The sequence below is a fragment of the Saccostrea echinata genome, unplaced genomic scaffold, assembly GCF_033153115.1.
Source record: "Saccostrea echinata isolate AGI-Se365-2 ecotype Australia unplaced genomic scaffold, CSIRO_AGI_Sech_v1 ptg000056l, whole genome shotgun sequence".
NCBI lineage: Eukaryota > Metazoa > Mollusca > Bivalvia > Ostreida > Ostreidae > Saccostrea > Saccostrea echinata.
Window position 1 is genome coordinate 17,314,326 of NW_026889805.1, and position 72,089 is coordinate 17,386,414.

Below are 72,089 nucleotides of genomic sequence, written 5' to 3' on the forward strand. Positions count from 1 at the left end.
CATATTTCTCTAAAGTTTAGAAATGTTAAATAATTTTCAATTTAAATTTGCTTAAAATGGAAAAATCCTGTTATGATAGGCGACACAAAGAGAAAATAAAAATAGAATTCATTCTAAAACGTGTAAAGCCGATCACGTAATGTCAGTAAACCTCAGTCTGTTAAGGGAGTAGGTGCTATCAGTATAATCTTAATTTACGGTTCTTTTCCGTGTCTTAAGGTGAGGATCTAATACTGATCATTTTCACACTGAATATAAAATAAAACTTTCACCTTAGTGAGCACTAGTATTGAATTAACTTTCGATGAGGCCTATTTGTATATCGTCTGGCTGTTACTTGCACAACCAGTATTGTGTTCCTCAACAAATCGCATGCTGTCTGGATGGTCCTAGTCAGTGATACCATCCACATCATATTTTGTAAAGGTTTTTAAGTCGTCATATTTATCAACGCGCAAAACAACAACTGATTTCAAAAAAGGCACGTTTTTGTAAATTTTGATACCACAGATCCCCACACCCCAAATGATAACTTCCGATTAATTCAAAATCTCGAAATGGAATGACTTAAAGCCACAGAGAAAAGTATGAACTGTATTTGAATACACAAACAGTGTTTCGCTTTTTAAAAAAAGTTCAGAAAATTCAATAAATATATCTTACTGCAAGCCAGTTGATATATTAGTGAATGTAAAGTTTTTATTTTTAACATACAGGGAGGTGTGATAACTGTAGACTGATGGAATGTAACGCAGACAGTCAAGAAGGAGTAGGCTCGGTGAAGAAAGACAGTGAGGATAACATGACGAATGGTCCATCTGAAAGCATCAGTGAGATTTCAAACGAAGACGATATAGAAAGAAATCTGACTGAAATCATCAAAGAACAGATAGTTAACGTAAAAACAACAAACATTTCAGAATCTTTGTATGCTGACACTTTCGCTGAGACTGATTCAGCTCGAGCAAATAACTACAAATTTGCTCAAGAAGATAAAAGTTCGGAGGTCGACAATAAAAGAATTGTCAAAGGGGATGAGGTAAACCATTTGATTGTATTACTTAATGAAAAGAGTCCTAAGGAATTGTCCAATGACGAAAGAGATCACGCTACAAACACTACTTCCGGTGTGACACGGATCGAAGAAAGTTCTGAAAGAAAAAGCAAATCGCAATTCGTTGTTCAAACTTCCAAAAATCACAGGACAGAAAACAGAGATCCAGAGGAAGAAAAATCATTGGAATATTCAACATTACCCGAAAAACAAAACATTACAGATAGACAGACAGATGTCAAGAACGATGAAGAAAGCAATGCATCATATGTCAGCAAACTTGGTGAATCTTTAGCTAGAAAAATGCCTCCTCAACTCTCAGGTGTAAAGCTTAATTTATCTCTAAGTTCTAGCCAAAAGACACCAAAGATTAGCCTGTCTAAAACATTCAATTCCGAGAAAACTACATTTGACATTAACAATGACGACGCAACAGAAATGGCACTGGGGGCTAAACACGAGCGAAAGAAAGGCTTAATTCTTCTTTCCGATTTTGCAAACTCCAAAAGCGGACAGAAGACAGTCTCATTTAATGTGTAACATATAGACGATTCTTTGCTTCCGGTGAAAATCGTCCTTTGCAAGTTTTTGGTAAATTTATTAAATATAACGTTTTAGCATGTAGAGAAGAGGATATTTCGGCTTCCTTTGATGCGTGTCCAGGGGTCGAAATTTTGGACAGCCTTACAAGGACACACCTAACTAGCTTACAAACGAGTTTATCTGACCATGACGACTTCTATAGACAAGTACTTACCACACCTGGCGAAAACACCGCGTCATTGACAGGTTAAATAAAAAATACAACAGTAATCGTTTAGAAATTTGTTCCAATAGCTTTATATCTATTGATGTAGGAATGACAATTCAGAAGGACGATTCAATCAGGAGACAATACATGAATAATAACCTGTTATTAGCACAAAATAACACGGTGGACAGCTTTATCCGACGTTTGTAAACAAAAGTCCACAACGAAAACAGATTTCATAACTTTTGTAGGCTCTCAAATCACTGTATCTGAGATAACCTTGATGTAAATTTGAGAAATAAAAATTTTTAATGCAGTGCGTTTATAAATTTTCTTAAACGTACAATAGACTTAGATATCAAGTGAACATGATTTAACAAACCAGATGTTATCTTACTCTGTTACATCACTGAAAATTATAGGGATTGAAACTGATCTAGAGAGACATTAGTTCAGAGAAAATAAGATGGGCTTTAGATAGATCAGATAACGTACTGAATATAGAGGGCCCTGTCAGATTCCAATAGACAGAGGAGATTAAGATGGATTGAATTGGTGAAGATGGGATTTCGTCTTGCAATTTATCCCAAAATCCTTAGATATGAAAGTTTTCTTTTTTCCCACTTTGTTTTAAAAATATGTGAATTTTCCTCAATTTTATCGGAGATTTGTACCGGGATACTTGATTACATGTTTCATTTGATCGCTGTTGAAATTTGTTGAATGACAAAGCGCAAAAAGAATTTAACACAAACTTTTTGTATTTTCTTTTCATTTCAATATCTAACTGTTAGAGTAAAGAAGGAGAGTGTATTTAATTAAAATTTCTGATGGTTTATTTACACTTAGTCGATCTATTTTTAGTGCTCTGATCGCTTTGTTATCTCTTTTGATTACAGTAACACTCGTTAAATACGAAAAAAAGTTGGAAAACGAAATTCCTTCCAAACAGAAACCCGGCTGAATCGGGCATTAAACTTAAGATTCCAGCACATCACACACAGCAGGGAACAAGTCAAACTTTTGTTGAAAAGTGTCAATTTAGAATTAAATTCTTTGCCATAAAAAATACATCTTGAAGTTGTTTATCCACAATCAACCAATTTCTCGATGTCGTTCTCATTGGTTTTTTCCTGTTCGTCATCTGGGATGTGTGATTCAGGCGCCAAGGCGCCAATACCCGGCCATCCTCTAGGTTCAAAACAACCTTTCTTACGCACAGTCGGTGCATCGGGTTGCCTTCTATGTATACCGATCTACTAATATGTATTCTGTAAACAGATAATGATTATTTGCCTATTAAGTCGTATTATCAGGAGATTGATGTCCGTGTCATTGCATCAATACTGTGCTGTCAATCAAGCGTATAGTGATCGGTCCCCTCCGGGCGAGAGGCGAGCACCGAACAGCAAGAAACAACGAGGCCCCGGGATAACCATATAGTTGTCTTATACTGTTGGGATGTACTAAATAAGTTGTCTTCTTGAAAATCGATTTTTTTGTTAAAAAGATTATGTTTGACAAATGGGGGTGTGACAATTGGCACCTATTGTGGGTAACAGGAAGATTAGGATCTTAATGAGGTGACACGGGTGATCAGTGAGGAACATTTACTTGTTATTGACCAGGAAGCTGATTTACGTGGATTCTCTTACAGAAGAAACTCGTAAGAAGTAAGTATGAATTTTATTTGCAGTCTTTAAAACTATTTTAAGGACCCTCTATGCACCAATGAAAATGTTTTTTGTTTTTTTTTTGGACTCTGGAGAAATTGTATAAAGATGTAAATATGGAGTTTATCTATTTAATTTTCAGCATAGGGCACCTGCCTTTTACCACAAGGAAAATATTCAAAGAAATGAAATGTTGTTGAGCTGAAATCACTGCTGCTTACTTAAATAAGAAAAGTACATGAAAATAAAGTGTTTACTTCATCTAGGCCAGTTGAAATATTCAGAATGCTTGAATTTATTACAAATTGAGGAATAAACTCTAGATTTCAATTTATTTCATTTTAGATTTGAGGGCAGATCACTCTAATTGCATAAAAATACCATGAAATGTGAACTCTTTAGTGTGCAGTGTATAGAGGGTTCTTAAGCATGTGAAAGTTCTATAAGTTCAAGAACACAGACTGTATTGTTTTCAGTTACCAAACTCTTGATAATAATAACTGGTTGCTGTGTGTCCAAAAGAAAATTTGGAAAAAAAATTATCACAAAAATCTTACGCTAACTTTCTTTAAAAATGGATAGGGCAGTATAAAAAAACTAAACTGATATTGAAAGGTTTAAGAGGTCTGCTTAGTTGCAGGATTTTGTGCGAGTTGGTGTTTTACCGTCTTTAACTTGTCACCGTAAGAACCTTCCGAATCATTTTTGATGACGGTATATGCAACTGTAGATACACTGTAAAAATGTGTTTACAATTCAAACACTTTTCTAAACACTTTCTTGTCACCTCCTTTTTTATATGTTTAATTTCTAAACATGTAAAATTCCTAAACATGTCTTAGAAAGTGTTTAGAATTTAAACACTTGTGTGCTTAGAAATTAAACATATCTAAACACATAATCACAAGTGTTTAAATTCTAAACACATAACAGCAGATGTGTTTAAAATCTAAACACATCATAAGTTTAATTTGTACCTGCAGAAAAAAAAAACACTCTCGTAAATTTAGGCACAAAAAGTATATGTTGTTTAAATGTGCATAATTGTCAAAATAACCAATATTAATTATTTTCCATTAAGGCACTGAACGTTGGGATATGTATTTAATTATACAATGCAATGGTCACTGTGCGATGTACATGTACTTAATTTACACAAATAATGTAGGAGATAGAACTGAATAGATTTGATTAGTCTCAACAATTCAATCAAAATGACACATAATTTATAACGTACACATAGATAAACTTTTAATCTTCAAAATTATTAAGACAATAATATTAAGCTGACAATTTAATATCAAAACTTCATTGAATATTTCTAAAAGGATTTATTAAAGAATTGTTAAACTAAAAATACAAACTGTATATATATAATTATATATATATTTATTATAATCATTATATTTTGAATCGGCTGCAGAGTTTTCCTCATGTCAATCACAAAATATCAAATTTTATGAACTTTCAGCAAGTCCCAAAGCACCACATATTATAATCTATATCCAATCAATAACTGCCAGAAAGTAACCCATTTCGAATGCACGAGGATAATTGTAAACACTGTCGAATTAACACAGTAGTCTTCAACAAATGAAGTTTCAAAGTGTTGATTATGGAACAACAACATTCCACTTGAAGCTGACACCAGGTACTCTGATACGTGTATTTTGAGTTCGATCTGGACTACGTACGGTGCCTGTAGGAAAGAAAGCCAGATTTTAGAAAAAGTACACTATCACTGATATTTTACATTACTTAGAAAAACAAAATTGTTCAAATTTTAGTGAAACTACACAGATATAAATATAGATGATTTTAATGACAGTTAATATTATTTCTTCTCCTGCAAGTCTATGAACGAATTCAAGATATCCCAAGTCAACTTTATTTACGTTGCTCATCGTGGTTAATTAATGCAAAGAAGAACAAAACAAACCTTTAATGTATTGCAGCAACAACATGCCCTTCCACGTATTTCACTATTTCGTCATGGTTATCCCTTGAATTGGGTTGTCACAACTCTCATTGATACAGATGTAAAACATGTTAAGACATAAGTGTTTAGTTGTTAAACACAATACTATACACGTTTAGATCTAAACATGTAATAGAAGTGTTTATTTCCTAAACACAATTTTTACAGTGTACCAATCTGTAAGCAGTATGATGACTTTCTGGCATGTTATATTTTTGGAAAGACCAGGCACTTCTCAGGTTTTGTGTATTTTTACCTTTCCTACCAAAATATACACTTTATCTGCGCTCTTTTCGCCACAATCCTTCATTTATTGCGGCGATTCATTAATTTTATGGAGCCACAAGACAAAACAGCAATAACGTTCATAATGCGGTTCAGAGTTTGGTCAAGAGGTTCGCCTAACATCACTAAATACAAGGTAGTCACTATATACAGCTTCATTTTCAAAGACTCTAAGAGCGTTCAAGTCACTGCTTTTCAAATTTCTTTTCCAGAGTAAAAAAAAAACAAAACAGTATTTGGTAGAAAGAATAATTGCAACCTGTAGCGAATGTATTGATACTTTTGCAAAATGGCAATTTTTTCCTAGTATTTTCGTATTTCCATGCACATTTGTATTTTGGTGTGGATAATAATCGAGCGACAGAGATCTCTGTGTGTTGACGTTTTTTATGTCCCACACATCATGTAACATATGACCCAGGCGTCAAGTAAATCATGTCTTTCCCCGAAGTCTTGTAGTAAAAACGGCTGAATGACACCTCGCGTCCTCAAGATCTGTCCACTATATAATTTTGTCTCCGCGTAATGACCACAATGTAAACCTATAGCTGCTTCCAAAAACTCAGTATTTGGGAAATCAGTTGAACATGTTAAAGCACAACTTCTCAATTATTTTTTTTCTCTTCAATTTTTATTGCGTTTCTGTTAAATGTGTACTTGTATAACAATTGAAAATATGCAAACAATATAGGCGAGTCTTCGATTTTTTCCAGGGTCAATGGGGATGGTGGATATACATAATTTTATAGACACAGTATTGTTTTGATCATCAGTCAAAAGCGGACGACTATAATTTATCAAGTAAAAAGGAAATATGTATCCCTGAACTAATCAGTCCCTAATTTAGCTCTGATTATAGCTTTACACTACCTTTGGATGGCCCCCTAACAGAAATTTACTTCAGTTAATTATACATGTAGTTTACTATAGTTAACTATAGTAAAAACTTTGATACTTTGATTTACTATGAAACTTTACTCTGGAACTTTTTTGAGATTTCAAAGCTTAAAATCGAGATTTCAAAGCTTAAAATCTTTTAAATCCGATAACAGTGATGAAAATTCTGAAATAATATGTGAATCCACTAGTAATAATTTCATTTTATATAAAAAAAATAATGTTCATGTATGAATTAGAGAACATAAACTATAACAATCTGAAATCCATAGTAAAAATTCCTTGATTTACCATAGTAAAAATTCCTTGATTTACTATAGTAAAAATTCCTTGATTTACTATAGTAAAAATTCCTTGATTTACTATAGTAAAACGTTGATTTACTATAGTGAAAACTTTGATACTATGGTAAACTACAGTTATCCATAGTAAACTATAGAATTGTATTTTTTCGAAGGGGGTGGGCTGGAGGGGGGCATGATGTTCACATATTAATGGAACATTTCTAAGGGGGGGGGGTCCTTCACCCTTATCCTCTCGGACTGTGAATTACTGGAATCGTTCCTCGGCGATATTTCGTTTATCGGGAGGCCTATACACATTCATAATTACTGAATTTGAAGTAGACTGTACTGTAAACCACGGTTATAGCGAACAGTTACACAGTTATAACGAAGTAATTTTCCTAATCCTGTTGTTTAAAAACGTATTATGGTCTTATAAAAGATACAACGGATATAACAAATCACGTTTAATCGTTCTTCTATGGCACTTCGATATACATGTACATGTAATCGTGCTACTGTACATGGCCGGGCTTTTGAAGGTTGTATGTCATTTTTAGGTTTGTACCTAACTTTAATTATTCCACTGAAGATCACTGGCTAGAGAATCAAAAATGACATAGGAATGACGAAAATGAATAACCCCATATAATTGACAAGAGCTATCCAAACAAGTGATGAATTGGCCGCACTGATGTTATGCTAGACAAGAATTGGGATCAGTTCGGATTAAAGCTTGTGTCTTGTTGACACCGATCTAAGATCTTCAGAAAATTGACGATAGAGCGGGCTCCACCGTAAGTTAGGAAAACGTCATCAAACTGATAATTTTCGCCATAATTTCAAAGATTTCTTGAAAACGCCTTTGTTTGAATGGCACCAGTCACAGAAAGACTAAAGCGGTATACAACAAACGGAAGTATTGCAAAAATATTTATTATCGTGTAGTACCATTACTGTTTTTATGAAACTTCATTGATGTTTTAATAAAGTGAATCTGCATCAGATAAGAGCAGAAAGAAATGCAAGTTAGATTAAATCAGTGCATATCGCGTCCTGATTTTCGGAACTGCCACGGGCACATTCGACGAATGAGACCGCTTTTCAATCACTGCCGCGGGAACGATACAGACAAGGCTTGTACAAACGATCGTTACTTTTTATATTTAATCTGGTGATCTGATGATGGATTTTGAAGAAACAATCAAATGTAAATCTTTTTATACCTGACAACAATGCTTACAAGAGAAACACTTGTTACGTAACAATTCGATTTCTTAGGCGATCAGCTTAAACAATATTTTCTTATGATAAAGGACAAAGGGAAAACTTTTACATTGAAGGTTTATAAGATACTTGTACGTAGATATTTTCGTGATAGTGTGATTTAAGAACATAGTTTATATCCATCAGCTGTATCGTAAAGAACTAATGCAGGCCACCTTAAGCATGATTTACTGAAGAAAAACAGATAATGCTTAATCTACAGACATTTTCAGAAAAACAAAGAGAAGGAAAATATAATTCAATCTCTGATATCAGTGACCGAGTCAGTCTATGTTTGACTTAATGGAAATCAACGTCCATTATCACCTCGCTTTGGCCGGAAGTGAAAACTCTATTACGAGTTCTTGTCATGACCAGTGGCCACAAAACAGAAGCAAAGAGAATTATCGAACTAAAATTTAACGATCTATGAAACAGACACTAATGATATGGGAAAAACCTGGAAATAAAGTGTGCGGAAATTTCCTTGCAATGCAACGAAATATTTTTGTATCTTGCAGAGACCAAAACAGTTTTAAATGCAAATTCATCTAAGCAGACGTTCAAATTACACGTACTAATATATATATATATATATATATATATATATATATATATATATATATATATATATATATATATATATATATATATATATATAATGGTACCTGAAATTTTAGATAAAATCTGGAATTTTAATTCATATTAGGGATCAAAATATAAAAAAAATTCTATAGATGGTTACCGCTGAGTGGTTATGTAAAATACTCAACATAAAAGTATAAATTCGCTTAATCATGGTAACGGAGCAGTTCATTATACAGAGAATCGAAAGAAATGTATCCTAGTCAACATAATTGTAATGTGAGGGTTTTTTTTTTTTTTTGGAAATAAATGAATTCAGAATCACCAGCTCATCGCATTCATGGGGTGTAAAACATCTAAAGGCGTCAAGGATATACTCAGGGATAGTTCTGCTGAAATCTTACTCATGCGACCGTGTAATTGGATCGAAATTTAAAAAAAAATCAAGGCTTCTATAATCAAAATAAAATTCCACTTCTTCTTTATATAAAGCTTTTTCTTTAGAAATTTCAGTGAAGGAAATCACAGTTTGTAGAACACAAATATACAGTGACACCTGTTGTCTACCTGAGCTGACTACCTGTCTGAAAAGACTTTAGTTATGTAATTATATATAAACTGTCATCGTACTTGTGGGTAAGCTCAAGCAATTTTCAATCTGACCCAGTGTCCATTGCCCGATAAAATCAAGAAGAGAGTGTCGTTGTCATAGATACCTGAATGACCCCTGTGTAAATAAGAACATTCCTTGGATAAGTTTACCCCTACAGGTAAAGAAAGCGATACCACAATTTATTTACAAGGATTGAAATCGGAAACTGGGTAGATTTTGGAGCGGCAGGATTTGAAATGTTACCCGAAATATTAGAAATGTCAGATATTATTTGTTCAAGTTAAGTGAAAAGGATCCAGCTAAAGATATTTGTGTTGTCAGGATTTTTTCCAAAACAATATGTAATATAAAAAAAGAAATAAATTTTAGAATTAAGCTCTGTCCATTGTGGCTCCGGAAACCTATCCCCAATCAGTTTCCCCAGCAGGCATTTTTTTGATCGTGCAATTTGACCTTAACCAATCGTACAGTATAGTAGTATAGCTCTCTGGTTAATAAAAGAGATGGCAGCATTTCTTAGTAGAAGTATCCCAGACCCCCTTCGCCAATCTTTTGTGTTTCTTTATCGAACAATAGGGTGGTGTGTTTCACGTTATTCGAATAATTAACCAAAACAACCTCTCTCTTTTATCTATAATTAAGAGTGCTTTGTTAGTTATATTTCAAAAATCCTCTAAAACGAACACCAACCCTTAGATATGGAGGTCCCTTTTTCCTAAAACAAAGCGTAAGAAAATAGAAGTATTAGTTATAATTCATTAAGGTTGTCAAAGGTTATTTATCTTGGTGTAAAAATGCTAAGAAGTGGTAATGCATCTGTTGAAATGATTAGTGTTATTGCATTTCATCTCGCCCTGCTCCCTGATAATAAAATTTCCACATACCGTGGACGACATTACATGCTTTCTTTGTTTCTATCAGCACGTGCCCCTCTCCCCGGAATTAATTTCTCTCCCGTCATCGATTCTTCACGCGGACAGTGGTCAGGGAATAAGCCGTGATTAACCATAAAATCTCCAGATTAATAATATTTGCATAGCAAAATTGGATTTACTTGGATATTTACTGACAAAAAGGACGAAAAAACTTCTTTATTTTATTGTAATTTTGCGTATTTTCTCCCAAAATAAGGTCTTCTGATCTCCAACAAACATTAGAACTTTTTTTACGATGGTCATCGAATTAATTATATTTGCACGACAATAAATGGATTTAGTCTAGTATTTACTGTCACAGGGGCTTACAAAGAGAATGTTCGACTGAAAATCTTGCTGGATGACTAAGACTGCCTAATCTAAGTTCGCCATCGTCACCCTTTTTTATTCTTCAGCCTTCGAGCAAAAAACAAAAGCCTCCCACAGACGTGCTATCTCCCATCTGATGAGTTTTTTGTAGGCGCGTCTTAGTATCTTCACACGCATTCAATTCAGTAGTTATCAGTTAAAGTGTCAATTCCGTAAATTAAATGTATCCTTTTTATTATTAAACATCTATAACAATAGACTTATACTTGTTTATCCGACATGTATATAAAATTACACTGATAAATCGATCTATTAAAGAAACTCTGTATTGATGACGGGGGCTATGAAGTTCGTATCAGGGCTTTATTTCGAATAGGTCAAGACCTCCCCCAAGATGATTTTTAGTTCCTTTGTTTATATTTATCCGGTTTTGGTCTCCTTTGATCAGATTTCATCTCCTAACAGCTTAATTTTTAAATGATTTAGTCTAAATTTAATTCACACAAAGTCTATGGCTTTGATGACAAATGCTATTTCTTTTTCTTCTTAAAAAAAAATGGTACCTGAAGGGTGTCTTGCTAAAGTAAGAACTCATTTATTTGAGTATTTAACATTTCTCTTCAAAAATGTTTCCCTTTTATCTGTATAATATCAATAACGGTTACTCATTTGAGAGAAAATCGGATTTTTGGCTTAAAAGAATTTAAATTAGACGAATTATGCAGAGATCTTCGAAACAGATATACAAAAATAGGCATTAAAAGTTTTTACGAATGATGAAGCATTTGCAGGTAAAATTGTGAAAGGGGTATTATGATAATTGACAATACGAAGATACGCGGATTAAATGTTGTTTAAGATATTTATGATAGTAAAATTGTTGAGTGCCTCGTGCTTGAGAACCGCATCGATACACCAGCGGGGCTACCATTGGATAGTAAATAGATAGGGGGCGTGGCCACGCAATGAAATTGCAGTGCAACAAAAAGTTTGATAATGAGGAGAGAACTTTGATGTGTGGACAGTTGTGTTTTCCTAAGGTTTTACAGTCTCCGATATGTGATTATCTTGTACAATAGAAAGGTAAATGTCGGCTTCTGTGGCGTGAAACGAGGTGTTCATGTAAATTATTTCGCACGTCTTGGGCCACTTGTTTAGATACCGTCTCACAAACACATGCTAAATTTCTAACTGGCAAATATTTTGACTTGTTGATCTGTTTTAAGTATTATTACCCACGATGTTATGTAAATATTTATAATTGCTTTCATTTTGCAGGAAGGCAGCCGTTCATTATAGGGAGAGAAGTATTGCCGTATTTTTAGTCCCCTAAGAAATTCGGCAGTTTTACTGAAGTGAAATGATATGAATTGTTTCAGTGTTTCCATGTGTTTGAATTTTTTGCTGTTTATCAATGTCGTAGAAAGCGGATCTAATTTGACAGCCTCAAAATGAAAATCCCCAAAAAACTATTCACCGCCAAAGAAGAAAGTTGAGCATTTGAGCTGGAGAAATATGATTTAATTTGAGTGATTGGATTTACGTCGTTAAAATGAGGATGTATCTAGCTGCATTGATTTTCTTACTTACTACTTGTCATGGACGAGAAATTATATATAGTATTGACGAAGAGGTTCCGAATGGGACTTATATTGGTAACGTTGCAATGGATTCTAACCTTATGTCCGAAATGACTCCAAGTGATTTCCGAACACTTCGTTATAGCCTTCTGTCTGGGGACAGTTACGTATCATTGTTCACCATTAATCAAACTTCAGGTAATCTGTACACCTCTCAGGTGGTCGACCGTGAACAAGTGTGTCGTTTTTCGACTGTGTGTAAAATATCATTCGAAGCCGCTGCACAATCGAGCATAAGAAGCTATTTTACCAAAATACTGTTAATAATTTACATACAAGACATAAATGACCACTCCCCAGTGTTTCCACGAAGTTCCATGAGCCTGAATATTCCTGAATCTACCCTTATTGGGAATTCGTTTACAATCGATGGTGCTAAAGATGCAGACACGAGCCCTAATTACACCCTGAACACCTACACACTAGAGCAAACGAACTCACCTTTTTCTGTCAGTTTTGTTAAAAATTTAGACGGTACATCTGTAGTGAAGTTAGTGGTTGATAGAGAGCTCGATAGGGAAGTTCAGGACTCCTATAATCTTGTTGTCATTGCCTCTGATGGCGGGAATCCCCCAAGGTCAGAGAAGATGCTCGTGAATGTCAGGATAACGGACGTCAATGACAACGCTCCGATGCTTAGCAGCACTATCTATAACGTGTCCGTCAGGGAAGATGTTACAGTAGGAACCGTCATTCTTACCCTCTCCGCAACTGACCTTGACACTGGAAAAAATGCTGAAATAAGATACCGCCTGAGTTCACACCAGTCCGAAAATATCAAACAACTTTTTGCAATAAATGAATCTACTGGTGAGTTGAGTGTTGCAAAGACTTTGCCTTATAACGATGGGAATCCTTATCGAATAATAGTTGAAGCTAGCGATTTGGGGGACCAGCCTTTGACGACCCAGACCTCAGTCAAGGTAACAGTCATTGACTCCGGAAATAACCCTCCCGAGATTCACGTGACACTTCTCCCACCGTCCGATGTTGCACGTATTTCTGAGGATACTTCCGTCGGGGCTGTCATAGCGCATGTGGTCGTCATTGATAGTGACTCTGGAATGAATGGTTATGTCACTTGCACGACAGACAATTCGTATTTCAATATACAGAGACTTGAAGTCAACGAATACAAAGTAACTGTTGCACAACCTCTTGATAGAGAAACTTCGTCAAGTCATACAATAACAATTGTCTGTACCGATTCTGGAACACCCCCATTAGCATCTACCCATACATTCAAAACCATCATTCAGGACTCAAATGACAATGCACCGATATTCACTTCAAACATATACCAAGGAAGTATTCCAGAAAATAATCGCAAAGGTGCTCAAGTGATTCAAGTGCAGGCGACTGATGCAGACGACGGAATAAACGCGGAAGTGGAATACAAATTAGTCCTTAGTAACGAATCTCAGCATTTGCATCTTACAATAGACACTGCCTCAGGAAGAGTAACCACCGGGATTTCTTTTGATCGAGAAAAAATATCTTCTTTCATATTCAAAGTCATAGCATCTGACAAAGGTTCTGAACCCAAGTCATCAACAGCTACCGTAATGGTCAAGGTCAACGATGAAAACGATGTCCCTCCAACCTTTACGGAAAACATGTTTTTATTCAAAGTTTCCGAGAGAAAACCATCAGGAACAGCAGTGGGGAGACTCATGGCTACGGATTTTGACGAAGGAGTAAATGGGGAATTTGAGTTTTATTCAGAAAGTGGAACACAACCCTTCAACGTTACCAAAGATGGCATTGTCTTGACAACTAGATCTATAGATCGGGAATCTCAAGAATTATACGACTTTGCTGTTTATGTTGTTGACAAAGGCCAGCCTCCTAAAAGTAGTTCAGCTCGAGTGAAAATTACAATCGCTGACGAGAATGATAATAGTCCAAAGTTTATCTTCCCAACAAGTACCAACAACACAGTTCTTGTGCCCCGAAACACCAAACCAGGAACAATAATCGCACGCATCCGGGCAAGTGACCCAGATAAAGAACAAAATGGAGAGATCACTTATGGCATCGAGGGAACTAATTCCTCCGAAGTTTTCTATGCCAACATTCACACGGGTGATATTATTGCCAAGAAAGGACTTGAGGAATATTCTGGTCAGACATTTAATCTTATGGCTGTTGCTAGAGATCGTGGCCTTGTATTTCAAACAAGTCGAGCAGAGTTCTTTGTCAAAGTTGCTGGTTCTGAGTACCTGGATTCAAACAGCCAAACTAATATTACCATAGTGATTGTACTAGTTACTGTAACGCTGGCTTTGTCTGGGTTCATAATCTTGGCAATTTGTATAATTCGTTGGTTAGACAATCATCGTAAAAATCCAAAGGACGTTATCAAAGCCGAGAAGCCATATTCCTCTCCAAGTGTTTCCAGAGATGACGAAAATAAATTATCGATTATCAATCCATATATCGATGGTGCGGTTGATGCTGATAAGAAGGTATTGAATATTTCCCGATACACCGGTCCTGCGGATATCGATAGACGACAAAAAAATCAAGTTGTGACCTTTGCCCCAGATATCAAGGACGAGGAGACCAGTTTGAGTGTCCCCAATTCAGTTTATGGGGTAAGTGTGACAGTAATATTAATCTATCGAAATTTTGTCTACAAAAAAAGTTTTATTTGGATACAATCATAAAGGTTATTAAATGGATATAATTCAAATACAGAGGGAAAAAAGTATTTAATATATTTAAAATGTTTATACAATAACTATTCACTTTAATGAATCTGGCATTAGTTTTAGGCCCGGTAATGAGGTATCATATTGATTATAGAGTACAGGTGGTTTAGTCTTATGTAAAAGCCTTTTTTGATCCGACCAGGATGTGTGCTTGTTATCAACAGGGAAAGTACTGGGATCACAATAGATTCCACAGAGAAGTGTTTCAATTAATACCTCTTATTTATATCAGTCACACATGTAATGAGCAGCCTCTTTCACATCACGAACTATTTCATCTAATTAAATCGAAGTTAACCCATTAATGGGAATGAATGCTCGACGATGGTTTGGATGAATAATTTACATGTAGAGTCGGCTCTAGGATGGGGCTGATCCTTAGGAACCTTGTGGAGAGTTACATAATGTCCCGTTGTGTCCCCGAAGACGAGGTGACAATTCATTAACATAAGGGACTGATAAAGATCAAAATTATCGACCACCGTTAACAGATCATTGTGCGTATCGGTTACTGTCGATAATTTAGAAAATAAACATCATTAGCCTACCTGAAACCCTAGTACAAATGTTTAGAAAATCAAAGTCTTAAAGGTACAAGTGTTTAAACTGAAATTATGTAATTATTTATCAAGATGCCAGAAAAGTTTCTTTGCTTAAGTGACTAGAGAAAAAAAGTTAGAGAAGCCCCCATGGTTCCAAAGCTGCTTTATCCTTTGGCACGAGGTTAAAAAAAAATCTGTATTTCATTATTTTTAGAGAGAATTGAACTATTTGCTAATGTTTGTTTTGAATGATTTTCGCCTTGTAACTGCCATTATCATTTAAGAAAGACTAGAAATGGAATAGATGTTCATTTTTCACAATACGAAAGTAAGTTAATTGGATACATTTTTAAAAACTAAGTATTAAAAAAGATTTATCAGAGTTGGTTCGTACAAATAAAGCTTTAGAAAGATTACGAATAAACCTTCTGTTCTCAGAACCCCCTGAATATATATAAGTCTCGCATTACAATTCATCCTCATTGAAATAAAATGTTTTTGCACGTGAAACCAATTTATGGCATTCAAATGATGTTTAGAAGTAATCTTGTTTGTCGACAATGCTTAGCAGATTTGTTTAGACAACTTGAACAGTTTCAGGTTTGGGGTAACCCATACAATGAAATGCATCTCTGCAGTTCCTGTAAACTAGAAGCAACGTTCCCTCCCAGCAGGACGGGGGCCACACTGTCCTTCATTTAGTGTTTGAAGGAAAGGGTTCTTCATTTAATGCATATGTACTATTTCCGTTTTAGATGCCGCGTAATCTTGAAAACATCGGAATCTACTTCAGTAGAAAATTAAACAAGACACAGAACATGTCAGAGTTTGAGATCAACTCGATTTCGGTAGTTTTCCCATGTTTTCGATCCCCCACAAAGAGAATCTAATTAACCATACCTAAATAATCCAGCTACGTGAAAAATGTGGACAGATTTGTTAGCTATATGAATTAATAATAATATTATATTGGCCAATTGTTTTTGGATAAAAATGGACCTTACAACACAGCTTAGCAGGAAGAGGTTTAAATCCTCGGGAATAAGTGATTCTTTAATTTTAAGGCAAAAATTCCATTTTTCATCCTATTATCAATCAAACTGTTAGCACCTCACGAGCAGCAATCGACATGCTTAATCAGGGGCTATCACTGGAGAAATTAATGGTAAAACACGACGAAGTCGACATGGTGTCGAAGTTAGATAAGATATCGGCCAATTTCCCCTCTATTTATCCGCCGATAAGCCATGCTTAAAATATATCGCATGTCAATATAATATATATTAAGCAGCTAGTTCAAGTTTTGATAGTTATCAAGTGAATATGTGTTGAAGTTAGAGGGTCATTTAGAGAAGATGGACAGCTAGGAGCACACTTCCAAAAACTAGATGTTCATATCGAAAACGCCTGACATTGATCAGTGATTTTAATTGCAACTCCACAGCTATATTTCTTTTTTTGTTTTTGAACAGATGTATGCTAGGCTTTATAAGGGTCATGTTCAGCTTCACCTTTCTTTGACATCCGGGCATCTCGAGAGACCACATTATACACTGTGTCATACCGCGTTTTTATGGCGTTCATGGCCCAAAGTGCAAGAAGAAAATCAATTCTGCAAAAGTCATCATAATTTTGAGCCCAGATCAAGAAAATTATAATAAATGTCCATCAAAGCCACGGATTTGAGTTGAGAGGAGAAAATGGCATTCTCCTTACAGCGTTTCCACTAATCTGTCTCTGATCCTTCCCATCTTCTAATTAGGACGAACAATGATACAAAATACAGATTGTAACATCAAAACATGTGCGATAAAGCGAACTGTACCAAGTTCATGTAAATAAATTCAATCCTTTCCTCTGAACGGTAGAATTATTTAAGATAATAAATATATATTTTACCCAGGGATTTGCCCAATTTTTTTTACTTGTCGAATAAATAAAACATAGCTAATGTTTTAAAAATGCGTTTTGACAGAAATTCTTTTCATATGTACAATCAGCAGCATATTCCTGTGTTACAAGCTTTTGTTAATTTTAAAGACGTCTAGGGTTAAGTGTGTATGTTTTGCACCGTTTGCATTTCATGAAAACAAAACAATTTAAAGAGTTCTCTTCAAGCCGATGAGACGTTAAAACGTCGGTGGTGTTAAACATGAATTCCCGTAAAGAGGCAACTGCAGCAGATGTAGATGTGCAGAAAGCCCCATCAACTTCCGTTAGCCTACAAACGAGCATTGTCGTCCTATGTTCAGGAATTCGGGTTCATTTCTTGAAATGTTAAACATTTAAATGTTGCACGTTCCGCGCCATATGTAACCAGTAAATATTCCGACTGTCATCCTGTAATGATGTAGGTCGACTCCGAACTAAAATACGTTGAATTGCTGTCAATTTTATCACCATTTATTATTCTGTTTTAATAAACAATCCACTTAACAAATTTACAATAAGGTTACCGTTTTTATTTCTCTATTTATTTATTTTTTTCTTTAAAATTTTATATGCATTCGTGAATGCTTTCCATATTCAATATACCGTAGGAAAAGCAAACTGGCTATAACAAACCTATCAGTTCCTAAGCAGACAAATTCTGGTTCATCAAACACATATGCTTACTAACGTTTTGCTGTAACTTATGGCTATAAACTCTTTATAAAGCTCGAGGCGCATACTAAATATCATCAAAAATCGTCTAATACTAGACAAGGGTCCTGCATAAATTCGATCCGCGAACGAGAAAATCTCGGTGCATAGGTTGGTGATCTATTTATCTATTGCCTAATCTGATTTCTGCGTAGCTTGGCTACAAGGTAAAATGAAAGAAAATATGGGCAATTTGAATAAATTATTCGTATGATAGAGCGCGATGAATTAAGTAGAGATTGTATCAAGAGATACCGTGTTTTGGATGTTCATATTCGCTAAGTATTATCCAATCTCTCTTTAAAAAAATTAATCCTTTACAAAATATTTTAGAATTATTAAGCTTAAATGTAACTAAGGGAATCTGTGACTGTTTAGATTTTAATAGTGTTTTCAAACTTCCATTTTTTTTTAAATTTTGTTGAATGTGTCGTTTTACAAGACTGGCATCAAATTTCAAACATACTTCAAACTCGTTTATATATCCTAAATAACGATAACCACAAAGCATAGTAGAAAACTATAAAATACAAAGTCAGATCATTTTTCTGCATCTAATTTAATATTTTGTTTCCCACATTGTTGTTATTTTTTAGGCGGAAATAAAGGTTTCAAAATAGAATTCTTTAACGTGGAATTCCAGATATACTGCCCTAACTTCCCAATTTCATTATTTTTCCTCCCAAAACTCCATGTCAGACAGACATTTGGATACGGGAACTTGTAGAAAGGCAGTGATGCGGAACAACACGTGTCCATTTTTTGTCAGTGTAAACAGTACAAAAAAGACCTAATAGAAGCATGGTGAACAGGTTTAATGCCTGTATACTGGGCCTGTCAATTTTTTTGCATCCGCTTTGCATTTTCTCCACAATTCATTTTTCATGTTTTAGGGCATATGGTTTATTTTTCTTCCCTCTGTAATTATGACTTGATTCTTGAGTATTTTAGACAGCAATGTGCGTGACAACAAGGCTTGTGTTGGTTTCTGGTATAAACTTCCTGACTTTATTCTTGATTTTCTTGTTCACATTCTGTTTACCACACTGGTCACTTACGTATTATTTATTACGACTTATCCATGTCTTCCGCGTATTACAGAGACTTGCAAAGATCTTGCAGCCAAACTGTCTAACTTGCATGGCGGATAAGACCGACTTAGATATTAACATATAATCTGGATCGGAAAATAAAAGTTATCAAAAATTATTTTTTTTTCTGAGACATGAATCTGCTTCCTTTTCTTTATTTTCGTTTTTAAACTCGTGCATTTTCCCGAATAAAACTATCCGTTGCTGGTTGTAGTCTTAAAGAATTGGGGTATTACTAGAGAGTAAAAAAAATGGATTATCAATTTTAAGCTCCTTAAAAAGTGTACATTGATGTTATTTTATCATTATAGGAGTCCCTCCCGAGCTTCCCCAGACCCCAGGCTGAGGACAACCAGAGTAACTGTTCCATGAACTCCACCAACAGTGACAGTGGGCGGGGCTTGAGTGATGACGAAACACGTGACGGTGTAGGAAGAGGGATGCTGTATCACAGTAGGAAAGGTAGAAATCCTTAATTGATTCCCAATTTCAATCATTCAATAATAAAACCAAGCTTTGACAAGTCGTATAATTATATAAGTTGAACAATGTAAACGTCAATTAATTAAATAATCTGCATTTTTTAGGTAAATTTAGGAGCAGTATACCTTCTCCAATCAATGTGCTCCATCAAGATAGGTCGACCAAATTTTTTCCAGATAGGACCTCACCATTGTCCCCTATAAACCACCCTGTCCGATCGGGAAGTTCGTATGGGAATAATAGTTTTAAATATCAAAATCGAGGAAACACGAACTTTGACGTTCACCCGACATTTTCTTTCAATGAAAAGATTCCTTTACAAGAACAAGACAGTGATGGGACTTCTGGTATTCACACAATGGAGGAAATTCCTTCCCCACACTTTTCTGGTAACGTCGTATAAGACGTTTCTAAACAAAAGCATGTCTGTGATATTTCTATATTTGACTGAATTGTTAACTGTGAACTTAGATAGTGCATCTTATTGTTCGCCGGACACCGAGTATAGATCATGTACTGTGATGCTCCTGTTTAATCGGAAAAGGCCAAAGATATTCCTTGGGGGAGAAACAATGAAATGTTATATTGTGGTACGTATGTAACGATGTATGTAACATGCACTTTATTTAGAATTTATTATACAACTGATTAATGAACGTGAGTCCATTTAAAATAAAAATGATAAAAGATGACATACATACTAATGAATATTTTTTATATATATAGTTCATTAGGATCGTGATGTCACGTGGCTGTGGGACGCATACTGCTGACCCGGAAGAGAATTTGTATCCCGTTTCCGAACTCGATTCCTTATTAGCAGTTGTCGGAATTTGCCAATTAGACCCCCGGGCTGTCATTACCAATAGAAAAGCAGATTTTATGGTGTCTCTGGTCGCCGTTTCAGCAGCTTCATCACGTTAATAATCGTCTGCCTCTGAAGACTCTCAGGAATCCGCCAAAGTGTCAATTCTAGTTCATTGTGTAGTTCTGCGATCAAGGTTCAATAGTTTTGAACTTAACGTAAATCAGGTCTAATTTATGTCACTGTTATGGTCGTGAATCGGTATAATCTTGTCGCATAGTCTGTGATACTAATAAAAGGATAAAATATTGTAATTTTGCTTCTTTTTTTTGCATGTTGTCACATCATGGCGAGATGTCTGATAAAAATTGGCACGCGCTGAAGATGAAATCAAGGGCACATACACTTGTAGTTACTTTTAGTTTATTTTAGGCAAAAAAAATAAACCCGCTCTCTTGCATACATTCCATTTAGGGGATATCATCTAGCGTAAATGATCCATGTTGGTCATGCAATTTGGGAAATGCGAGAATGAAAAACCAACAAATCGTGAAGTGGTTCAGTGGTGTAGTATATTACTATACACGAGCTTGTAAAACCTAACTTGATACTTAATCTCTCTATACAGTGACAGGAATCTCAAATTTAAGCCCTTCATACTGCGAAGATATAATATGAGCTTTCAAACAATTGCAATGTAACGACACTTATGGGTTTTCTAAATATTCTTGAATAACAAAAATGTTGCGTTCCGTATGTTCTTAAAATTTTGTTAAACCCGATGACGCAAACTGATACATACACGTTTATTTAGGAAGCAGTTTTTTCCTCAATCCTCCCACAGGAGGGTAAAACTAGTTCGATTAACCTCGGTCGGGTCTGTGTCCCCTTAAAGCTAGAAACAACATGAGCTGTTATATATTTTTCTTGAAAACTAACAGATTCTTAATTAGCTGCGCAATGTAATGGCACCTGCCAGTATTTTAGGGAAATACTTAACGATTGAAAATCTGCAACATGCTGAGAGAAAAATACGTTTTCTGGTCGGGAAAAAGACGGAAACATCATCTTAGCGCACGGGGATGTACATTCGCCAATAAAAGTTCCTTGAATATTTTCACAACTTTGTAACATAAGCTGCACCTTGATGGATGTTAATGAAAATGGAGCAAGGAAATGTAATTAGCACGTGGTCTCTTGACTGCGAATTCTAATTATAAATAAAAACGAGTTTGGTGTTCCTGTCTGTTTGAAAAATCTAGCAGACGTTCTGGCAATTTTTACTTTCTGTTTATGAAATTTAAATACTAGTATTTAGTTTTAGATGAATAAAAATGATATGTATTTAGATGCAAAAGATACAGGTAGGGGACAGATATACATGAAAAATTATCGAAGATTTACTGAAAAGAAAATTTTTTGGTTTGGCGGGAAATTTTCGTGTCTCCTCCGTACTCCATATTGAAATTCAAAATAAGCACATATTCATTTACAATTACGCATCCTTATCATATGTTTTGATTTAGAAAGAGTATAAGCACCAATAATAAAACAAATATTCTCAAATTTAGGCATGACAAAGAATAAAGATCGGACAGTTTTTGATTGTTGATAAATTTGTGAAAGACAGAAAGTCGAAAGGTACATCTTTATAACGACATTTTTCCAAGTCAGGAATACATACATGTACATGTTAATACATAGCTATATGCATATTCTACAAGACACGTCGTTTTATATATTGTACCATCACTACCATGCTTCTTTAAAATGAATGTTAGCAACTAACATTACACCTGTAATTGCAGCATTGCCAGAATATGTGGAAATTATCAATTCTAAAGTTCTTGACTTTTTTGTATTTTTATTATCTATTGGTATTTATAAGAAAATAGTTCAAAATAAACATGTACAGCAACACAAACATTTTGAAGAGAATGACGTTTCATGGAACAAACCCCTTGACCACCATACTCTTTTCACTTTTTTATCAAAAATCTGGACAAAGTTAAAAAAAAACATAGAATATAATATATTAATTAATTATACTTTTTATATACTGAACTCTTCGAAAACATAAGCACAAAGGACGTCCTTTTCTCTAAAAACTGAAATAAGATTAATCAATATAGTACATGTAATACAAGGATAATATGTATACGGGTTTCTACCAAACCATCCTCTAAAAATACTGTTCATGTGTCCAGCGTAAGACCTCTCAGCAAATACCAAATACTCATGCTCCTACCATACCAGACAACACCAAACACTCATGCTCCTACCATACTAGCCAACAACAAATACTCATGCTCCTACCATATCAGCCAACAACAAATACTCATGCTCCTACCATACCAGACAACACCAAACACTCATGCTCCTACCATACTAACCAACAACAAATACTCATGCTCCTACCATACCAGCCAACAACAAATACTCATGCTCCTACCATATCAGCCAACAACAAATACTCATGCTCCTACCATATCAGCCAACAACAAATACTCATGCTTCTACCATACCAGCCAACAACAAATACTCATGCTCCTACCATATCAGCCAACAACAAATACTCATGCTTCTACCATACCAGCCAACAACAAATACTCATGCTCCTACCATACCAGCCAACAACAAATACTCATGCTCCTACCATACCAGCCAACACCAAATACTGACTTTTAAACTGGCTTTGTCCAAACATTACATAAACAATACCGAGTCCCCTACCAGCATGAGAAGTCTAGATTCATTTATAAATTTAGGTAGGAAAAAATGGACCTATATATAATATAGACTAGAGTGTTCCAAGGAACGCATGTGTTGTTGCTTTGTATAGCTTCATTAAGGATTTTAAAAATAAATCTAAGAGTGGTCAGCTTCTTATTAAAAAATGGCATCCATGGATAGTATGAGACTGCAGTAGAACCTGACAAGCTTATCTTTTAAAAAGATAGGTGAGCTAGCGCTGTAGCCATCATAAGACACAGAAGTAGATATCTGAATCATTGGTTTAATTTGCTGAATCGAGTAATTATTATTAATAGTAAGTCACAGTGGTGCACCTGGTTTGGGGGATGGGGTCTCAATTCAGAGTGGTGAATCCAGAGAGGGATTCACATTGACAATGGCTTAACTCATTAATTGTGATTAAAGCATTCTGTAGTTTAATACTGTAATTTCAATTTTGGGGTAAAATATAAAACATCAGTAGATCCAATGAGCACCTAGTTTAAAATATTCCAGTGCGTTACTGTTTTGTAGCAATCACTTTTTCCGGGCTTTTCTGGCAAGCTCGGAAGACATATCCAGAGTTACTTACCGGAAAGATCCAGGAAGGTATATTGTAGAAAAGCTAGGTATTATAATTTTAGAAATAACTGATCTCTACAGTCTTGGCATACAGTATAAGACCTAAGTTACTGTTGCTTGTGTACATTAATATACAGGTTAGTCAACGAAACACGGAACTTCAGATCATATGTGTTTTCAGATGATAAAACGAAAATGACATGGTACAGCTTATCTACAGTAGTATTCCCAGAATGCCCTACCGTGAAGTCGAGCATGGTATTCCAGTAAATAGACTAACGTAGTTGCTAGCGCTCGAGAGCGCTAGCAATAATCAAAGAAAATATGGTTCCCTATCCCTCAAATGAATAATTTATAGAAATAACTATTTATTATTTTATTAAAAAGTGTTTCCAACAATCCTCTAAAAGAGATTTCAGTCTGTCTTTACAGCAATTTACTGTCAGTAGACACGATCCATTTTGGAATACCGATCCCGATGTATTTTCATAGTAGTTTGTGTGGTAACTGAATATCATACATTTTCAAAGTACAGTATCATGAGCTCAAAAACATGTATAAATTCTAATGATCAAAATCCTGCCTTTCAAAATTTAAAAGTCATGTTAAATTAAACTGCCAAAAATAGGCTGTATATCGGAACTAACTATGAACTATTTTGAAAAGTAGGCCAAATCTCAGGGTCAACGGTCAAGAGGTCAGTAACCATGGTAATTTACAAGAGCCACAGTGCAATATATGTGCAAAACATCAAATCCATACCACTTATAGTTCTTGAGATATAGGGTGTGACAGACGGACAGACAGACAGACAGATAGACGCTGGGTGAAGTGATCCCTAAGTGCGGCTCTGCTCTGCAGGTGACACAAAAATGAGTTCAAGACAAGGGTCGTAATTCTGTCAAAAATCATCGAAGAGCGCGAAAATGCCAACCTTTAGAAATAAGTCTGGAAAAGCAAGTGGGAGAGACTAACTGAAAGACAGACGGACAAACAGAGACGTAGAGGAATCTTAAAGTCATATCCGGCTTAACCTGTAGGGTACCAGAACTTTGTTTAATTTGTATTATCTTTTATTATAATTTGTCATGTTATTATTTTCAACTTTAGATTGAAAATTAATAAAAGACAGTATGTCAAAAACATACGTGTCCAGTTTAAGGAGATAATATCTTCGAATTCAGTCATTACTATTTCAATCAAAATAAACCATACTTAATCAAGAGTGTGTATAATGACTGAAGTTAAGCATGATGTCGTTTCTCTGTGTGAATATCAATAACCTATAGGAAGGTTGGAGAAAGAGAGCTTGAATTCTACAGTTTAGAAAATCAAATGAATCATATCAAAATATGCAGACACAATCTTCTACAATTGATATTTCATTAAATATACAAATCTTCAATTAATATTTTCTTTGATTGTATAAATGTAGAACTAGAAAATAATTCTTGATAGCTTTGTAGCTAATGCATCCTCCAAATTCATGATTAAAGTAATAACGTTTGTCTAAGAGATAAAATCACTCGTGATTCTGTTTTCAAGAGTTATTAATTGGCACCTTTTCATTGAAGTTGATAACACTCATTTCCGGCTTGGCTGACATTAAAGTCTGTTAAATTTTAGCTTAAGCATGCTTTGTGTACACTTTCTCAAAGTTCTGCATTTTTTAAAGGAATCAGTGACAAGTAGCAAACTGGGAGTTATTCCCCTTTGTATGTAATGCAAAACTACTTGTATATATCCTCATTGGAGCTGAGCATAATGAATCTCCCTCCTTCACACTTTCTTTTCTCTCATTTCCCGCGTCTCCCTCCATTCTTTCAATCGTTCTCTCTCTCTCTCTCTCGTTTCCTCTTCTCCACCTTTCACCCTTTTTACTCAGTCTTCCCCAATGTTTGTGAGGGTGTGTTTGTAACAGGAATGGAGAAAATTTATAGCTGGATAGGGAATTGACCCCGAGACACCTACATACTCAAACCACGGAGCTACCCAGGTCGGATTCCAACGTCCGTATAGCCCAAATCACTACGCTCCTCCTTCTTTAAATTGTCTTCGCCCTCGAAGACACGTAATCCAGTTTCTTTTGGCCCCTGGAAGTCAGGTGCTCTAACCACTGAGCCACCCATATCGATATTCACGGTTCATATATAGGCCAGGTATACACGTAGTTTGCAGTAAGCATATGAATCCATAACAAAGAAAAAATATTCCTGAAATAAAAATATGCTGTATTTTTCACATCTCAAAATAGCTTTAAAACGTGCTCGATGAATATAAAACTAAGGAAGCATATTAGTTCCATGCACGTATTATTTGTTTTAAAGTTGGTAATTCCAACTAACAGTTGGTAATTCTAACTGTAAAGTTGGCTTTTCCAACTTAAATCTTGGATTTCCAACGTTAATCTATGTTTTTCAAACTGTTAACTATCTTTTCCAGCTGAAAAGTTGGAATTACCAACTTAAAGAATATTACGTTGCACTAATACGCTTCCGTACATTTACAGTGCAGTAGTTATATTTTGAAAATTCTCTGATAAAACTGTTAAATGAGCCGAAAATCCAGAGGCTTTTAATAGAACATTGATCATGTTGCTCTTTTGAATAAAATGACTCCAAACTTGTGATTTAAGAATGCAATCGTAACAAACAAGAAAAACCGTGTTTCTTTTTCATCTGGACTGATTCTCGGCAGAATTACTGCCCTTTGATTGACAGACTTTTGACAGGGACATTTCCTGTCGCTTTGTCCGTCACTGAATTCATTAGATTTAACAGAAACATCATCAGTAGTTACATAACGTCCTCTTGTTTACATAAATATCTTTACTAATTGATAATCATTTCAGTGCGATTTTATACGTTTTTGTGAGAAGTGCAAAATTTCAATGCTAATCTTATTAAATCAGGATTGTCTTTATAAAAGGTATGTGTCTGTCCTGTTCTAAACACCTTTTATCAAAAACATTTTTTTTTTAAATTTTATTATTATTATTAAATTCTTTAATTTGTGTACTTTGACATGATTCTTCGGAATATGTTGCAGCTGTATACCGCGGTACATACCTTTTCTTCTTTTTTATTAATTAATTAATTTATTTGTTTATTGGTATATATACTGTAGTTACTAAATACTTGTCAATAACTTTGGAGGGGCATCGAATAATTAATACTTTGTATAGCTTCCTTAATAGTATGTACAGTTAATAAGCAAACATTTCGAATAGCTTATTTTCCAGTTATTATGGTCTTAGAACACAGTCACTTGTTTCATTTAGTACGCTAGTTTTCTACTATACAATAACACTGTTATTGTTATTGTATAGGTTGAAAACTAGCATACGAGCTACATATATATGAAACAAGCGCCTGTGCCTTAGATGTATGAAGCCGATAGGTTTCAAGTTTACATGGTGAGAATTTATTTGGTGGAAATATTAAAATTTATCCGTGTTTTTACGATTCCAAAAATTACATTTCAGTGCATGGACTTATTTTTCAGAAATTATTATCCATAATTCCATTGTTTTCGCAGTTTCCTAAAAAACTTTAAAGAATTTAAATATGTAAAATTCATTGTCAAAATATGATTTCAGCATCAATCACAATAAAATAAGTAACGCCTATTTATTTTATGATTGGAGAAATTACTGGGGTAAAACTCGGTATAAATAAAAAAAAAAGTTCATATATATTCCAGAAACTACAATGGATGAGCCATTTCCCCGTTAAACGGTCATTTCGTGCTCTGACACCATCTGTGTTTATGTGAAGCGCCCATGTAGATGTTCAGCATTATGTGTCAGGATTTAGCCAGAAACTGAGCTTTTTATTACTGTCAAGTGACAAGTGAATATATATAAAAGCGTTCTGAAGGAGTCAGAAATTCTCTAATATTTAGATCGGGATTGGGGTTCAAAGAATTATAAAAAGTTGCATAACCGGCGTTTTCTGAAAACGTGGTTAGTAACAGCAGTCTGTGTTCAGAGTCTCTGTTCAGAATCACTTAAGATTTATAAGGGAGACAGCAAAAGGGTAGAATTTTGAACGTCATAGAAAGTTTACGATTTCTTATTACTTAAGAAATTTAATATTTGCAACATATTTAATCGAAATAGTTCCAAAAATATACATCAATCCAGGCATCCAATTTTTGGTTTGTAACATCTGTCCTTAAATGGATCTTTGATACAGTTTTCTTCCTGTTTTATTTAATGTTTTTTTTTTTTTCTTTTTTTTTTTTTTTGAATTTCAAGGACAATTTTTCTGCAAATTTAAATTTAAAGCAATTATGTTAACTATTTATTCCCCTGGTAATTTTAAAATACAAATTTACTGCGTTGCGTGAGTACTTTATTTTAAAAATAATCAATAATTGAAAATGTAATAACATTTTAAATGGATATTTGATGTTTTAGTTGGATATCACACTCCTGAATATATAAATTTAAATAAAAAACCTCTTGTGAAATAGATTTCATATCAATCATTGATTTTTCTGTGTATATTTTTTTTTTATTTATTGATTTATTTTATTAGTATTATTTATTCTTTACTAGCTGTCTCTCTATTAATATTCAAAATTTCTACCCACTCTATACATATTTCATAAAATGTTTGTTTTTGGTAATTTTTCAAATTGATGGTATGGATTATATAACAGATATGACACTGACAAATAATTTATGAGAAAATGGTTGAAACAGCTCAATAGGTCTATATTCGGAGAGGGGAGGGTACCTCAAGCACCTGCGATGAAGGTACATAAAGGTGCATTGAAAATTTAAAATAAATAAAGGGTTAAGTTAATTTGAACAAATAGCCAACTTTTATTAACTTTAAACTAAAATGGTATTTTGAACATTGAAATATGAAATATTTTATTTGTTTAATTGATTGTAAAAAGGCGAACTTGTGCTGCCACATAGTACTTAGCATATCTGATTGTAAAAATAACACTCGTGAAACAGATGATACATGTTTGATTTGCAGTACATGTATTTCACTGTTGAAAATGAAATGCCTTTATACTAATGGAAATGCTTTTGAAGAAACAGATTTTGTGGATTCTGTCAAATTCAAGCTTATTTCTTCATATATAGTAGAATAGAAAACCATGATATTCAAGGAGCTTCAAAGGTCCTCGCTCCCTAGGCTTCCACCAGGGCCCTGCATGCCCGTTTGGGGCCTCAAGGCACAGGATTTTTATTTGGTCTTAAAATCAAGGGCCTGGGCCTTTCCATTTGGAAAAATAGCAACATTTGGTTGAAATTGGGAAAAATGTCATATTTAACATTTTTAAAAATAAATTCAAGTAAGATATCTTTCTTTTTTAATTGCAAGATATTTATTGACTTATTTACATTCAGTCAATTTGTTTTTGGAATATGCATTTTAGATTTTTTTTTTTTGAAAGCCTTATCCTGATATATATTATGTATATGATACTGAGTTTAGACATTTTTTAACTGATATTTGTTACAATATGATTCAAATTGTCTTTTGGAAATTTTCCTTTATGAAATTGGAAAAACATGCACTTTTTACCATTGGGAATGGGGCAGAATACAGGCCTTCTAAAAAAAGACCCCTAAAAAAATACCTTAGGCGGCCTCAGACCTCTTGTGTTTTTATTTAATATAGTAATTTTTTTTTTGCTAGCTACACCACTGAAAAAATATTTGTTTCATTTTAAAGCCCCCCCCCCCCCATCCATTTCCAACCTAAGGGCTGCTTATAAGCATGTCTTCTCATATTCCTTTTAACAACTGATGTCATGATTACACATACATAGTTTGTTTAATGTGCAGTCGGGAGGAATTTGAGTCTTTTAAATATTGACACAGTCATCCAATTAATTTAGCAAATCCCCTCTTTCAGCAAAAGCTAAGCTGAAGTGTGACACAACTTTTGCTTCCTGAAATAAAAAACATGACTATCAAAAGCTGGTAACAAATTGTTAATGTGATTTACTCCTACTTGGCCTGATTAAGTGGCAAAGCACAAATAGACTCTTTGAAAATTCACCCTCTCATAATCTCAAATATCTGTCTCTGGTCATGGAGAGCAAACACAATGTCCAGTCACAAATAATATAGCAGTTCTTCTAACAGACTGAAACGCTGCTTGCAAACATAAATGACATATGTGGAATTCATTTGATCTGCTTATTTCTCTGATTGGGTCTTTCTGGCTATGATTATGTGTAACTGAATATTCTTTCATGTGCCATTTAATGTGGTCTATGGTAGGGATATACAGTTACTCTTGACACTGTTGTGTGTTTGATGATTAAATCATCCAATTTATGTTTGTTTACCAAGTTCACAAGGTAACACCTAGATAAAATGTGGATTTATATATTAAAAAATCGAGTGTTCTAATCTGATAGAAAAATTTAAAAAATTCCATATTCCATTTCTTATAATCTTTGAAAAGAAAATAATTAATGGCTTCAGATCATTAAAAGTGTATGAAATATTTTCTCTAGGAATAACAATTATTATTTTTTTTTAATATTAAATTATAATTTTGGGGGGAATATATCCTGGATTTTTTTTTTTTTATTATTAATACAACACTTTTATTCACAAAAAAAGTGAATGGGATTGGGCAGCAGGCAAAGCCTATTTTAGCCCTCTCCCTACAAAAAAGTCAAGATAAACACACATTATAAAGGTACATGTATTATACAAACATTGTAGAAATAGAAACAAGAAAAAAGGAGGAAAAATACAATAAAGTACCAGTTTGGAAATATTGACAAAAGTTACATAATATGTTACATGACAGTGTTCAAATTTTGTTGCTGCTATGTAAGCATGTACTGCTTCAAATATTTGAATATTAATATTGAGTCCATGATCAGGACTACCATATAATAAATCAATTTCAGAAATAATCTGATCACAATCAATAATATTTTGGATTTTTTGGAAAAGTAAATATCGGGGAGATGTATATTTTGGACAAGCAAAAAAATAATGGTAAGCATCTTCAACAGAATCAATATAGTATTCACACATTGGTATTTCTGATAAACATTGGTTATATAAGTCTGCCTTCAAATTACATGTACTTTACTTGCATTATTTCTTAACTGACAATGTATTATATTAAACTTTCTTATTCCAAAATTAAAAAGTTCATTGCCTTTTTTACAAATATAAGAATTTAAAAGACTTTTGAATGAAGATATTCCAGAAGCATTTCTAATATAGTCTGGCAAGTTATTCCACTGTTTAACTGTTGATGGAAGGATCCAAACTTTCCATGTATGATGTAGTTTTAATGTGAGCAATTATGAATTCTGCATCATTAGTTCTAAGGTTATAGGAGTGATTCGATGGATGATAAGGTTCAATCAAGTCATACAAATATTGAGGTGAATAGCCATTTATGATTTTATAAAATAGTATCAATTTATGAATCTTCCTTCTTATTTGTAAAAGATCCCACCCTAATTCCTCATACAACTTCAACTCTGCTTCAACTTGAATATCTTCTAAACATTTAGAGTCTTTTTCAGAGCAATTGTCCCAATATGAAAGATATTTTTTTGTCATACTTTTCACAGGATTTTTGAATTTCATCAATTACTGTATTTCTAAGTTCTCTGTATGACTGTCTGTGTAGAGGATTGTCTGTATGCTTTGCTTTGTAATGGGTCCTATACTCCTATTTCGTTTCCTCATTAGTTTCCATATTAATTTAGTATTATTCATGAATACGTCTGATGGTAATAATTTTTTTAGGAATGCATGTTTATCAGTACAATTATTTAGAAAATAAACAAAGAATTATATTTCGTTGATGTTATCAGAATTAAACATAATGTTCTTCCAATCAACTTGTGATTGGATGAAATTCAAGCTGCCATATATAGTATTTCACATTTTGTATTATATATTAATATTAATTTTTCCCCAACACCCAGCACAAATTATTTAAAAACAGGAACAGCAATTAATATTTTTTGATTGATTTTGATATCACAAATTTATTATCTTCTCGTTTTCACTTTTCCATAAACCCATTACCAGCTGCCCCACTTGAGGCCTTTTGACAGTCACCTTCCAAGTGTGGCCTCATCAAATTTTCTCACCTCTTACACCATTCCTCATAACTCGTATTGAGTGAGTCCCCCAGCTTTAATGGAACTAGTGTACCTATCTCTATAACTGCATATAACCCCCACTGTTACAGTATATTGTAATGATTTTTAGCCATAGTCAGGCCATCTGTATTTAGTCTTTTGTAGTCTTTGTGGCTAGTTGGTCATTGTGACCATGTGCTTCAGTTTCTTTTTCCTGTCAGTTTCATTCAGGTATGAAATCTGTGACTAGGTTAATTGTTAAATGATTGTTTTTCATTCTTTCTATTTAGGGTGTACATTCCTTGTTTCCTATTTCTTTTATACTTGTCAGGTAGAGTTACTTAGGTAGCATTAACATTGTATTTTTTACATTAAAATAAAAAAGATTATTCTTATCAGTAGAATTATTGTAATGATTAAGATTCTCTGTAAATAAACACTTGTATTTGTTCAACCAATTGTCTGTTTTCTTTTCAGCACACTGGAAAACAAACGAGTGATGTTGTTTCAACCTTTGAAGTCCAAGAAAAAACACTTTGTGTGAACAATTTGCACCTTTTCCAAGAGCTAGGAAGATTTCAATGGACCAGAGATTTCTTAAGTAATTAAAGCTAACAATGCATTAATCCAACTGTTACTCAAGGCTATAATGGCATTCTTAGAAGGTGTGACTTTTACCAGGTCACACTTTCTACAAGGAGTTAATTTAGCAGTTGGTCCATTTCTCTGTAACAAATGATAGTTTCTAATTTGTTTTAGCAGTTTATTTAGGAAAAACAGTTTGTTTTGACCCTAGGGTTTTCACATCTTCTCCAAAGCAGTTATAATATTTGTAAAAATGTGGGAAATGGGGCATTGATAGAGTGACTGTAATTGACTCCTGTACATTTCACCTTGTAGTTTTCAGCTGTGTGACTGTCCATTTGCAGATACTCCAGGCAATATATTTCATGTTTCAAGAATGTTGTAAAATTCTACCTGCAGAAAACTTTTTGCTTGTATCATATTGAAAGTGACACCTTCAAATACAGGTAAGGAGATATTGTTATTTTTTGCAAGTCAAATATTTACTTTAATCTAAAATAAAAAAAATTGCAACATTAAGTTAATGAATTGGCATTATAATTCTAAAAATAAAACCTTTTGTTTTATTATTTCTCTTTTATTTAGTGTCTACTTGAATATAGACAGTTATTAAAATTTTAAAATTGACAAGATATTTGGAATTCATTTTCTCCATAGAACACACTTTAGTCTTCTCACTAAGTTAACTAAATAAAAGTGCACATCCCTTTTAACAGTTATATACTATACAAATCACAAAATTTATAAAGTGTCTCATAGATTATAAATTTAAAAAAAAAGCTTTACTTTTATAAAACAGACATTCTCATTTTTTTCAATTTTGAACTTTGAACTCATACAGCTATAAGTTAAGTAATCAAAAAAAAAAATGGATATGAGTTGTAATTGTTACAAAAAATATCAGAATTATATATATTTCTATATTGAACTATGACAATGTGGAGGAATCTATTAGTATCACATAAAGTGTATCCATGTAGTTGTAAATGTCATCCTCTGATCATAAAGTCTGTCTGTTCTCTTGTACTGGGCTCCAAGTTTTATTTCCACTGTCTTTTTCAACCTCTGACCAGAACATGGTGATAAATGATTTTGGCTGGTCTGGACAGAGAGAAAAAAGAGGCACAGTGTCATAAACATTTGTATTTTCACTTGTGTGTGTAATTGAATTATCTGCTGGGATAATGATGGTGTAGGGGAATAGTGTTAAATCACCCAACCACAGGAAAACAGGCCATTTTTCATGCTCAGGAAATAGTTCCCATATCTTAAAGGTTTGTTTGCTAATTTTTACTACCGAAAATTAAATTTTTACACTATTATTATCTAATAAAGAGGATGCCTTGTGCAGCAAATTAGAATTTGTTGTGCATTATTTTTGCATGATAAAGAAGGAAGGAAATTATAGATAGTTATGTAGAAATGAATTTCGGCTATGCTCTCTATGTGATGTAGGAATGGTACAATGTTATATGTTGTCACATAGTAAATTTACTTCAGTAACTCGGTGTGATATGGCATGCACCAACTGAAGGGTGATAATTAACAAAGTCTGCACTGCCACCATCAATATTTCATAATGCCACCTCCCTGCTGATAACTCTTATTACCTTTAAATGATGGAAAATGACGCAGACTCTTTCCCCCAATTTTTTTCTCTCTCCCCCACTGCTAAAGTACAGGAACTGAAAATAAATAAGGGTAGGCATTTATGGGCAGATCACATCTTTAAAATCTGTGCCTCATTAATTTTTTTGAGAAATGGATACAAAATTTAAAGTTTCCTTTCATATGTGTATTAACTTAAAGTCATTTTTTTAATATACTCTGTCTTCTTTGAAATAAAACAGATTTTCCAATGAATTTTAAAATCTGAAGCACAAAGAAATTCTGATTATATGCAAATTGAAAAGCAACAAGTTCAGATGTGCATACTAGTAAATTCATCACTGCAGCTCATTAATTTGTGTCATTTTAAATTGACAATTGACTGTGCTTCTAGTCAACAAACCTAAAATATTTTATTTCTGTAGAATATAAGTAAACTAGCTCTTTTCAAAAAATATACTGAGTAAACTAAATATAAAATTTTTTGTTTCAAGACAAAAAATTTGAATTTTTGTGTTGTTAAAAGAGGAAAAGATTAAAAGCTTTTTCTGGTGCTCTTTCTTGGAATGTGAAACTGATCACCAGAAAGAAATGCAAGGATATTCTTGAAATAGCAAAGTTAGGGTGATATATATATCCGAGAATTGTCTGTTTTATGGACAGGAATCGGGGAAGGTATGTAATGGTAGATATCTCTAACACAACAATTGGAATCTGAAGGCATGGAGTAGTCAGGGATACCCTCCATCTGCCAATTTTCAGGCAAAACTAGAAAATCCATAAACTTGTCTGTCACAATTTTTGTTCCTTTTGCCTTGTTTTTACATTTGGTGCCAAGGTTGCAATGAAATGGTCATAATTGTGAAGTTGAGAACTGATGGTGAAGCATTAACCTATGGGAGCCGTATCTTTTCATTTTTATTGCCAATTTTGTTCTTTTTTGCCTAATTCTTCAAAAGTTTTTATGATCAATTGAAAACCAGGGACCATTGAATTCTTGTGAGGGGTAACTTGCCAGTCTCCAATCGGACATGACTGCCGACCAGTTAGCAATAAGTTGTAAATTTAGTTCCAGCAGTTTGATTGTACAAACTCCTTAAAGTGCATTATCTTAGCTTTCCAAATTTTAAAACAAGGAAATTTAAATAAAGTGAGAAGGCATTCTTCTTTATCTTTCAAATTACAAAAAGCTAGAGGATTGTTGCTATTTGGTAATGATTTGTTTAGTGTGTGGTAACATTAACAGATTAAAGTAGACATATTGGTAAGCTTTGATATGGCAGCAATGCTTATATGAGAAGAAAACAGAATGGGTAGGACGAGATCATGTTTAATCTCTTTAAGTGAAATGTTTGATGGAATAAATCCCTCGAGATTAACCTTTTTTTCTAAACTTTCAATGATCTCATAAAATCTTGCTGTGCACTGTTTTTTTTACTGGATACATAAAAAATCTTTTTCATTTTTTGAATTTAAAACAATAATTTTCAAAAAACTAAAAATGTGTAATTTTTAAAAGATTGATCTTTTTAATTGCCAATTATTAAGCACAGCAAAATAAATTTAGATTTGTACTTTTAGCTTTTTCCCCCCACATTCAATATTTTTGTACATGTATATCAAAGCCATAAAATTAGCAACATCAAATGTGAGGAAAATCCACAAGGCAAAGATCAAGGTATAAGAATATAATTACCTGATAATCCAAGCATTTTGGCATCTATCTAGTCTATATTTTATGTGAAAGAGGTGTTGGGAAAGAAACAATTTTTCATCAAAAATTGCCCAAGTCTTTTTAAAATTAGACTTGGGTTCATGTACCTTTTTTGAGTTTGTTTGCAGTCAACACATAATGTTCAGTCTGGAAGTAGACATGTTTTAAAACATATTGTGGCGATTATTAAAAACAATATTAGCTAAATAAACTCGCAAAGATTTTGGAAGAGCATTAAATAGATGCCTAGGGATCTCTCTCCAACAGCACGTCTCAACTTTGATATAACAGTCAGGGAAGAATTATTGGCGATAAATTTGTTTATTGGAACACAAGTTTGGGTCCATGTCCTTGATCAACTCCATGTGTGCTCTGTTGGCTTTAGGAGAAAATGGCTCTTGCTTTATAAACAAATGACTTTGGATTTAATTCCTTTCAATAAAAGACTCACTTTGATAAACTTTCTCAATTAAAGGGAAGTGGGAAACCATACATCAAAGATTTCAGGGGCATCCATATCATCTTATCATAGTATCTCATGTTCATTCTAGGTAATCTTCAAAATTGTCTTCATGCAATGAGGAAACTTTCCCTTGGTATTCATTTGATTATCATTAAGTTATAAAATTATCACTCTCTTTATATTTAAGTAGACTGGCAACATTCACGGTTTGTATCACCAGGACTTTACAGTGACCAGTTCTATTCTTGTGTTATGTGTAAAGATATCTTAGACTAGTTTTCCTTTGATATCCTAACAATTATGAAGTGCTGAAGTGTGTGAAGAAGATATCAGATTTTTCTCCCTGAGATTCCCGATATCCCCTTAGGAAGCACTACTGAGAGTTTGTAATTTTTAAGCATTGGTGTTTCCAGACAAGCAATTTGTCTCATTCATTTCAGAATATATTATGTTTAGGAATTTTCAAAGTTAGATTTTTGGCCATTTCTTGGAGGTATTTAGAGAGGTATATATTGTAAAATAACTAGAATTACAACTGTGTAATTTTTCTTGTGAATTCTGTTGTCTTTTGCATTTTGTCAATCTCCACCTGCTTCTATACATATGCAGCTGTTTTAAAATTAAACATTTCTCTATATTCTCAAGATATGTAGACAGACTTTTATAAAAATAATCTTTCTGATTCAAGTCTTGACATGGAACATACTGAGGTAAACTATTTCTACTGGGTCATAATCTTCCACAGTTTGGAAAATGGAATTTGATTTCTTTTTTAAATGGAGACAAAAATCATGTTTTTTAATTTGGCTAGAGTTTATGTGAATTAAGTCAGACCCTAAAAATGTTGTCATTGATAAAATGATACAGTTCAAACATATAATCTTAAGATCAAGTTTATATTGAATGTGATGAAAAATCATTTAAGGAACTCATTCAAAACCAGCCATTTGTAAATGAGATGTGCATATTATAAATAAGCTGATAATTATAGGAATTTATTTCACAATTTGTTCAAAACAAAAGACCAATGGACCATGTTTAACACAGCAATGTGGCGATTTGAAAAGGGATAAGATAGATTAATTATTCAGTAAATCAGAAACGCTTAACCACGAAACCCGACTACTCAGTGTTCTGAAATCTGATGAAGATTGCGAATACATGGAACACAAAAATTACGATTTTATCAATAAATTTTAAAGGCCTAATAGAATCAGTACCACGCCGAAGATTTGATAACTGGTACCAACCTATAACAAGAAATGTACCCAAACATTGGGGTATCTCATTATTGACAAGGTTTAGGGTGAATAAAAAATTTGTCACAATGGGTTACCATTACAAGCCGTTATTTTACGCATTTTAAATCAGTCGTGTTCAATGAAGGGAGGACAAGAGATAACTATAAGCATCAGGGTATCAACACTAAGGTATGCTTTTGTGTTTTTTACTAAGGGTATATATCTGGGCTTGTTTTAGCTTGATTCAAGTGTATTTTTGCTATGCATTCATTGAGTTGGACTAACAATGTATTGGATGTTCAATTTGACAGTAAGTTAATTTCTCAGAATTTTATAATTCATTCAAAAAATTCTCTGAAGAATATTGATTTAATTTGAAATTCTCAGTATAAATCTGAGGACTTATCTACAAGACACAGTTTTTAACATCTGTAAGGGTTTCTCCAATTTTTAAATCGACTCAATTAACCAGCCCACTGTGAGAGCCATTGTCAGCTTTAATCACACTTGGAATTGATTAAAGCACATCAAAGTTTGGGTCAGTGATTAAGAATATGCATCAATTTATTTCTTTAATCAGAGAACAAAATGCCATTCTCAAAGGCTTCTGTGGGTTGTAGCTTGTCTTGTTGGGGGTGACATGGTGTTAATTAGTCAGTGACAGAGGGGCAGTGATGGAATGACTACAAAATTTACAAACTGAAAAAGTTCTGTTTTTTCCCGAAACTGTTTACTTTTGGAGTTGTTTGTTGACAAATAGATGTGTAGTGATGCATTTTGTGCGAGACTGACACTTTTGAGTTACCGATATATAGGACATTCATCAGTGGTATGTTGAACCATTTTCTGTTACTCTTAACTAGATAGAAAGTTTCAGGTAAGTTAAAAAGTTTCAATTTTTCAAAATCTATAATTATATTTGATATTTCATTGTGTATTTCTAACCAGGTAGAAAAAAAATTGAAAAGTTTAATTTCAACATTTCAGGAGTAGAAGGAAACTAATTTTTTTTTTAAAATTTCATTTTTTTTTTTTGAAATGGCTACATGCATACTTAACATGGATCCACTTTTTACATCAGCATTTGTTCATTCTATCAAATTGGATTTAATATTGTTTGATGTTATCTCTTGCCTCCTTAAAATATCTCCATAAATGATTTATACACTGGGTAACAGTAAAAAGGTAGCCATGCCTTGTTCTTCACACCTCAAAAGTATTTTCACACAGGTTTTTAATCTGATAAATGAGCTATTTCTGCCCTTTGGATACTGTATAAATGATACAGGCCATTATGAGGGGTTAATGATATTGTAGTTGCAGGCAAAATATTTCTTTAATATTTTGTTTTTATCATGTTAAGATATGATCACATTATGAGATTTAGTTGTTTGGTACTGGGGTTGAATTTCTTGACTTATCTTAAAGAAGTGTGTGGTCTTCTCGACACAGGATAATTATCTTTGAGGTAATTATTTTATATGAAGTATTAATTGACTCAAATTTAATTGATTAGTTTTTGTAGTTTCTAAAGTCAAATTAGATATTCTATAAATAAACTAAATTTTTCTCATGTTGAATAAGGATTTCACATCTTGTTTATATTCACTGATTATGCTCTATTGAGACCAAAATAAATTTATTTCAGTTGAGCAAATTTTACATTCAAAAGTTGATATTTCAAACTGTTTCTTTTGCTGTTATCAAAAGATTCTGGAATGTTTTCACTATCAAGGTTGCATTCTTCAAATGACCTCCCAAGTTTTGAGAGATTCTGGTAGATAGAACTTTGCTTGTCATTCATGACATTGTAGCAACAATCCGTGTGTACACGATATACTTTAAATTCTGTCCTATTTAATTGTAATTTGATGGTACAATAGAAAATTGAATCGGATCACTCCTGGATTACCCAGATGTGAAAGTTGAACCAGGGCCATCATTGTCAGCAGGGAGAGAGGATACATTAGCATGAGAAAAAAAGGTTGTATGACTTCAAGACTTGGGTAATGTAGGCACATATTGCTCTGCTAAAGGAAACAAAAGTTACACATCCTGGATTGAATTTCATTCAACTTTTTACTCTTCGCTGGCCAAATGGTGTGAATATTGACAAAATGTGAGAAAGATAATGACACATGGAATATCACTCCGATTAGCGGAACAATTGCAGCGCTAGGCGAGGGGGACAGTTTTGTAATGAGATTGGATGAGGGGACTGTCACTTTTTGTTGGATTCCGAGATCGTGGATACTGATAGGCTTGTATAGGAGATTTCTGTCTTGAGGTTTCCCACTGAGAGATAAAATAGGGAAAGTTGTTTTAAAGAAGCACTCAATGATGTCATAGATTCACAGTTTGGGAATTTGTGTGGAATAATTTAGTCTGATAATTTAGTTCTGTAAGTAATGTTTTGAATTTGCCAAATGTATGAGTAATTACTTCTAAATGATTTTCTGATGTGTTTGCAGTGCAGATTTTATTTTCAATATGTAGTTAGCACTTTCAAATGTATCTAAAATGTTTTCCACATTTCTTTTATTTTGTTTGATGATAAAAGGAATCACTTATACATCATGGCGAGTTATTTGTATTAATAGGCAAAGACCGAAATATGTTTTTAAGTTCTTGATTAGGAGTACCCATAGAGCCATCAGGAATTCATGATATTTAGTGGCTCACACCAGAGAAAATTGATCCCCCCTTAATTCATGGTCTTAACTCCACCAGGGCTACAGGAAATATTTGCCCCTGTGTTGATAATTAATGGCTCCTGCACCCAGCTACAGAAAACATGTCAGAAACTAATCACAGTTGCCCCCACAAAGTATGAGAATCATCCCTCAATATCCCTTTGAACGAGAAAAAAAGTAAATTCCTTTAGTTGTTTTTCTAAGTTTGTAGAGTTTTGGGTTGACATTTGATGGCTCTGGTAGCCTTGCTAACTGTCCAGAGCTTGTATTGATATGTTGTTGTAAGATCAGCAGGGGAGATAATCCTGGATGTATGACTAGCAGGTGACTGGAGAGAATTCCCCCCTTTCCATGTAGTGCATGTTTATGATACAGGGAATCCCTTTTTATCAGGCTACTTGTACACCTATACAATGTTAATCTGTTATTGTTGTCAATGTATCAGCATGAGAAATCACAACAGTGTCTTCCTTCTCTGGAATCTCTTTACAACAACTTCAGAATCTTTTACAGTTCCTTAACTTCTGATCTCTCTAACTTTACTGGACTTTCATGGGAGGTCCCGGGGAGCAATGTTCTATTAATTGACCAGTCTTTGGGGAATAAAATGCTATAATTATTGACAGTTAAAAGAGTGGATGGTCAGGCAAAACAGTACAGCACCAAAGACTCCAATCCTGCAGAGCTCCCAAACTCTCACTCACACAGGCTGAGAATGAACTCCATGAGTTCACTCAGCAGAGAGTCTGATATGGGTGTCAGAGATAAATTGAGCTCAATATGATCTTTCTCTAAGGCCATCAGTCATTATAACAGATATGCTGCATAATGTCAGTGTGATTTTCACCCCATATCAATATGTGTGGTTTACCATTTTTTACAAGGCAATAAATTTTTGGATGCTGGATTTCAAAATCTTTCCTATTATCATGGTGTCTTTTTCTTGGGCATGCTCCGAATTTATAATATACAGAAAAAAAAATGAAATATAAGATGTTTAGAGAACAAAGTTTTTCCATACAAGAAATGATAAATAGAATACATTATCATGAGTTCATTTAACTATGATGATTAGTAGCTGTAATAGAAACATTTGTATTTGTAAGTAAAAATATAGAACTAAGAAACACATTTAATTTGTAATGGTCAGTAAAGAAGTTTGTTTTTAAAGGAAAGGGGATAAATTTTGTTTGCATGTTACAAAGTTAAGAGGAATGATATATTGCGATAGTTCTCGACTTTGGTCATTAAGTGGACCTAGGGTAAGATAGAAAGGATAAAGGAAATCTGTCAAATTGTCTTTTTATCTCTTCTAATCATCAGACTAAAAATTTCCAATCAATTTCTTTCGTTTATGAAGCATATGTTGGTTCTAAGATAATGCTGGACAAAAGGAAATATTTACCTTTAGTAGGCCACACATACTCGGTATCAAGGTAGATGAAATTTTAAACTTCAGAGGTAAATAAGGAAAATTTTTAATTTAAATGGGATTTATTAAATCATTTCTGTACACATCTGCCTTGAAGGGACGTGGTCTGTTTTTCTTGATAAGAACCAAAACAGAGCCATGTGCTTTTCCCCATCGGCTTGATGCTCTATTGGCCAATGGTGTTTGTTGGGGGAGGTGCTAGTAGGCTATCTCCTGCTATCACAACTATTGACGGAGTGCGCCCACTAATTATGAAAGGAGATGTTCATTTTTACTTCTCATCACAGAAACTATTTCATATTAAATGTTTTAAATCACCCAGGCTGTAGGAGTTTTAGTGAGAGACAAGGATAAAAGAATATTGTGTATTGGGAAGTGAATTATTTCCAATCTCCGTAGGTATTTATCTATCGATAGTTTGCCTTGCGTTTCACTCTCTTTACAACTTCTAATATCTTGCTGAGCTTTTCAATTTTTTTTTCGTAGCTCCCAGAAATGTTTTTAACATTAACTTTCAGCATTGGTTTAGGTTTGGGTTAAGTCCTGTTAGCAATGACTTTTAGTATGTGATCCCCTGTTTTGAAGTAAATTAAATAAAAATTGATGGAATGGCTTATGGTCAGTAATACCTACTTTGATCATTCATTAATGGGTTTGTATCGGTTTAAATCAATTCAGAGTGGACATTAGTTGGACTGACATTTGTGTCCCCGAGACTGGAAGCACCAGAGTGGTCAGATCTTAGCCTTAACTCTAATTAATTTAACACTTCTAATACAAACAGCAATATTTCCCTCTGACAAAAAAAAGCGGAACTCTGGAAATGGTTTTTCTTTCTGAGAGCTGGATTAACGGCAGACTCTGGCAATGTGTGCAAACTTTGAGAGTAAACATTATTGTAAAATTCACTTAACCTGAAGATCAATCACAGCAGTGGATAAATATTTGGGCAAATTTGCCCTATAGTTTAGGATATGTAAGGGATGGATGGGTGATACAGGAGTTTTATATCAATCAGGGCATGACTTAGTGTAGACTTAGTGTCCCATAACAGATTAATCTTATTATCTCTGCAGTCATAATGAACATAATGCATTAGGAGTCTAATTATCTGGTTGGATTTACTATGGATGTGAAGATTTCAATGTAAAATTTATTTTTTTATGATTATAGCCTTTTGACATGTATTATTTTATAAGAAATATGTTTTATTGGTATATTTTGTCATAGGAATGATTTTAAAAAGTAAATGTTTGACTAATTTTCTTTTTCTTTGTTTTTTCAGATTTAAACTATTTGATGATTGATTTTGAAGGATTGTCATTTCCACAGAAAAATTGTCGTCAATAGCCAAGGGCTTGTTAGATCAAGGGACATTAAAATACAGTGACAGAAACACTAACAGATATAGTATACTGATAGAAAGATAGTACCAGCCCAGGTTAAGTCAACCAAGCCATGAAACAATGATGGCAGGGCCAGGTGAATCATTACGGGACATACTCCAGTGATCATCCTCCTACTCTGGGGTGTATTGGGTAGAGAGATCAGAAACTGGACATTTAACATCTGGAAGTCAGTAATGATCATTATCATGAATTAAGGTTTCTCTGTATATACCTGTGTGCCTCTCAGGATAAATGGTCAGTTGAGTAAGAGCCATCCGTGTGTCATCTGAAGAAATTTCCAGAGGAGTTCCCTGTGATTTTTCATTTTAAATTCCTTTTTTCTTTTCTCTCATGAGGGATTTCAGAGCTAAAAGTTTCGCACCAGGGGATTGAGTTTGTTCTGAATTAATGCAAGGATTTTCATACAACCAGATGTAAACTAATTAAATTAAGTTAAAACTTGAAGATTTTTTGTGTTTGCAAACTTTAACACTAGTCATGAAGTCTGGCAACATTAAAGTGTGTTTTTTTGGAACTGTGCTTCTTCTAGCCTGCAGTAATTTCATTTTCGGACAAGATGTGGTGTATCATCTACTGGAGGGGGACGAGTTAGGTAGGACGGTAGGAAACGTTGCAGAAGCTGCCAAGCTAATAGAAATTGTAGGAGAAGGGGACTTTCCTCATCTCCGATACAGTTTCCTAACAACAGGAACCCCTCATTATACAAGTTTTAACATTCACAATCAATCTAGCTTATTGACAACAAATCAGGCCATTGACCGTGAAACATTGTGTGAATTTACCAACATATGTTTTATAAAATTAAACATAGCTGTTCAGTCCATGAAGACGAGTTTCTTTAAGAAAGTGACCGTTTATGTGTATATTGATGACATTAATGATAATCCTCCAGTTTTTGACAAACCATCCATAGATCTTGTGATTTCTGAATCTGTCCTTGTAGGAACTTCTATCACGATTGATGGAGCTCGAGATGCGGACACCAGTGACATATACTCGTTACAAACTTACGAAGTCATGCCCAATAACACACCATTTGAAATTAACTTTCAGAAGAAGTTGGATGGCACATCAATCGTCAAGTTATTTGTCAAAGAGGCATTAAACCGAGAACAAAGAGACAATTATCTGTTCAACGTGGTTGCGAGAGATGGAGGATCACCTCCTCTTAGTGGTACACTGAGAGTCAATATCACCATCACTGATGTTAACGACAATTCTCCAAAATTCTCACAATCCACCTATTACATTGAAGTCAAAGAAAATGTCAATTTATCAACAGTAATTCTCACTATTAGGGCCACTGACCTGGATGATGGAAAAAATGGAAGAGTATTCTACCGCCTAAGTCCTCACCAGTCCGAGACTATTTTAAGCTCGTTTGCTGTAGACAATACCACTGGTGATTTAACAGTGATAAAACCACTGACATATGTTAAAGGTGAAAAGCATATTATAATTGTGGAAGCTAGTGATTTTGGTGACCAACCTCTCACATCTCAAGCTCTGGTCAATGTCACAGTGCTGGATGTTGGCAACAACCCTCCAAGTATCAACCTTAACCTATTGTCTTCAGATTCTCTTGCCAGAGTCTCGGAGTTTGCCAGCAGGGGGACTGTGGTGGCACACATCGCTGTTGATGATCCTGACACTGGAAGAAATGGAGAGATCTCATGTAACATTAACAATCCTGCCTTCAAGCTGCAGAGGCTTGAAAACAAGGAGTTCAAGGTGACAGTTGATCAAGCCCTGGACAGGGAGCTCTACCAACAAATCCATGTGACAGTTTTCTGTAAGGACACTGGCAGCCCTCCTTTGAACACATCTGCTAGCTTCTATGTGGAAATTGAGGATGAAAATGATAATGCTCCTGTGTTTGACTTATCTGTATATACAGCAGGAATCATGGAAAACAACAATATTGGTGATGTTATTGTCCATGTCCAAGCAACTGATGAAGACGAAGGAAAAAATGCTGATCTTCGTTATTCCCTCAGTGAAAGTAATAATGGCATGTTCTACATTGATGAAAAGAGTGGGATCATTCGTACTCAAGCGAGACTTGACCGAGAGAATACCTCCTCTTACTCTATTGTAGTGATTGCACAAGATCAGGGTGATATACCCCTGTCTGGATCCGCCACTGTCATCATCTCCGTCCTCGACAAGAACGACAATAAGCCAACATTTAATCAAACCCATTACATGTTTTCTGTGGATGAAAATGCTCCTGCAGGATCACAGGTTGGAATTCTATATGCAACTGATAATGATGAGGGAGAAAATTCAGTCATCACGTTCACTGGGCCAGATTCAGTTCCGTTCACAATATTTCCGGGAGGCTACATTAAAACTGACCGTGTACTGGATAGAGAGGTCCAGAATCGTTATGAGTTTATTGCACAAGCCAAAGACAATGATCATGTGACCACTGCAGTGGTAACTATAAACCTAAATGACAAAAATGACAATAATCCAGTGGTTACCTCCCCTAGTCATCTAAACAACACCATTTATGTTGACAAGCATACAGTGGTGAACACCATGGTAACTGTTATCAGAGCATATGATTTGGACTCTGGTATTAATTCAAATCTTATTTTCGAAATCGTTGGGAGAAATGACTCTGGACATTTTCACTTGCACCCTGATAAAGGACAAGTCTTTCTGAAGCGCAGTCTGGAGGATAATGTTGGAAAATCCTTCAGACTGGATATTCTTGTCTCGGACATGGGAAACCCTGTACTTTCTACACCAGCCACCCTCAACATCAGGATCCTGAGTTCTAACTCTTCTCCGCTGGAGAGCAAGTCGAGCAATATTATCATAGTAGCTATACTTGTGTCTGTGACAATCATTATTTCATTAGCTATAATTATCGTCATAGTCTTCATCAGAAGAAGTGATAGGCAGCGGAGAAGTAAAAGACCGGATAATGAAAACTTTTACAAAGGCGTGTTGGAAAACACGGCCACAGTTTTTGCAGCCCCGAGCGAGGAATCCATATCTGAGAAAAAGAAAAAGAAAGGTGTCAGCTTCTCACTGGAGAATGGTGTGGACAAAGTGTCAGAGGTCACCACTCAGGGTCAGGAGTTCACCTACGATAACGACATGGAGGTAAGCCTATTTTTCCCTGAATATAATAATACTTTATGAAAGGAAATACAGTATGGGATTTCTAAGGTTCTTTTAACTAACATTACCTTTCCTTGTCTAATTCTTCTTTGTGAACTTATGTAAATTTTGTTTACTGATCTTGTGACTTGTATCAGATTTTGGAGGAGGAAATTGTTATTGAATATCCTCCAATGATGGCACAGCAACTCATAAATAATCCCCCCGATTTGACCAGAGGTTGTTCCCCTTTTATTGAGCAAGAAGTTAGGACAGGGTCTAAGGCATCCAGTCCAATACCATCAAGGTCATCTACACCAGTAAGCCCTGAACTTTCACCTAAAAGTATCCTCAGAAACAAGAATGCAACCTTACCTAATTATAAAGAGCCATCCACACCAAAACAGCCATCATCAGCAACACAGCCATCATCAGCAAAACAGCCATCATCAGCAAATCAGCCATCCTCACCAAAATGGCCATCATCAGCAATACAAACCTCACCTTCCATACCAAAGCAAACCTTACCTTCTACATCAAAGCAAACCTTCTCTACAGAAAAGTTATATACAACAAAGACAATGCAAGGCTTACAGGGAGGTTTACCATATTTAAAGACAAAGTCTTCTTCACAGCCACATTTATATAATCCACCATCATCATCTTATACCAGTCAGCCTCCAATTCCACCAAGGTCAGGCAGGGCTACCAGGAATTTCAGACCACTTATGATGACCAATGGCAGCCTTCTCCTCCACTCCACTAGACCTGTCTCACCATTTGAGATTTCTGTCTAGGTATAATTTTACCATCTCTTGGTTTGTGTGGGGCTTGCAGTGATGATTTTATTTGTTGAGAGTTGTCTCCTTTTTGTGATGATGTCAGTATTTTGTGATGATGTCACTATTTAGTTGCCTTGGTGACAGGTGTGCCGTCTGTAGAAGTTTTGATTTTAGACTGCTGTGATCTTGTGATGCAGTATCTCTAATTGTAGTTTAACCTTTTGGTTAATGTTTTTTCATTTGTCAATCACTCTGTAAGTATGAATGAAATTATCGCCTTGTTGTCTAAACCTACTGCCCTGCAAGATATCAAAGCAAGTACGATCCTACTTAAAGCATATATTGTTGTCTTAAATGCTTCTGTTCTTCTGCTTTTGAAGCCAAAATAAAGTCACCAGATGCCCTCCTAAAAGTTGAAAAATTATCTTCCAAGTTCAATAAGTTGAGGAAGTCTGTCAAATTAGCATTCCACCTTAAATACCACCACTAAGGCGTTCAGTTACAGTGATGCAAAACAGTAGCGAATCTGTCTATATCTGTGTGTTTTCAGTGAGATAATGTGAAGGAGAAATTGACAAGCTCAATGAAACCTTAACTCCTATCAAGGCTCTAAGCCCAACGGATAAAGATCTGTTTAGTTCTGTTTTTGTAAACATCTAAACCTTAGAGCTCAACTCTTTTAATCTTTTTAACTTCCTTTTTATTACAATAGGTCCATAAAAACACAGACATGTACTTTTTATCTGTCTTACCTAAATAACATAAGAAATAAATTTTAGCTCTATGCCTGACTCAGCCTTGGAACATGGTGCTTCTAGTCAACCAAGATTTATAGATCCTATCGTAAAAACAAATTCTTGATCTGATATATAAGCAAATACATAAATACTCCAATTTTATTTTAAACATCAAGATAAATGATAGTCAAAGAATTTTCCTGGCAAAAAATGTACCCCTCTTTCACTTGAGTTTTCTTCAAGAATGTGAGAAAAAAAAAATGAACACGTCAAATAGATTGTTTCTATTAATTAGCGAGATCAGTCAGTGCTCTTAGACACCTGTAATGCAATGAAACATTTCATCTCTCTGTGATATTTTGTTTGTTTTAATGGGGTTTTATTTTTTCACATCATTCTGTCTTTCCTTGTACTGTGATCGTCTGCCAGTAAATGCCGTATCTGCCCAGTTGCTACCGTGCAGAAGATTAACAGAATTCGGATTTTCCTCATTGAACCCACCTAATTCTTTAAAATCATCGTTTGAAAACTTGAAGTAAAAAACAGGGAGTAGTGAACTGTTAAAGAATGACGCGCATAGGTTATAAGTATCAGGCAGATGCCGACAAAAAGTGTTGAAATTGTCCTCCAAAAAAAGATTAATGATCACTTTCTTCCCGATTGAAAAGAAACATGGAAACATTGTGATAAAGATGTTTGAAGTCATGCATGTTTGAACTTCCTAGCAAAAACCTTGCAATTGGTTGTAATTGAAAGCGATTTTAAATTTTCAGAGAAGTTGAGATGAATTCTGCTTTAACTCTCAGGGCCTAATTGATGCTTCCACATCTTTATGACACTCATTTCAGAAGTTTGAGGATGATTTATGAGAATTTTATCTTTTGTTTGAATGCTAAAAAAAAATCAGAAATCATCTGCTATCTTTACCCAGTTCCCAAACGTGTAGTCTAAGATACCTCAAAAGTTCGAAGGGGAAACCTATTCAGTGAGGTTTTGTCACTGAGGGGCCATTTCCTTGGACATAGTGGAAGGGGGGGACATAAAAATCACTTGATCCCTCACTAATGATGGAATCTGTTGTTCCTCCAGACAGATCGACAGTATGACAGGCATAAAACAAGCATAAAAATCTAAACTTGTAACAGCAATTTTCCAAATTATTCTCATTTTACGACTGGTAATCAAAGTGTGAAAAGTTGTCTGTGAAAATCTAATGAAATATGTTTGCTCTTCTAATGAATAGGTTTGGAATAGATGACTCTAAAGTAGTTTTATAAAAGTGAAGTGACCCTCAATTATGACTTCACATCAAATGGCAGCAAATGATTTATACAATTGTATTAAAATCTGTTAAGTCATAAAAAGTGAAGAAATTTTAGCATGTAGTGCACAATGTGATCAGATTTGATACAGGAGACAATGAGTTTGAAAATTTTGACTAGAAGTTTGCTGAATGTAAATTATAGGCTTAATGACTGGTGTAGAGATGGGTTGATGTTTGCCCTTGTTTGTGAGGTTGTGTGCCATGTGGGTCAGTGCTTTATAAACTTTTTGGGGAGGTGATGCGTCCAAATGAATTTTCCTGCTGATTTAAATCCCTGAATAAAGCATTGAATTCGGGCAGGAAATCTAAAAGGGATCAATATAATCGGAATATTCTGTGGATCGTGAATCCGACAGACTTCACCTGCTACTATATGCTGTAAATGATACAAAATTGATACATTGCCATGGCATGATAGACAGGCGAAAAAGGGTTGTCAAGTAGATGGGGGATAATTGAACATGTAGACTGTCTCTGCACCCCTCCCAAGTATCAAAGTCCAAACACACACCTGCTGTGAAAACATGCTCAACTGACTTTGGAACTTGCATTTAATGTTTCTATCTCGTTTTACTTCTACAATGTAGGTAGCTTTCTTGTTGGCAAATGTGAAACTGGATATTATGATATCTGTTAAAACATGATAATCTTGTCTGTCTTTCTCATTACTCCTAGTGTATTTGAAAATTTATACTTTTGTATACCACAGGTGTTGATGCTGCTCATATTTTTTAATGCTCACAGTTTACCCTCAGTGGCCATTTATGAAACTCTAAACAGTTGGTATCTGAGAAAACTTGTGGGAGAATTAGACAAATTTTTTCATAAGAAAAATTGAGATCTTTGGAAACCCCAGATTATCTACTGTATATCTAGTAATTAACTAATTCAAGGATTTATCCCCAATCCCGAACAAGATTAATTTTTACAACATCAAGCATGAAGCAAGCAGAGGAAAAAAAATTGGATAGAACATGGAAAGAACATCAAAGCCTATAAATATTAATGGAATATGAAATAAATGTGCGAGCCACTGATATGGTTTCCAGCCGAGGGTGCTGATGATATGGCTTTCTCCTGCAAAGAAGTTTAGAGCAAATCCTCATAAAATTTCCATTTGTCGAGAAGGGGGTCCTCTAAACTCTTTATTGTATGTGATGGATAATCACCATGTAATATCCTGGTTTCAAGAGCTTTGTCACACAGTGTCCACTGAAGGAACCTAGACATGGAAGCCAAAAGGTCATTAATGTAAAAGTTTTAATCAGCAGGAATAGTTAATGTGTCTTTTCAGAGAAAAAAAATGGTTGGTGCCTTTTAATAAAACTCATCCCATTCAATCGCCCATTATCCGGAACCCTCCCTCATGCTTTAGACAATAGGTATTATGTTTAGTTCCATGATTTAAGAAAATGTCATTAAAAAAGTAGAATAGCACATGGATGAGAGACCTGTAGGGAGCAGGCTAAAATGTTAAGTGACTGTGACGGACACCATTACCGGACATTTAGAAACTCACTGGGTAGTCTCACCAGAGTCTGTTACTGTGTCATAAGATACTTGAGAAGAGCCCTCGGTTTTGTCCTGTGTTGTTTTTAGCCCTCTCTAACTTTCTATGTCCTGTCTTTTTTCTGATTTCACCTGCTTCTCATCTGCTTTGGATTTCAGGTACAATAGGTAATGATTAATATATCAATTATACTCAAAACTCCCTCTATTTTTTCACATTTTCTTTGTACCTGTATATGTACAATGCATGAGTATATTTTAGCTGATCTGTTAAATCACATCTTTTACAATATTTGCATGAACTGTTTTTTTTTATCTATTCTATATACATTTTAAAATATTTTTTACTTGTTCAATATAGAGAAATTTTAAAATATAACTGAATTCAGATAGTTTCCAAAAAATGTTCTGTGTTAACCTTCTGAGTCATGTTTTCTCTGAGTTCATTATTTTTTTAACAAAACTTTGATTTTGTTAATGAATTGGTCGGAAGCCAGCTTAGACTGAAGATCTTGTTTCTCAACACCTACAGCAATGATTTTAACGAGTGTCTAATATTGACTTTTTCAGTTTGTGTGATTTTTAATGAGCAGATTTCTTTTAAAAGAAACTTGATAGCTTATATTGATGCACTCCGAACATAGACCTCAAAAACTGCCCCAAGTTAAAAAAAAATATTGTTCATCCCAATATGTCACAGCAGGATTTTAACCGATTATTAATTTGAAAATTTTGACGGCAAATAAGATCCTGTACTTTCTTTCAGATAAACATTGACCTTTTATCTCAGAATTTCAATAATTGATTTATTTCCTTTAGTTAAACTGTGATGGATTATCTTGAAGAAAAAATCAATGATGATTTATCAATGTGAAAATCTAACTTTCTAACACATTCTATTCATGACTTTTTTTATCATTTTAGAGGAAGGTGGAGGACCTTCACAGTTTGGGGTCGGCCAGTGATAGTGGGCGAGGGGGATCCGATGACGAACTCAATACCTCGCGGAACCATAATTCCTCAGGTGTGTGAACCATCAAATTGACCAGTAGATAATCCGTAAAGATAGGGGCATTAAGTCAAACTGGTAATTTTACAGATCATGCGGAGAAAAAACCTATGGCACTACAATGTATAGACACACTGTCATGATGCATGTAACTATATATATATAACCATCAAAAAGTATTTACAAAGCTCAGAAAAAATACTTGTAATAGGAATATAAGGATTTATATCAATGATTTATGATTATGGAATTTAAAATTTAAAATCTCATAAACTTGTCTCAAAAATTAGAAGATAATAATACAATGTAACATTTTTCAAACAAAACTTTTTGGGAAATTTAGGGCAGATTTCGAGATAAGTTAATTGTCCAACCAGTTACTTAATTTTAGACAAATAAATGTAACATTTATGATGTCTAGCATTCCAGTTTTTCTGACACCTCTTTTTACCTCAACAGAAGCAGGTGTAAAATCTGGCTATTTTTGTGTCAACACCATGTTTGTTTACAGAATCAAACATGAAAAACACAGACGCAATACAAATATTACAGTAGCCTACCGCAAAGTGTGCTTACACACCATTTACTGGAATAGTATTATAACATCTAATATTTATTTAAGCCTCTGTCTAATGGACTTCGGCAATTTCTGTTTGCTTCCGGAAAGAATTTTAATTCAAAATTCCACAAATTCAAACACAGAATCTATTAGTGAAGTGTGGAAAAGTGAAATTCAAGGAAAACTGTTACTTGAAGCTATTTCATTTATATGTATGAATTCTCAATTGTTTTTAATGAACAGAATATGCGATTTCAAGTGAAGAATATAATAATGATATTTATCAAATGAATGAAAAATTTCTTCTTTCCTACTTGACTGTAAATAATAAATAAATCACTAAATTCCTGTGAGAAAGTAAAATCCTCACTGTGTTAATTCAGTGTTAGGCTTATCAAATGTTAGAAAATTCAGAAAACTAAGCTGTTTATTTCATGACATGCATTTTGAATGGGTGACGGAGACAACTTCAGAAGGTGATAGCACTTAATTGTGATATCACTGGGTGACATTCTGCAAAGGACATTTAAAGGGGAAAAAAAGATGTATCTTAGGATCCATGCATTTACAGTTTCTTTTTTTTAATCACTTCATTTGGCATTTGTTCTTGACAATGTATTGTTATTGAAAAATTTCATTTGATAAATCAGTACTTGAACTAGGACCTATGGGAAATGATATTACATTGGCCATTAGCCACAGTGAATTACCCTAAGGTTGATGAACAAATGACAACCTGATTAAAATTCTGTAAATTAAAAAAAAAACTTAATATTTAAAGGAAAATTTAGTACTGCTACTGCCTTAGTTTATCCTGGGATGCTGTGATTAGAAACTGCTCAAGATTAGAAAACCAATAAAAAAAGTTAAATTATGTGTAGAACTTTAAATTTAGTATCTGATAAATGGGTGTAATCTGATTCTGTCAAGTTTTAAAAATACAGAAGCTTCCTGAGTTTGACTTTTATAGTGAAAACATGTCTGTGATGTTCCTCCAATTTAGTTTTCTGTTTGTTTTACAGGTGACATCCATTCCACAAAAAAAGACTGGTACCACCCCCACCAAAGAAGCTACAATGCCCCCATGCAGACATTCCTACCTCAAAATAACCCCCCTTCCTACCACCTCCTCCCCCACCCCGGGGGCAGCCAAAACAGCCACCACGGTTACCAGTATTCAGATCCAATGCATCAAGGATCATCTGGTGATCACACTAAAACATATCATGGGAGATCAGTGTCATATGATACAAACACTTCCGTAGGACTGACCGATGGTCACTCTTCTGACTGTGTGGTTTGACCCAGGACACTTCTGCAAAATTGATTTGCAAAAAGTGCTATATTGACTCCCAGTTGGAGGAAATTTGTTTTATTTTTAAATTTTTGAATAAGTCAAAGGTAATTCATACCTTTGATACCAGATTCTACAAAGAGAAACTCTTTTACATGACTGCCAAACTATTTACTTGAGAGAGTCCCAGAGTGAAATTCTCAGCTGATTTAGATAACAAATACTTTAGACAATTGAATTGGCTGTGAAATCTGAAGAGATCACTGAGAGAAGCTCTTTCAGCCTGTGAATTCAGAAACAAAGAATGCTTATAGACTCTGTCAACTCCACTTGATGCACTCAGCAATTGAAGAGGATGCCAGCAGCATTGTAAGTATATATAGGGTGAATTTAGATAATTACAGACTGTTAATCCTGAATGAAACTAAAAAAAAAAATCAAGTATCCATATTATTTTGTATCCATATTATTTAGAAAGATTTTTCATAACAGAAACTGTTTGAAATATTTACTTGATTTAAATGTGGTATATTTATAGGATCAAAATGCAGTAATGCATTAGTTGTAACTATCTTCATTCCCTTGTAATAAGTAAAGTGGACATTTTTTTTTAATGCTAACTGAACTACTTTTGAAAAAGGAAGAATGTGCTTTCATTAGCCAGGGAATTCATTTTGTTCTTGGTATATCCCATATCACTTTCTAGCACCCTCAATAATTGATCAATCTGTCATTCTAGGTCAGTGAAATATTATACAGAAGGTGTATAGTGTTTGTTCTCAATGTCCGCACCTCATCATTTATTTATGAATTTTAATAAGAACAGGTGTCCAAGATACAATGTATACATAGCTGTTAGATCCATGCATAAAGCACCTCCAATCAATAGACATCTCTCTTAATTAAGTTTATCTGGCATTTCACATTGTTGTGAATAAGAAGTACTGTCCAGGTTTTTTTTTTTTTTTTAAATCTTAAGTTTAAATAGTTCTAAAGTCATTTAGGTAGATTAGTAACCTCCTCCCCCTTTCAGTGCTTATTCTTGTCTGTCTACCTTCATTAATTTTGGGTACATGTATATCGTTAAGGAAGAGTGTGTTGGATTTTCAATACAAATGACTGCATTATAGATTATTGAAGTGTATCAGAAAGTTCATTAAATACTTTTTTGTATCTTTTTTCAGAATTCAGACTCACTGGCCTTAAAACCCGTAGCAGAGGAATCTTTCCTGTATAACTAGTAAATTTTTTTTTTTTTTTGAAGATCATAAATCTTCATTGACTTGTCAATTAAAGGGGAATAACCCTTGAAATATGATCTCAGTTTTCTAAAGGACAGACACAATACTTAGAAGTGCCAAACTTTTAATAATTCGTTTACTTTGTTGTATATTTAATGTAATGTGAAGAAAGTGATGATGCGAATGTGTACATCTGTATTCAATGAGAGCATTTCCTATGACATGATATGTATATATGTATAAAAATGTCACGTGTTTATATTCTATAGCTGATTGAATGAGTTTCAATGCGATAGGAAGTGTGTAACTGCAAAATCATGGCAGCATAATTAATGTTACGCATTTTATTAGAGTCTGCTTAGGTGATGATAATAATAAAATATTTCTAAAAACTCTGAATATTGTTTGATATTGTCAATATTTATAGGATTGAAAATAACATACAGGCAAAACGGAATATATTTTTGAAAAATCTATAGAAACTGGATTTTGAAGAAGTTACGAAAAATTTTATCCAATGCAACTTTATGACTGCATTAAACATGATGATGAAGACTAGAAATTGTGACAGCTTGAAACGGGATGATAAAGGCAAGCTCTCATGTTCACCCACCTACAAGTAAATAACCCCCCCCCCCCGGACTGTTAATACGACTAGGCTTTTAAAGACTAGCAAACTTAAGCTTTTCAAAAAAAGAAAATAAAATTCTAGAAGAAAGCTCCATTTCTTTGTAATTACCCCTTCTAATTGAGGGTGAGTTTTAAATTTTACATTGTAGGTAAACTAGTCTTGCATTCTGTTACCAAAATTTAATACATCTAACGTAATTAAAAACAATATTTTTAGACTAGAGAATTATTCTTTATTCAATAAGGGGGGGGGGGGGGTTGTTGTCTTACATCTCTTAACATCGAAATGGTAAAACAATAACTTGACCTGAGCGAACTGTTACAAAATTAAAAACAAGCTCATGTTATACCCTTTCAATTGAAATAATTTCGATTTCAGGTTAACGTGCCTTAAATACAATCGTTATATTAATTCATTTTTGAATAAAAAATATATGAATTTAGAGATTGGTATTCCTCTAATAGCGGAACAGGGAGGAGCGGGGGGGGGGGGGGGCTTTGACAGTGACTATGAGATTTATAAAAACACAGATTGTATTCTAGTGGGGGCAGCCCCCCCCCCCCCCGCTTTCTCGGGCCTCTTAAGTCTTGCAAGAGATTCGTTTTCTACATATTTTACAGATAATAGAGGCCCCAGAGGAATGAAAAACAGAAATCTACTCGCATTTAATTACCATCAAAGCGATGGACTTCCTTAGAATATCCGTAAATTATAGGATGGGGAAATGCCCATCTTCAGATATTAAGAGCTAACTCTTTGTAATCCTTCTAAATGACCCCACAAACTCTATCAAGTTCCTCCTCCGAGGATAGCAGCGGAATTTTAAAGCTCTTTTTCATGCGTTGCACTAGTACTTTTAATAGATGATATGACAATATAACATTGGAACATTTGCCTTTTTTTTTCTTTTTACAATACTAATAGCCAGCCACAGTTGGGTGTATATAATTGATGTAGTCCTTTGAACTTTCATTAAAAAACAAAAAGATTTACCAAATTTAATTAAGCATTACAAAATTTTATTAAAATTACCAATTTTTTATTTAAAAGAAAAAAAAATATTTACATTTTTCATAAAAGATCCCGAGAGAATCACTTACACTCACAAACCTACATACAGGAGCTGTTAAAACCTACATGTATAAAAAAAAAATATTTTTAAAAATGTTGATCAAAATAGAATACACGAGATCTTAACTCTAAGATTCCTTTGAATGAAAATTCTTTCATGGTAATATCCCCTTAAACTGAGGAGGCGTAATATTGAATTGAACATATTTTATTGCAATATATATACAACGGGATTGGGCACAAGTTCTTAAAACTTATTTCGCCCTCTCCCTACATGAAAAGTCTATAAAGTTTGAGTTAAATGTGTTACACAGTTTTAGAAATAAATTTGATAAACTCACAACATGAATTTGTAAACTGCAAGAAAATTTGTGATATGCAAATGCAATACATAAACAATTATAATTTATCATTTAAATCTGCCAGAGTGCTGAATATATGAATGCACAATGGAAAAAAGATATTCATTTTCAGCAACACTTAGTGAAGTACCCCCCACAGTGAAGTATGGGTGTCAACAATATGAACCTTATCAAATCTCAAAAACTTATCGAAAAATCTTTCCTGGCCTTAGTATAATTAGAACAAGAGGCGTAATATTGCAGATGCTACTATTTTTAATGTAGATCAACTTTTTACCCCAGACAATTTGTCAACTGTGTTTGAATGAAATATATTGTGGTTTTTATACTTTTTCAAAGAAAATGAAGGAGAGACGTCTATCCCTTCATTTTCATTCTTTTTTTTTTTTTAAATATCTATAAATGAATAGTTGGAATGTATTTTTATATATCGGTAGAGTGGCAATCGCTAAAAGTATAATAAATTGGAAATATCAGATATCAGTAATGTATGTGATATGCTAAGAATTCATATATTTTTGTCTTTAAAAAAATCACCGGGGGAGGGGGTGTGTAGTAGAGGTCGTTCAGTTGTGCACACCATCCGTACGTCAGGTGCCTGACCAGAAATTGTGTTTCTCAGTTTAGAAATCTATTCTATAAAAAGAAAAAGGGTAAAAAAAGGGTAAAAAGTATCTGCTTACACCTATATGACTGATTAGAATGTCGAGACAAGGTAGTGGCTCCTTTTCTACAGAAAAGAAAGAGGAAAAATAACTACCCGCGACGGGACTCGAACCCGCAATCCCCGGCTTAGGAGGCCGGTGCCTTATCCATTGGGCCACGCGGGCGTTGGAATTCCTGCGCGTAGATTATGTGGTTTTAAATACTTACTGAATATGCCACTTGAAACCCTTATCGTCTGTCAACCGTAGCCAAGAATTTACACAAAAGGAGTTTACTTTAACGCGGGAATTGAATCTAATCTTTCTCTAAGTATTTAAACAGCGTAAAAAGCAAACTAAAAACTTTCTTTGCACTGAAATTGATTTATCTCAAATAAATGAAGCAATACATTTTTAAAATTGCACTTTAATTCTTATTAAGTAATTGAAAAAGGAATATTCAGTTTTTTTATTATTAAATTTGATTTTGAATTCTTCTAACGTAACAATCACGAAAGTCTAACGGATTTGTTCATCTAAATTGTAGTGTAGCGCAAACGAAATTAATTGCCCGTGACCCAACAGGGAAAACACCAAAGAAAAATACCTTGCACATGAGGATAAATATTTAACAACTCATCCTAGAATAAAACAAAATAAATATCCGCCGACCCACCAAGACTGGATGATGAAAAAAACAAGGTGCACGGCGTCAGATGCAGAAGGATTAGGCATTATGTTGGAACTTTTTGACATTTATTCGTTCGCCGTGAATTTCAAGTGAAGCGATAGCTGCTGGAAGGAAAATGATATAACGAACAGTAGTAAAAAGTTTAAATTTCCGTTTGTCATTTAAGTTGTACATGAGAGAGAGAGAGAGAGAGAGAGAGAGAGAATGGGGATACAGAAGGATTAGGCATAATGTTGGAACTTTTTGACATTTATTCGTTCGCCGTGAATTTCAAGTGAAGCGATAGCTGCTGGAAGGAAAAGTTACATAACGAACAGTAGTAAAAAGTTTAAATTTCCGTTTGTCATTGATGGTGTACATGAGAGAGAGAGAAAGAGAGAGAGAAAGAGAAACTTCCGTTTGGAACATCTGTTACATTGCAGTTTGTCACTTTCGATAACTCACCACACAGCATGGGGCATTAAAGTATGTTTTCCTACCTGCAAATTAACGCCAAGTTGGCAATCACAAACGGTAATTTTCGGACATTTTCATCTTGGGTTGCGGTCATTCCATGCCAAAGATGGGTCATTAGATCGAAAGATAGGGCAATTGCACAGTATCAAGTCACTAAAAATTGGTAGCAGAAGCAGAGTCCTTTGAATTTATTGTATATACTGTATCTTAATTGCTAGTGCTTCGCCTTTTTCACGTCTATTCGGTATCCTAATTGTGGTTTTTATACTTTTTCAAAGAAAATGAAAGAGAAACGTCTATCCCTTCATGTTTAACCTTATTTTTAACAGAGTTCAATAAAGCATGTGATTTTATGACTATATTTAAATTCAATTTCACAAATTTGATCTGATTGCGGTCGCGGGTTTGTGTATTTATCTAAAACACAGGCACGCGAAAGAAACTCATATATTTAGATTAAATTTCACATGAAAATGTTGTTTTTCATTATTTTATTAATAAAAATGATTTTTTTTTTTAAATTATAAGTGACGCTGAATGCTCTCTCTCTCTCGGCTTCCCTTGTTTAATTTTAAATCTTATAATCGGAGACACCACAGTGACAGTAATCTTATAAACGCTTTGTTCGTGGGCTCAACTCTTCACCCACAGCCGGACATTATGAATAAGACACTAGATTAGAGAAAAGCCATTGAAAATTAATGCAAAATTGTCCCCATCTGTCATTTCAATTTAAAAAAAATTAGATGGCTATTTAGAAAAAAGTACAAAAGTGCACACAATGATAAACATCATCATTATTTTTTTTTTCAATATTAAATTTTTCAAATAAAACATATTAAGTCAAATTTCTGTCGATTTATGCATAGATTTTCAGAGTCCGAGGGAAAATTACAATGTAATGCATCATTAAATCGAGGATTTCTGCAGGCCTTTTACATAGAATCTGTAATTTGAGATTAAGGTGTATAGTTAGAAAAAAATGAAAGTTGAATAAATGTTTGATAGTGTCAAGTTTTGATTAATAATATTCAGAAATATATTCATGAATTCTTCAGAAATTTGAGCGGACGAAAGCCCATGGCCATTTTAGGACTTACAAACCGGAATATGACCTTTTTAGAATGGGCTAGATTTCGGAAGATAAGTAGAAAATTCGTAAATTTTATCGCTATATCGCTTGGCTGATCCATATGACCAGGAGTTATGGATTTTATTATCTTTTATCGACGAGATTTATTATAAAGCAACTATTGGGAAAAGGGGGACAACTCTAACTTGCTTAGCTGAGAGAGAAGCCATGTTTCTATCGAGTATAAATCGATATAAACACATGAATTAATTTTAAAAAAAAGTAGAAATAACATTTTCGTTTGTTTGTTTGTTTGTTTGTTTTTTATTTTTCATTTTTAAAATTTTTTTTTCGTTTTGTTTTGGGAAATGAAGACTTGAAACTGATAAAAATTAAAGGACAGAAAAAACGATTTTAACTCTTGATCTGTCCAGGGACGTATATACTAACTAGTATATAGGTCCCTGATCTGTCAAAAATTGAGTCGACTGACGAAATACATTTCCAGCTTCGCTGACTACCACTCGATAAATTTAGTTTCTTCCATATATTCTTTTAAATATACGAGATCCCGCCATACTTTTATGCATGGTGACCTTCACATATGCGTCCGTGTTTCTATGAACAACTACCATTTCCAAAAGGATAAAAGTCTGACCATGACACTTTATGTCTTTAATGTAATTTTCAATATATAAATTTAATGTATTATTCAAAACTCATACATAACTATTGTGATATGGTTCTCGATTTCCCGCGGTTTGTTAGAGGAAGAACATTAAGCACACAGCACTTCACATGTTTGGGGGGGGGGCAATTATATATTATTTGGTGGAGGGTGTGTCTCTCGTACAATACGTCCACATAACCCCATCAAGCATGCCAAGTGGACAGTAGACGAAGAGAAAGGGACATTTCATTTAATCCTCCACCCGCCGACCTGACCACAATACTAACACCACGTAACACTGGACATCAATCACTTTCCGTGTTAGAAATAGAGGAAATTTCTGACCCATTTGTAAACAAGTATTGAATAAGAACTTAACGGTTTCACACTTGGAATAACATTCATAAAAATAAAGTTTGGATAATCAGGATTTCCGATTTAAAATTCTGCAAATAATAAACAGAGCAGGCTTAGAGTTGGTCAATCTGAGCGGCTCGCTACTTGAAATACTTCACACAATGGCCGCGTTAGGATGATAGGTGGAATAAGACTGACTTATAAAAGGAAACGCTTGCAGTACTTGATAACTTAAGACCTTTAAGATTTTTTTAATTCAGTTCTTTAGTAGGGCCTTGTATCGTTAAGAAGATTTTGAATTAAATTGAAAATTTTCCAATCCTGCTGTGTTATAGGTTGTAATTACTGTGTATTACTCAATATATACAAACAAGGAAACTTAACGTTCCTATAATCACACATAAAACAGTGGAGACACTTAGAAACCCCTCATATTTAGATAGGGAGACAATAATCTTTCAAAATATTTTACTTAGAAAATTTGTGTGAGAATTGCAATCATTCCTTCTGCTTCTGAATCTCTTCATAAAAACATGCCAGTGTATATATATGTTAAAAGAAATCAATAAACACATTTTATACTTCTTTTCATAATTTTATTATTGTAATCTTTTTTTGTATAAAAATATATTGCTGCTTATAGCAAAATAATAACAATATACAAGGAAAAAACAGTTAAATGCATTACAGTCCAATATTCTGGACCAACAACAAATGCTGCCAACAGTTTTGTTGCAGAGACAATGTAACAAGGAATATTTTTACAGTTCTAGATTATGAAATACATTGTGCCCTATTCCTTATTGGATATGATATGATTTGAAGGTATTTTAAAGTGAACAAAAATTAAGTATTCATTTTATGTGTTGATTTAATACAAAATCTGTTCCAATTAACATCCAAAATCTGAAGAAAAGGAACTTTACATTATAGAGATCATCTTTGTATATAAATTGTGCACAGTAAAGTATATATTCAAATATAATGTTGCACCCATACTGATTTTCTACTTGAGACCATAAATGCATTTTGAACAAGATATGTGTAATATAACATAACACAAACATTATGCACATTGATAACATATTCAAGTAAAATATTGCATAACAAAAATAAATCTGGATAAACAAGTCTTCTGTTTTTGTGTAGCACTGTTTTTCAGACAGAGTTTGTTCTGAGGAAGGACATCCTGACTAGAATTAGGAACACATGAGACATTAAGGAGACACTTTCCCCATCATACAAACACATCTGGCACCTTCTGAAGACGTACTTCTACAGGATCTTCCTCATCTTCATCAATGGTGTAGCTGCCAGATGTAGTCGTGTCATCATCATTATAGCCTGTAACAACACTGTCTATTGTCTCGTCCACACTCCGGGCCGTGTATAATCCACTAGAAAAATGTCCGTAAGATGGAATGGATGATGTAGGACTTACAGAAGTCTTAGGTTGATAAAATGTGCGTACATGGACAGGAAGGTGATGGGAGGTGTCCCCCATCATTTTGGAATACTGCTGTAGTTCCATCACGTTTTCATAAAGAGGGGGTGGCTGGGAGTATGAAAGATTTTGATAGCGAACATTGTTGCTCAGGTGTGGGGGTGTTCCTCTTCTGCCGTTCTGGGAGGGGCCAAACTTATTACGGAGATCATCTGAAAGAGATAATTCAAAATCCTCAATAATGTTATTCTCCAAAGTCATCAAAATTAACACAATATAATGACAATTCTTTAAGTTGAATTAATTATTAAACTTATAAATTATAGATTCAATAATTGAAACTCAATCAATGTAAATTTATTCACATAATAATTAAGCCTTTCTTTTTATGCAAAAATCTATAATTAAGAACATCTCAATAGGGTTGTCAAGACTTCCACCATTTTTATTTGGAAATTAATTCATCTCTAATTTTATTGCTTTATATTAATTCTCCTGAACATTTCAAAAGGGTTGTCAAGACTTCCACCATTTTCAACTGTCAATTTATATTAATTCTCAGGACCAATTGTATATTCCGGCGTGATTCCCAAAGTTTAAATTCTTGCAAAGTTCATGAAAATACTTGTACCTATCTCTCATTGTAAAATAACATATATTTGTAAATTATTGAAGAAATCCACAAACCAAAATTTAATATTGGTGGATAAAATTTTGTCACTTTGTATTAAATAAGTTTGAATAATAATTACAAAATTATCAAACTTCAGGTTGTGGTTAGATGAGCTTTACTTTTGATATCAATCTCACTTTTCCTATAAATTCACTATAAATTCCTATTGTAAAAGTGAGACTGGGTTCAAAAGTGAGCTCATCTAAGTTTTATGCTCCCAGAGCCTAAGAGTCAGAAAACTTAGATGAGGCCACTTTTGATGTCAGTCTCACTTTTTCACAGTAAATTCCTTTTGTAAAGGCAAGATTTAGATACAAAACTGAGCTGACAAGGTTTTATGACCTCAGAGCCAGGGTATTTTAAAGGTCACACAGATCAGCATCAACAAAGCATACATTACTTGCATCACTGTCTGTGTACATCAATGAGAGACTTTATAAAGCGCCCCCTACCTGTATGATGAGAGTGAGACATCGTGCTTCTTGTCTCCCCTTCACTGATCCCTACACCACTGTCTGACTGAATTGTCTCCCCTGACGTGTCACTGTGATTGTCTGGTCTCTCTTTGTTATACTGAAATATACAGAGAATCATAAGTACTTTTGTCATTGATAAAAGGTTCAAGAACAGAGATTTCAATGTAACCTCTTACTATGATCTTTTAATAATAAATACATATACTAGTATTCCTATAATAGATATTTAAGTAGCCATCAGTGAAGAATCAATGTAAATCAATAATCAAAAATAAACTGTTAGATATTCAAGACTTTAATACAATATTGGGTGTCTAACAATGTACTACGAGACTCTTCCGGTATCTTGGTTGACTGTACTCGGAATAGAACCTGACACCATAAACTAATGGCCTGGAAAATTCTGCTCCAAAAGAGGACTCAAACTCTGATAATTTGATAAAAAACAAGACATTGCGTCGTAATTGCATCCACATGAATTTCAGATGCACTGAAAAACTAAATGGGAAGTCATTTTCCAGATCATGGCAGATAAATTCAACCTGAAATCTTGTGAAAAAGCTGTGTAACCGTGCAGATCCAAACAATTGTTCTTTTTCTCATTATCTGCTTAATGTTTGCGATTGATCAGGAGGCAAATAAAGCAGATAATAAAGGACTGTTTATACATATCAGCGTAGAATCTCCTCCCCAGTTAATCACTCATTATAACTGGTGTCTTTGTTTCAAGACAGAAACAATGTAACCACATTAAGACAAGTTCAGATTTTCTTGTGTTTTTTCTGACACTCAATCACAGAAAAAAATGGGGACAGCCTCCAACAAAAAAAACCCTTCTGTTTGTCAAAAGAAAACAGAACCTTTCAAACAGGTGTCAAATTTCACTGTTTACCTTTTCTTAAGATATAAATCAACGGAACCACTTTAAACAAGTAAACCCCCAAACAAACCACCCAAAAAGTTGAATTGTCACTCCAAAAACACAAAGCATTAGTCTCACAGGACCGTTATCAAGATTCTTGCCAAAGATGTATTGTAGAGAGCTTTATACTGAGGAAAAGAAAGAGTGACTACTGAATTATTATTCCCTGATAATGATTTCCAGTCTTGTAATAGTGTATAGTGGTGGAAAGATCTAGGCACTGATTGAATGAGTAAGCAGTTCAGGTCATGAAAATCAAATCTGATGAATTTTTACCTTCCCCTAAATATTGTATGTACTTGTCAGATCCTATTTCAATTATCTTTTTTTCCCCCTAACTTATTCTGAATCATATGTACATATGTAGCAAAATAATTCTCTTTTCTCACAAGTTTCATTTCTCTTCTACATATATGATGTGCATTTGGTGTTCAATGGAGGTGGTTAATGCCTGTGCGAAAATGTCCTGTCTTCCAATTTTATTCTGAATTGTATTTAAATTCACTAATTCTTCCTGAGGTTCACTATTGACTTTGCCATCACCTTGTGTATGTGTCTGTCTGTTATTTACCTCTGAGCTATGTACTGGCCACTGCTTGTCATGTGTCTGGACCAGTTTCTGGTGAAGCCTAATGGAGGCCATTCTGTTCAACTCAGACTGTCGGGCCTCGTCATTTGGCGATTCACTTCTGGTGTGTTTGTCCATATTGACTGTAGGGTCTGACAACTACAAAATAAAATTTAATATATTTAACTTGAACTCTATAATCACATTTGGTCAATACTGAACTGTTACTGATCGTTGATTCAACCTTGACAAGTTCTCCTGAAGAAAAAAAAATTGTCAAATTATATATAGAAAGTCAAAACAGTGAAAACACCCCCTGGATATAAACTGTCACCACATCTTCCAACATGTAGAATTAAATCTTGCAGTTCAATTGTAGAACAAATCATGGTATAAAGATCAATTTTTGTACATAAATATTTGAAATTATATTTTCACCCCAAAGCCCAACATATGTGTTAATAAAAACAATATCATGAAAAAAATTTAATTTTCAATATTTATGTTTTGATTTTTCCATTAGACACTTTAAAAGACTCCAATGAACTTAACATGTTAATCTTGGAACCCCATTTAAATCTATGTCCAGTGCTTCTGTACACCCAGGAGGTGTCTTAAACTTGAGTTGACTGACATCTGAGTTTTTCAACAACAGTTCAAGTACTCTTGATTTGCAAACCTTTCCAAATAATTAGGCATATTAAAGAGGCAAAAAAATAATAGAACTAAAAAGATGTCACTTCTGGATATAGACTTGTTACATATTCTTACACAGAAAATGAGATCCTACTGTGAACATAGATTATATCCCCCTCATATTAGACCTTCTTTTAATTGTTCTTTCAATATGACAAGCTCTTTGTAATGGTCCCCACTTAAGCAGATTATTGCTGGTAAACAGAGGGGATCACATACAATGTTTTTATTCATCTGGTCAAATTATCAATCTCAACCATTTCAAATCTAGAAATGAGGGATTAAATTTGTTTTTGTCCTAATTACTAGTAAGGAGAGAGACAGAGATGTTCATTAAATAGCAAATCTTTCTCTCCCTCACAGATTCTCAATAGCAGGCCTACATGTCAAAATATAAAGTATTCACATAAACATGACAATGAACTTTTTTTTCAAAACCTCTGGGTAAAAACATTTAAGTGGTATGCTTCAGTATATTCAAAATATAACATTTTCTGAGAAATTTCTACTCAACAAAAGTAAGTCAATAGGTTAAAATAGTTTGATATGTAATTTTAAATTGTTCCATTGATGATTTTTGATTTAATTTTTTTTTTCATTTAAAAAAAGATATTTTTGAAAAATCTAGTGCACAATACAACACATTTTTCTTCACTACATAATATGATTTAAAATTGAAAAATGTATTTAAAAAAAAGATTTATATTGCTTCTTGTAAATAGAAAATACTGAAAAATTACAAACATCATCTGTATGTGATAATATTTGAGAGTGCTCTATACAATTGTATATACGAAATGAAATTCATTTGAATTCACACAATTTTTTAGTATAAAATTATAATTCAGTGAGCAGATAAATTCAAGAGCTCTATGTAAACTCACTGTCCCTGACAGATTTGGAAATTTCTTACACAAGTTTTCCCACTAGCCCTTAACAACTGATCCCAATCTCAAAACATCTGATGACTCTCCATGATAAAAATCCAAACTGCAAATTATTCACCTGCTTTCTGTCTCGATTTTTTTGGTTAAAAATTCATTATCTCTGGTTGGTTTTACAATTAAAATTGAAATTCTTTTTTCCATGTTTATGAACACTGTCACATTATACAGACCAGAGATAGTGAAATTCAACACTTGGTTGCTTTTATTTGCATTTTGCGGCCATTTCATACACTGTTGAATCTAGGATTAATATTCCCTGATAAAATACATGTTCTGGGTGTTAAACAGTGTCACTTTTTTCTGTGCCTTTGGGATCTAGCGGTTCATTAGGGATGTCAATTTTATCAAGTCTGTCTGGGTGTTACTTGTATTTCTGAATTACACCAGATCACCTAATCTACAAATTAGTATAGACCTTAGGATACACATATGCTTTTTATAGACAGAATTCAGTCTTGAACAAAAACTTTGGAAACTTTTTTCCCTCCATTATTTGAGCAAGAAATGTTAAAAAAAGTAAAAATTCTTGCTTGTCTGTGGTAACTGGTTGTTGTCAATTTTTAAATTTAATGTTTACCCAATCACAGAGTTAATCTAGAGATAAGTATTCTGTTTGCCAATTATCCATTTTGTTAGGGGTAGCTAGTTTACTTAAGATCAATCTTACATCAGACTTATCAGTTTTACTGTGTCAACAGACCTGCACACAGTAATAGGGGTACCACTGATCACAAGAAGCAGATTGTCTTCCTTACGTTCAACAAAGAGTTCTGTGTTCTCCCTGAATTGTTTGTTCCCAAAAGTTTTTGAACATCAGGTGTGATTTGTGATTTTTGTAAGCTAACAACTTTAGTTGGCGACAGTTAGAAGGGAGGAGACTGCTCTTTATAGGGGCTCCCTCTTATAACCATTCATTGTTAAATTCAATATTCCAATGGTTTGAGAGCCAGAGTTTTATAGAATTTTTTTCAAAGACTTGTTGATGTGTGTAACTTTTCTGAATTTTCATTTCATACCCCTAGCTGACTTTTACGATTCTGACTGTAGACAGTGTCTCGTAATAATTGTATACCGCCTGTTAGAGAAACATTTCACAATGTGAAATCAATAATCACATTCGGTGTCCACAAATTGATTTCTTGACATGTGAAAAGGAAATTAATAATAATAACAGAGAACTACCAGGGATCTGCCCAATAATTTACAAACAGGTCGGAAAAATAATTAAGAGCACAAAATGTTACTTTAAAGTGCAGAAATAACTTGCCTTATATTTATGATGACCCCCCATGTATGTTCAGACCTTAAATTCTTGATTGGCTTCAAATTTCTTTAGAAAAACTTAGCATAAAGGTACAACGGTTGAAATGTTAAAATGATATCTTTTTTTTTTAAAACTACAGATGATTTACCTTTTGTGGAATGTGGAGTTTTGAAAATGAACAAAAATATTTAGATCAAAGTTTGAACAACCCTTGCCAAATGTTTGAATTATTTTTTTCATTCATGATAAAGAAAAGATAGTGTAACAGCTTCTCAGCTTTTTACCTGATACATATTCTGGTGGTTTCTTCTTCCTCCCTCATCTGTTTCATCGCTGTAAAACATGCCCACATTTTGTCCTGGGGCAACATATTTCGGAGGATCAACATAAACTCTGGGACATGAATTTGTATTTGCTTTAGCCTCAGTCTGTGCATTTAATTCCTTTCGTTTCAGGTCCCTGCGTCTCACAAAAAATATTGTAAGAAGAATGGAGGCTGACAGAACAAGTGTGACAACCACAACTGCTACCACAATTCTCATGTTGAGCTCATCATCTCCTGTGGTGTGCGTCATCCCAGATGTGGTGGCATTTGTTTTCACCACCACCAAATGTAAATTCTCATACTTAGTAAGAGGCTTCACTCCTTTGTCTGACACTGCAATCGTGAGGAAGTAGCTGGCAATATGTCTAGGATGCATGGTTCTGGCCACAATAACTTCCCCAGTCAAACTATTAATATTGAAAATGTCTGAATCATTTCTTTTGGCAATAGAATACACCAATGTTTTATTTTCTCCCTCATCTATGTCAAAAGCTTGAATCTGAGCCACTATCGTATTCAGTGCCAAGTTCACGGATACCTTCACTGTGTCATTGGAGGCATTAGGGAACACTATGATTGGTTCATTGTCATTGGCATCCGTGATATCCACTTGAATCACCACAGAATTTCTATTGGGAGGGTTTCCATGATCTGAGGCAATGGCCGTAAATATGTATCGATCCTTCTCTTCTCTATTGAGATTCCCATTGACCAGGATGGTGCCATTGGGGGCCAGGAAGAAGGGGATCTCTGAATGCTTTGGAAGGGAGAATGATACTTTTCCATTGTCTCCTGAATCTTTGTCAGTGGCTGTCAGCTGAAGAACAAATGTGTCAAAAGGCACATTCTCTTGGACAGAGGCTTTGAACTGATTTTGAGTGAATTCTGGAAAGTTGTCATTTTTATCCTCAATATTTACCACAATGGTAGCAGTGGAGGAAAGTGGGGGATCTCCAGAATCAACAGCATATACACGGAAGCGATACTGAGACACAGACTCTCTATCATAAACCTTGTTAGCACGGATTGTCCCTGTGTCTTCATCAACACGGAAATCAGCACCAGCATCACCGTGAAGTTTATAATGAATTCTAGCATTGTTACCTAGGTCATTGTCAGTGGCTAAAATCTGAATGATGGCATCTCCAGGATTGTTACCCTCTGGAATCTTAGCATGATATTCATTCTGAGAAAATCGGGGTTCTTGGTCATTTTCATCTGTGACTTTCACTCGAAAACTTGCATTACAGCTAAGAGGTGGAGAACCAATATCTTGACATGTAATGATCACAAAATGTTCATCCTGGGCCTCACGATCCATTGGTTTATCCACAGTCACCTTATATTCCTGAACCTCAAGTTTCTGAAGTGTGAACTGATTGTTGCTGATGTTGCAACTGACAATTCCATTAGCCCCAGCATCATTATCAATCACTCGGATATGGGCAACCACAGCACCACGGTTTGCATATTCAGACACTTGGGCATGATCCGTATCAGTCAGCAAGTTGATTTTAATTTCCGGAGGATTGTTACCCGAGTCTTGTACATAAACATTCACAATAGCCTGGGTGGGGTAGGGTTGCTCCCCTTTGTCATAAGCTTCAACAATCAGTCTGTACTTCTCACTAGGTTCATAGATCAACTGTTTAGCAATTTTAAGTTCCCCAGTATTTTCATTTACAAAAAATAGTCCTTGAAGTTTTTCAGGTTGGTTAGTGCTGATTTTATATAAAATTTCACCATTTTTACCAATATCTTTGTCAGTAGCTCTTAATTGAAGAATGGTGGTATTCACAGCAATTTCTTCCTTGACAGTCACATTGTAGATGGATTTATCAAACACTGGGTTATTATCATTAATATCACCTATAGTAACGTTAACTCTCATCATGCCAACCTTGGGAGGAGACCCACCATCATAAGCCAGAATTTGAATGTCATAATGACTTGTTTCTTCTCGGTCCAAAGATCGAATGACCTTCAATTTCACTGAAAGACTGTCATCGAGGTTTCTGAAGAAAATGACATCAAATGGAGTTCCTTTTGGCCTAACTTCGTATCTTTTAACAGAGTACTCTTCGCTATCTTGGTCAATAGCTCCATCAATGACAAAACTCTTGTTAACCTTAGCACCTTCAGAAATTCTGAGATTAGTGGAAGAGTTTGGAAATGCTGGTGTTTTATCATTAATATCTAGAAGATTTACCATGATGATGATTTTTTCAAAAAATGCTGCAATTTCGGACTGAACTGCTATTTCTAATGGAATTGTGCAGTCTTCTTTGTATGGACAAATTTTTTCTCTGTCTAAATTCATAGCTGTTTTGAAATCACTAGTTTCAGGATCTATGGCAAAATAATGAGGTGGCTGACTTAAAAACGAGTACTTCAGCTTATCCGTGTGACTATCATTATGAAATTCTCCAAGTTTGGCATCAATGAAAATGTTCCCCAATGTCACATTAGCCCCCTGTTCTTCTGTGATATTATACACAATATCAACACTTCCACAACAAGTCACGAAGATCAACAGAATCCACAAGTTTCTCAGCATTGAGCCCATTGTGGTTCCGTTTTGTCAAGCAACCTCTAGCAACAATGTGTCAGGTACTTGATTTTTCTCCATTAAAATTAAGATTTCCTACTTTCTGTTGAGCACGATCCACTCAAGTCCCGGCACCCTGAAGCAAGAAAATAACACAATCTGTTCAATATTGACACTTGTATTTATATCTAAATCATAAAAGACTTTGTTGAAATTAAATACCGCAATGATAACAGAGACATTGATAAGACTTCTAGTAATTAAACTCCAATATTTAAATCAAACATTGGTATTAAAAAGATCCGATTGAGAGACTGCAAAGTATTCTTGAAATAATTATCCCAATCAGTTATGGAAAATTTCCTTCACAATGCAAGAAAAATATTCTGATTAGCCCTTAGCTTAAACTTATTTTATATACACACCAAAACAATACACTGACACCAGCAATGAAAAGCAATGAAATTTGTCTCCTCCATTTCATATTTGAAATAGAAAGATCAAGTTGATATAACCTATATATTTCAAACAACTTTTAATCTTTTTTAAAATCAGTGTGTATTTTTTATTTGCCACATGAAGTGTAAAATTTTCTTTCTATCAACTGCCAGAGGCTAAGAATTAATAGAATTTAAGATTTTTGTGAAAAAGAAAAAAAAATTATTATAAAGTAACATTACTTCTCAAAATCTGATATACTGCTACATATTTACCGGTATATTTCGTATCTTGAGGTTTTTCTTACATGCATGAAAAGATAAGATTGCAAATCTTTCTTAATATTTTTCCTCTTATGAACTGTAGTTTTATATTCTCCGTGTTAACAGAAATATGAAGACAGAAAGTTAATTTCTACATGATACATCAAACCTTGCTGGACTATACATAATCTTTCCTAACAGTATCAGATACTGACCACCTACTAAATGTAATGTTATACAGAGAGTGGCCAAAGCCTGGAAAATGTAACACTTGTGACCAAGAAACTTATGACGATACCTGATAACTTTACACATGCCCCTAAAGCACTGGCCAAAAGGATAAAACTGGTCTAATTATTTCTGCTTAACGTATTGTTAATGCTCTTAAATAACCCAGATAATTCTAATTTGTAATTGTTTCAAAGACAAAAAATTCAATCTTACCTATATCATTTTGTAGTCCTATTCCCAAAATTATTTTGTTAAATAGTACACATGAAAAAGAACAGAAATGAAATCTCTTTCTACATTTGATACTTATTCTCATTATTTGAAAACTAACATAATAAACCTGGATTTCCAAACCATGAAGCAGATTAGAGTCAAGATCAATAGAACTTAGCTCCACCCACTTCTGCTAACTAGCCAATCATACCCCTGCATTATCAACAGGTTAATCTATCAATCATGTGTATTTTACTCTCTTAGTTTTTTTTTTATTCTACACAAACAATAAGCCTCACCTTGTGGGCTATCATCAAAAGCACCCTTGTGTTGGGGTCTGCTAATGAATGGTTTAATTCCTTTCTATGATGACCGTCACAAACTTCTCCTACAGAGGGTTGTGGTCACACTCAGGCTCTAAAATATTAATTGCTTGTTTGTTAGTAATTTTCA

The 72,089-nt window shown here is 34.2% G+C and overlaps 3 protein-coding genes and 1 non-coding gene across 10 annotated transcripts; 2 read left to right on the top strand and 2 right to left on the bottom strand.

Moving 5' to 3' along the window:
* The first annotated feature begins 2,940 nt into the window (after positions 1 to 2,940).
* Positions 2,941 to 20,862, top strand: LOC133173167 (protocadherin beta-11-like). Of its 2 annotated transcripts, none has more exons than XM_061308116.1 (5): positions 2,941 to 3,478; positions 11,909 to 14,867; positions 19,572 to 19,722; positions 19,848 to 20,333; positions 20,470 to 20,862. In XM_061308116.1, exons 2-4 carry the CDS (start codon positions 12,183 to 12,185, stop codon positions 20,144 to 20,146), a joined length of 3,135 nt encoding a protein of 1,044 aa, XP_061164100.1. In that variant the 5' UTR covers positions 2,941 to 3,478; positions 11,909 to 12,182; the 3' UTR covers positions 20,147 to 20,333; positions 20,470 to 20,862. The 2 variants fall into 2 exon arrangements, with proteins under 2 accessions (XP_061164100.1, XP_061164099.1); XM_061308115.1 differs by lacking the exon at positions 2,941 to 3,478 and adding an exon at positions 11,572 to 11,713.
* Positions 20,863 to 37,863: 17,001 nt separating this feature from the next.
* On the top strand, positions 37,864 to 55,073 carry LOC133173164 (protocadherin-9-like). 5 transcript variants are annotated; one of them, XM_061308112.1, is made up of 5 exons: positions 37,864 to 37,881; positions 42,982 to 46,222; positions 46,378 to 47,016; positions 51,496 to 51,595; positions 53,162 to 53,182. In XM_061308112.1, the coding sequence occupies exons 2-3, from the start codon at positions 43,583 to 43,585 to the stop codon at positions 47,014 to 47,016; spliced, it is 3,279 nt and encodes a 1,092-aa protein (XP_061164096.1). In that variant the 5' UTR covers positions 37,864 to 37,881; positions 42,982 to 43,582; the 3' UTR covers positions 51,496 to 51,595; positions 53,162 to 53,182. The 5 variants fall into 5 exon arrangements, with proteins under 5 accessions (XP_061164096.1, XP_061164097.1, XP_061164094.1 ...); XM_061308113.1 differs by lacking the exons at positions 37,864 to 37,881; positions 46,378 to 47,016 and adding exons at positions 41,933 to 42,091; positions 54,618 to 55,073 and having other exon boundaries at positions 53,162 to 53,802; XM_061308110.1 differs by lacking the exon at positions 37,864 to 37,881 and adding an exon at positions 41,933 to 42,095.
* A 2,422-nt stretch (positions 55,074 to 57,495) lies between these two features.
* On the bottom strand, positions 57,496 to 57,568 carry Trnar-ccu (transfer RNA arginine (anticodon CCU)). The gene has a single exon. It is a non-coding gene; the product is annotated as a tRNA-Arg (tRNA).
* Positions 57,569 to 61,246: 3,678 nt separating this feature from the next.
* LOC133173162 (putative protocadherin beta-18) lies at positions 61,247 to 72,056 on the bottom strand. 2 transcript variants are annotated; one of them, XM_061308106.1, is made up of 5 exons: positions 71,936 to 72,056; positions 67,903 to 70,627; positions 64,715 to 64,870; positions 63,198 to 63,318; positions 61,247 to 62,284 (listed from the first exon to the last, which is right to left on the bottom strand). In XM_061308106.1, exons 2-5 carry the CDS (start codon positions 70,507 to 70,509, stop codon positions 61,866 to 61,868), a joined length of 3,303 nt encoding a protein of 1,100 aa, XP_061164090.1. In that variant the 5' UTR covers positions 70,510 to 70,627; positions 71,936 to 72,056; the 3' UTR covers positions 61,247 to 61,865. The 2 variants fall into 2 exon arrangements, with proteins under 2 accessions (XP_061164090.1, XP_061164089.1); XM_061308105.1 differs by lacking the exon at positions 71,936 to 72,056 and adding an exon at positions 71,637 to 71,763.
* Between the last annotated feature and the right edge of the window lie 33 nt (positions 72,057 to 72,089).

Bases quoted from the DNA above. Each gene is read 5' to 3' on its own strand.
- LOC133173162 (XM_061308106.1), bottom strand. From the start codon at position 70,509: ATGGGCTCAATGCTGAGAAACTTGTGGATTCTGTTGATCTTCGTGACT. The intron at 64,871-67,902 runs GTAAAAAGCTGA...TTTATTTTGTAG, and splicing joins ACCACCAGAATATGTATCAG to TTGTCAGACCCTACAGTCAA. The intron at 62,285-63,197 runs GTAGGGGGCGCT...TATCTCTTTCAG, and splicing joins GTCTCACTCTCATCATACAG to ATGATCTCCGTAATAAGTTT.
- LOC133173167 (XM_061308116.1), top strand. From the start codon at position 12,183: ATGAGGATGTATCTAGCTGCATTGATTTTCTTACTTACTACTTGTCAT. The intron at 14,868-19,571 runs GTAAGTGTGACA...TTATCATTATAG, and splicing joins TCCCCAATTCAGTTTATGGG to GAGTCCCTCCCGAGCTTCCC. The intron at 19,723-19,847 runs GTAGAAATCCTT...TGCATTTTTTAG, and splicing joins GCTGTATCACAGTAGGAAAG to GTAAATTTAGGAGCAGTATA.
- LOC133173164 (XM_061308112.1), top strand. From the start codon at position 43,583: ATGAAGTCTGGCAACATTAAAGTGTGTTTTTTTGGAACTGTGCTTCTT. The intron at 46,223-46,377 runs GTAAGCCTATTT...GACTTGTATCAG, and splicing joins CCTACGATAACGACATGGAG to ATTTTGGAGGAGGAAATTGT.